At 41.9% G+C, this 72,089-nt stretch overlaps 1 pseudogene; it reads right to left on the bottom strand.

Moving 5' to 3' along the window:
• Positions 1-33,181: 33,181 nt before the first annotated feature.
• On the bottom strand, positions 33,182-33,538 carry LOC118526105 (large ribosomal subunit protein eL31 pseudogene; annotated as a pseudogene).
• Positions 33,539-72,089: the final 38,551 nt, after the last annotated feature.

The raw sequence follows: 72,089 nt of genomic DNA on the forward strand, positions 1-72,089 counted from the left end.
CTTAATTCATCCTCATGGCAACTCCAAGGCAGGTAGCACTATAATCCTCATTTTACTGAAAGTAGGCAAAGAGCAACTTGCTGAGGGCAGCACAGCTAAAGGGAAAACATGCTTTTAAACTACGTAGCAATGCAATTGTCTTAGTCAACTAGGGCCACTACAACGAAATACCATAGAATGGGTAGCTTAAAGCACAGACACTTAGTTCTCACAGTTCTGGAGGCTGGGAAGTCCAAGATCAAGGTGTGGGCAGATTTGGTTCCTGGTGAGAACTCCTTTCTCGGCTTGCAGATGGCCACTTTCTTGCATGTCTTCACCGGGTCTTTTCGTCTTCCTATAAGGATATTAATTCCGTCATGTGGGCCCCATCCTCATGACCCCATCTAAACATAATCATCTCCCCAAAGGTAGTGCCAAATACCATCACCCTGGGGGTTAGGGCTTCCACGTATGAATTTTGAGGTTGGGGAAGCTCAAACATGCAGTCCATAGCAACAGTGGATCAAGAGAACAAATTGTATGCATTTAAATATGCTCTCAGGGGCGCCTGGGTGGCTCAGTCGGTTAAGCGTCTGCCTTCGGCTCAGGTCATGATCCTGGGGTCCTGGGATCGAGCCCTGCATTGGGCTCCCTGCTTGGCACGGAGTCTGCTTCTCCCTCTCCCTCTGCTGCTCCCCCTGCTTGTGCGCTCTCTCTCTCTCTCAAATAAATAAATAAAATCTTAAAAAAATAAATACTGCTCCCATGTATTTGTGAAAACTGGAAGAGTTTTTAATTTGTTGGTTGAGCTGTTCCTGCTGAGTCTTAATGTACCAAACAGAAGTACCAAAGAGAAATTATATTAAGTTCTTTACACTGTGATCATTTATGCCGAATCTGTGAGAGTTAGATTGAGGTCAATTAAAAATGCAATTTTCTAAGGGAAAATAAAGAAGACAAATAATTCCAAGTCTCTAACTTAGAAGGTTCATGTTCAAATCAAATTGGAGCTTTGCAAATGGTAATAGTTAAGCTATGGTTGGGGCATTTCAATTCTGTCCCTAAAGGCAGGTTTTAATAAGTCACAGAAATCGTAGTCCCAAAAGCTTTCTAACAGCAGAATAGGAAATTGTTATGTATCATTTATTATATTAGGAAATGAAATATGCCTTTCCAATTGTCATCACCCTAAAACACACTTCAGCAATTTATTAAGCAGAAACCAGAAGAAAATTTTTTCTTTTTTTTTTTTTTTTAAGATTTCATTTATTTATTTGACAGAACAAGTGAGAGAGAGCACGTGCACAAGCAGGGAGAGTGGGAGAGGGAGAAGCGGACTCCCCACTGAGCAGGGAGCCCCATGTGGGGCTCGATCCCAGGATCCTGGGATCGTGACCTGAGCTGAAGGCAGACGCTTAACCGACAGCCACTCAGGCACCCCTCTTTAATTTTCTTAACAGTCAAATATTAATGTAACGGCTTGCTCTAGACCAAAAGTCGGTAAACTATGGTCCATGGGCCAAATTCAGCCTTTCACACATTTCACTTTACAGCCCAGAAGAACATTTTATGGCACATGAAAATCAAATTTCAGTGTCCATAAATAAAGTTTTATTGGACCACAGACACACCCATTTATTTATGTATTGTCTGTGGCTGCTTTTGTGCTCTAATGCCAGGGCTGAGTAGTTGTGACAGAGACTGTAGGACCCTCAAAGCCTAAAATAGTTACTGTTTGACCCTTTACAGAAACTGTTTGTTGATCCCTGCTCTAGACTTTTGCGCCTCCCTTTGCCCGCACTTTGTGAGCTTTTAAAACAATACTAGGACACACAAAACATGGGCAATCATGTGATGATGAAAATAAAGTTCACTTTAGCTTTTTAGGGAAGAGAGGACTCCAGTTTATCTTGATGAGCATTTTACTTAAAGACATAATGTTACAGCACAGACATAGTGCAAGATCTGTTATCTCTGCATATTTGAAGCGATCGATCAGAGATTTCCAGAGGCCTGAATTATTTGAAGTGCTGTCTCTATTCCCTGTACATGACTGATACGTCCTTTAGCCCAAAGGTGATTATCAACTCTCTTCAATATAGCTCTTTCCAGCATTTTAAAAACACAGTGTCAGGCAGTCCCATGGGCTCTTTCACTGTTATTTCATTTTATCCTCTCAATAACCCAAGTACATTTCACTTTTCAACTTTAGTGATGAGGAAATGGGCCCCCAAAGGTGGCATTACTTGCTTAACATTGCATAGCTGATCCAAGGTCACTGCAGGATCGAAACCTGAATTCACCTAACTTCAAAGCTTGGCTCAGAGTATTTTCTCTTACTGCTAAAGGGAGAGTGTCATTAATATGGGTCAGAAATCTTTCTCTAACTCATTGACTGTTTTCTATCCCTAATTCCTCCTTCACTTATCCAAATAGGGAACAAAATCTATGCATTCATTCACCTTTCCATCCACCCATCCATCCATTCAGCCATCCTCCCTCTCATTCACCATTAATTCAAACATCAAATATTTATTGAGCACCTGCTCCATACTCATCATTAGGCTAACTGTGCCAGGCGTTAGGCACACAGATTTACAGTTGTAAACAGAAGAGAAATGGTCCCTCTCCTCAGAGACATCACAGTCCTTTTTTTTTTTTTTAAACCTGCCAGAGCCACGTGGAGGATGAATTTTATTTGCCTGCAGATCTCTAGGGCCCAGGCATCCACATCACATATGGAGTTAGGTGTCTGTGTGGTTCACAGTCTGCCCATTCAGAAGTCACTTGAATTGGATTGCTTGAATATTTTGCTTTTACAAATAGTCTGAATAGTGGAATGAAGATCTTATAATTTGATTTTTTTAATTGAAGGATGAAAAATATACTGGACATCAGCTTTATTTTTAAGTAAGTGTAACACTGTATATTTTTCTCCGAGCTACCAAACACATGCCAAATGTTGCTAACAATTCTCTTTATCTTTCTCTCTCTCTCTCTCTCTATATATATATATCTTTATATATCTCTATAAATCTATTTATATATAAATAAAACATTTGGTTATATATTTTTCTTGATCCTATCTGAACAGATTTTTATCTGTTGCTTGTTTTGAGAGAACAGAAGCTAGCAGGGGGTAATTAATAGACTTGAACTCTAGGGTGAATAGACATGCATACTTTGGGGGAGCCTCAGATTCTTTTCAAAGGACTTTGCTGGTGAAACTTGCAAGTGCCGTGGGGCTGCTCAGGAGAAGTTTTGTTTTGGTAGTAGTTACTGGTTAGGCTCTGTAAATTTTCCTTTCGGACGTTTGGCTGGTTCTCAGAAATTGCCTTTAAGAATTGTATTTTGTGAGTTAAGAGCAGAAGCTATTATTAGCTGTGTGTTTGTGGTTGAAACATGAGGTCAGATTTGGCAGGGAACTCTTAAGGGTGTGTGAAGGGGAACCTCAGCCCAGCCTTCCTGCTGCCACTCGGTGCCTTGGGGAACAGCTTATTCCTGGGCACAGAAAGAATGATTTGTCTTCCAATTTGTGAGAGCATGTGCTTTAATAATGGAATGCTGCCTTTGGGAGCTAGGAGTGACTTGTGACAAAGTTCTTTTAGAATTCAATGTCCTAATGAAGATATATATGATATTCATATTCATAATTGCTTTATTAGGTCAGGGACCATGTTGGTCTTGTTCATTATTATACCCCAGCTCCAAGTGCACTGCTTAGCATACATAATAAGTATTTATAGAATGAATGAGTGATTTAGAAATGACAAGAAAGAGCAGGTTTAGAAAAGATTAAGGACATACGTTAAATGGAAGAGTAGGGGTTTGTAGTTGGAGCACGTTTCTAGGTCAAGCACTTCCAAATGATGGCAGATATCCAGGGGGAGGTGACCATCCTCATGAATGGCAACATTGGAATAAATGCAAAGTTCTCTGGACCCGAGAACATGGAGAACCATGAGGTTATGGGCCGCATTGATGTTGAGGTCACTACAGGCAATGGCAGACAAAGGGGGTGGAGGTGGAGGAAAGTAGGCAAGCCCCTTCCTTTCCTAGCTCTCTTTTGGGATGAACTAAGTAATTTTGTATAGATTATGAAGATATGAGACTTGCAAGACCCACTGTCCACCTTCTGCGTGCACACATGCGCACACACACACTGTAGTATTTGAAGCATCTGAGGTGATCACATGACAATAATAAACAGTCCCTGTGGGCACATGACCTAAATTAGCCATGTTTGGGAGCTATGGGGTGATTAGTACACGTAATTATTTTCTGCTGATAGCAAAACAGGAAATATTCATATACATTTGAAATATTCAAACAGGGAGAGAACAGTTCTACTTTTGCCAAGCTATCTTTGTATCCATTTTGTGGAAAAGGTTCCATGTTAGGGAAGAGGAGTTGATTTGTTCATTGCCTGCTTGTTTTGATGTAGCAGGTTTTGGTGGTATTTTCAAGGGAGCTTTGGAGGAAGTGGTTACCATTTTTCCAGTTGACAAGTGCTACCTGAAATTGTGTATGGTTAGAATTTCTGTGTGTGTGTGTGTGTTGTGTGTGTGTGTTGTGTGTGTGTGGATGGTTAGAATGCTCTGATAATCAACTTGCTGTAGAGTACCACACAAGGGAACATAGTCTTGCTGCTCTGTGTACAGATGTGAAATATAAAAAGAATATAGCTATTTTAAAAGGAAGCTTTTGCAAAAAGAGATTGGTAAGGCTTTCAATAAGAAATCCTTTAAGTTCTCAACAGGAGATAATAATGCAATTCTCTTTTTACAGATTCATTTGTATTTTTACTGAATCAGAAGATGATGTTGGGGGACAGTTGCTTTTTCAATGTAACAGTAATATAATTTTCTCTGTAGCTTTCAAATAATTGTCTGTGAAATCATTTTGTGATTTCTATTTCAGAAGCTTAGCCATGACAGCAAAATCATAAATACTTTCCCCATGTCAAACATTTTAGGTGACACTCAGATCCACCTAGTACATTTTGTTTTCCTCTAAAATCTCAAATATTACACAAGCCAGTCCTTTTCAAAGTTGTGGCTTAATAAACAATTGGATAGCAAAGTGATTTATTGCACAGAAAATGGCTCATCTTCATTTCGCTTTTCTCAAATTTATAGTGACATTCGGTACACTTTTATACTACATCGTTAATGGAAGTTTACCTATGGGTCTAAAAGTAGAAACAAAAGACAGTGAGTTGACTGGAAAAATAACCTTTAGAATTTGAATTTTGTGGAAACAGTGGCTTTGTTCTGAATGCTCTGTGCAACCCAAAGGCTCAGAGGCTGCAAATGCCAGTCTGCACTGCACAGGGGAAGTGGTTTCTACAGTAACAGTAACAATCATCACTTAATAAGGGATTATTACCTATGAGACCAGGTACTTTGTGAATTTGGTCAGTATCCTCATTGGTCCTCCCCTGAATCTTATGTAAATTCTGTTCATCTCACAGATAGGAAACTGAGGCCCAGAGATCAGATAAGATACTCAAAGTCACAAAGCCAGTAAGGGCAGAGGCAACACTGGAAGCTGGGTTTGTGTTCTCATCACTTTGACCTCATGACATGGTCGCTACCACCGTGTTCTTATTCATTCAAAGTGGGAGAAACGATCATAAAGGCAGTTTATTGTGACCAGTGTACTTAATGGCTAACCTCAGCATTTTTACATGTTTTAAAAAAATCTCATTATTTTATGGGTTGCGACATGTTTTCTTTGCTCATCATAATTCTAATTATTCATGTTATCTGATACATAGTATTCTATGTTATGTGTATAATATCAATTCATTCCTCCCTTTTCCTATTGATGAACAGGGTATTCTTCAAAATTTTCTTGGCTGTTCTCAGACTCTCATTTCATATAAATTTTATGATAAGCTTAGTAAGTTCGAGCAATCATGTTGCAGTTTTGTTTGGAATTGCTTTGAATTTATATATTAATTTAGGAAAATTGACATGTGCATGATAATGAGTCTTTCTATCATGAAATGGTATATATCTCCATTCACTGAAGTAACGTTTTATGTTATTAGTGATATTTTACAATTTTCTCAACTTAAGTTGTACTAATTATATTACGTGTATTTCCAGGGATCTTATAGTTGTCACTGATATTTTGTGTATTTTCTTCCTAAGTGGTTATTACTGGTATATGGCAAGGCTCTTAATTTTTGTGTGTGGATCTTGATTCGGCAACCTTGCTGGATTCTCTCATGTGTTCTAATAGTTTTCTGTAAATTCTTCAGATTTCCTGTGAGAGATCATCATATCTTCACTAGTATGGGCTATTTAATCTCTTCCTTTCTAATTCTTACATCTCTTAACTCTTTTATTTTTGCTTTGTTTTGTTTACATTGATTATGGCCTTCAAAAAAAGGTTGGAGTGAAAGTGGTGATCTAATATTTTGTCTTATGCTTATCAAGTTAAAAGGGTCTTTTAAAATTCTTATTTGCTAGAGTTTTTAAAATAATGAGTAAGTGATGAATTTTAGGGAATTTTTTTTCCTGACTGCAAGGAGATGCAGATACGGTTTTTCATCCTTAATATGTATTAATGTGGTATATTAAATTTTTAGTTTTTTTAAAGATTTTATTTATTTACTTGGCAGAGAGAGACACAGCGAGAGAGGGAACACAAGCAAAGGGAGTGGGAGAGGGAGAAGCAGGCTTTCTGCTGAGCAGAGAGCCCGATGCGGGGCTCGATCCCAGGGCCCTGGGATCATGATCTGAGCCGAGGGCAGATGCTTAACGACTGAGCCACCCAGGTGCCCCTAAATTTTTAAGATTTTTAAAAAAACGAACCATCCTTGCTTTATTGATATGCACAGTAGATTAAAAAGAATGTTCTATATTTTCTTTCAGACTTTGGCATCTATATTCATTGGCAGGTAGGTCTCCAATTTTAGCTTTTTATACAGTCCTTATCAAATTGGTATGAGGAGCATTCTAACTTCATTCAGAGAATTGGTGGGTTTTTTTGGTTGTTGTTGTTGTTGTTGTTGTTGTTTACATTTTTTGAAGTTGTTTGAACAAACTGTAAAACCATCTAGGCCTGGTTGTCATTTTTAAGGGCGTATTTCTAGTTACCAATTAGATTTCTTTTTTTTTTAAAGATTTTATTTCTTTATATGACAGAGAGAGAGAGAGAGTGAGAGAGCGAGCACAAGCAGGGGGAACGGCCGGCAGGCAGAGGGAGAGGGAGAAGCAGGCTCCCCGCTGAGCAGAGAGCCGGATGCGGGGCTCGATCCCAGGACCCTGGGATCATGAGCTGAGACGAAGGCAGATGCCCAACTGACTGAGCCACCCAGGCGCCCCCAATTAGATTTCTTTAATGGTTATTTATTTGTTCTGGTTTTCTGTTTCTTCATTACCAATTTTCATAATTTACATGTTTCTGTGAAATTATTTGTTTTACCCAAGTTTTAAAATTTCTTGTGTTGATATTATTTTTATGACTTAAAATCTTTGCTGTATTTGTATTTTTTACATTATTAATATTGTATACATGTATATTTTCTCTAGGTATATCTTAAACTTAAGGTTTTCCATTTTTTTTTAAAGATTTTGTTTATTTATTTGATGGAGAGAGATACAGCGAAAGAGGGAACACAAGCAGGGGGAGTGGGAGAGGGAGAAGCAGGCTTCCCGCTGAGCAGGGAGCCCGATGTGGGGCTCGATCCCAGGACCCTGGGATCATGACCTGAGCCGAAGGCAGACGCTTAACAACTGAGCCACCCAGGCACCCCGGTTTTCCATTTTATTAGTTTGCTTTTTAGTAAAAAAGTAGCTTTTGGTTTTACATATCTTTTATTATATCTTGTTTTCTATATCATTAATTTCTGCTTTTCTCTTATATTCTGTTTTTTTTTCCATGTAATATTCTTTTATCTGTTCATGAAAGTGTATTGAGGATATATCATAGACCAGGCACTGCTGAGATATTTGGCATACAATTAGAAGACAACTTCAGGAATTATTAGAAATTGTGTAGTTTATGGTTCAATGTCTCCTTTGCAATGTTATCAACAAATGTTAAAGGTAACATAGAACATATTTCTCTGGCTTATAAATAGTAAGATTTTACCTGGGCTGTTGATAAATGCTATGTTTTTGTTCCATTCTGTTTGTTGAATATCTAGGTTGAAAAACTTGGCATAGATCCATGGAGAAAATGCAAAATATTTTCTGGGAACAGCTAAAACTTTAATACATATGTATTTCAAGGCTAAGATTTTATACTCGTGACTGCTACATAATTTTTGCTAATTAATTGAGCAAAAAGATACCTTAAAACCTTTGGTCAAGGATGCAGAATATTGATTTCCCTCCATTCCTTGTTTTATAGATAAAGTAGTTAAAGCAATCTCAGTTTTGTCCGGGATACAACGGTTCTCCCCATTCTGTTTTTTTTGGCGGTTTTATTCTCTTTACCTTTCCCCTTATGTTTGATATCTATTTCTTCGAAGAGTTTTTTTTTTGTTTCTTTGGTACATTGTTTCTGTCTATAATTGATTTATTCTGGTCATTCTGAGTTTCTATATGCTTGTTCTTGCCAGTCTTTCTTTTGTCTCTGTACTTGAAAATAGAATTTTCTCTTTTAGTGAAATTAAAAGCAATATATTGGGGTACCTGGGTAGCACAGTTGGTTAGGCGTCTAACTTCAGCCCAGGTCCTGATCCTGGGGTCCTGGGATCAAGCCCCACATCGTCATCTTCATAGGGCTCCCTGCTCATGGGGGAGTCAGCTTGCCCCTCTCCCTCTGCCCCTACCCCCACTGATGCACTCTCTCTCTCTCTCTCTCAAATAAATAAATAAAATCTTTAAAAAGGCAATATATTCAAGTAGGGATTATAAGGTAAACTATTAATATTACTGAAGTCAAGGGCATTTGCCATTTTTGCGAGTGGTACGGCTTTACTGTGGCGGCAACGTCACTTTGTTTTCCATCTACAAGAAACACAAATGCTTCATTTCTTTTGTCCCACACCTTTCCTCCAAGTTCACATTTCTTCTTGCTGAAATAAATCCTTGAATAGTTCTTCTAGTGAGTGCCTGTGAGTGCTAAACATTCTTAATGTTTTATGCTATCATTATTTTGCCCTCAATATCGCATGATAGTATCCAGGAATAAAATTCTGTATTGACAGTAACGTTTCATCATCATTGTAAAGGTCTTGCTCCAGGTTCTTTTATCAGCTTTTGTTGCTGATCACAAATCGGCTGTGAGTCTGATAGTCACTTTTTTTAGGTTAAGCTACCAGTTGTCTCTGCTGACTTTTAATACTGATATTTTTCAGTTTTACTAAAATATGTCTAAGTGTGGGATTTATTCGTATTCATGCTGCTGATTACTAATAGTGCACTTTCAACTGAGGATTTTCATTTTTCCTTGATAATGGAAAAAGAACTATTGTATATTTATGTGCAAATACTTCTCTTTAGTTGTTTCAGACTTCTGGTTTTTGAAATCTCTATTAGGAGGTTCTAAATCTCTAATAAGTCTCTGAAGTTGGAGATTCTCAAGCCATCCCCCTGATTCTTAAATGCTCTTTAACAATTTTAAATTTCTTTTTCTCTTTTTGCTGGCTTCTGGGCAAATTTCTTGGTACCAAAATCTAATTTACTAATTCACTCTTCAGCTTTTTCAGGTCTAAAGATTATCCTAGCCTTTGAAATTTTAATTTAATTAATTAATTATTATTTTTTAAATTTTATTTATTTATTTGTCAGAGAGAGAGCAAGCGAGCACAAGCCCAGTGAGTGGCAAGCAGAGGGTGAATCAGGCTCCCTGCTGAGCAAGGAGCCTGATGCGGGACTCGATCCCAGGACCCTGGGATCATGACCGGAACCGAAGGCAAACGCTTAACTGACTGAACCACCCAGGCATTCCTGAATTTTTAATTTTAAAACTGATAAATTTTTTCTGATTTTTAGTTTATTTCTTTTTCTCATTTTTCCTGTCCATTCCTCCCTTCTGCCCAATTTTGTGTCATAATTTCTTCTATTTTTATAGATGTGATCTTATCTTTTATATTCCTGAACATTTTAAACATACTTCTTTTTAAGTTCTTGTCAAGCTATTTTGTAAAATTATTTTCACTGGAGTGAACTCACTTATGAATATTTATATTATTGGCTGTCTTTTTCAGTGTTATATTTCTTAACAGGTCTTGAGATTTGGGTTCATAGGCTAATTTTGAGTGAAATTTTTTGTTTGTGTTTTTCAAGTTCTCTCTTGCTCATTTGTTTTTGCGTTTTCATTCTCTTTACTGTCTTTCTCTCTCTCTTTAATGGGCAACTCTTTGTGTCTTGACTCTTTCAGTTGACGTCTACCTGGGTCCTCAGGACAGAACCACGTCCTGTATGGTGGTTTGGAGCTCCTGTCCTACAGTGAAATGAGAAATAATGCAGAGCCAGTCTCCAAGCCAGTAGCAGCCTGATTCAGATTTTGGTCTAGATAGGCTGTATTGATGCCTCCTGCTAGGTCTTCGGCTTCATGTAACCCAGGATTTCTTGATAGGGAAACTCTTGACAGTTTGGACTAGATGGTTCTTTGTCGTGAGGGGCTATATTGTGCATTGTAGGATGTTTAGTGGCACCCTTGGCCTCTACTGATTATGTACTAGTAGCATGTCTTTTTCTTCAGTTATGACAACCCAGAATGTCTCCAGACATTGCCAAATATTCCCTGGGGAACAAAGTCATGTCCTCCTCCTTCATAACCAATGGTATAATCTGTAAATCCGGGAATCAGTTGTTAATAGCTTATTTTAACTTCCTTTTAATAAGCAGCTGGTTCTAAATCCTGTCCAGCTTTAAGCCTAAAGCCTGGGTTCAGTCCTTCATATTAAGTAGAGAACTTTTAATCCCCCGCTGGAAAGAAATTCCCACTTCTTGCTGCCTGTTTAAGGCCTTGGCACCCAGCCGACTGTGACTTCACACTCACCATTACTGGTGAGGATATATATCTTAGTTTGTATTTTGCTGTTATCTTTTTAAGAGAGATTTATTTATTTATCTTAGAGAGAGAGCGAGCACAGGCGCGCATGCGAGCCAGGGGAGGGGGCAGAGGGAAAGGGAAAGAATCTCCCTGTTGAGCGTGGAGCCCAACTCGGAGCTTGATCTCACGACCCTGAGATCATGACCTCAGCTGAAATCAAGAGTTGGACGCTTAACCGACTGAGCCACCCAGGCGCCCCTTTTCTGTTATCTTTTGGTGTTTTCTTTTTATATTTCATTGATCATAACTATATATTTAGAGCAGAGGGGACACAATGCAGCATGAACTTAAAACTCTTTCTTACCTAGAAGTCATAGAAGAAAGGTTTGCAAAAAATGTTTGAGTTTTTTTTTTTTTAACTGAGTTTGAGGTTTGTTGTTTTCTTTTCCCCCTTGGCACAGGCATGTCCTGGAGATATTGTGCGTTCAGTTCCAGATGAGCACAGTCAAGTGAATGTTGTAATAAAGTGAGTCAAATGATTGTTTGGTTTCCCAGTGCATATATGAGTTATGTTTACACTATACTGTAGTCTATTAAGTGTACAGTAGCATTATGTCTAAAAAAGCAATGTGCATACCTTAATTAAAAATACTTTATTGCTAAAAAATGCTAACCATCATCTGAGCTTTCGGCCAGCATAATCTTTTTGCTGGTGGAGGGTCTTGTGTCAATGTTGAGGGCTGCTGACTGATCAGGGTGGTGGTTGTTGAAGGATGGGGTGGCTGTGGCAATTTCTTAAAATAAGAAAACAATGAAGTTTGAAGCATATACTGACTCTTCCTTTTACAAATGATTTCTCTGTACCATGCAGTGCTGTTTGATAGCATTTTACCCACAGTAGAACTTCTTTAAAAGTTGGAGTCAATCCTCTCAAACCCTGCCACTGCTTTATCAACTAAGTTTGTCATTTTCTAAATCTTGTCATTTCAACGGCCTTCACAGCATCTTCACCAGGAGTAGATTCTGTCTCAAAAGACCACTTTCTTTGCTCATCCGTAAGAAGCACCTCCTCATCTGTTCAAGTACTGTCATAAGATTGCCGCAATTCAGTCCCATCTTCAGGCTCCACTTCTAATTCTAGTTGTCTTGCTGTTTCCACCACATCTGCAGGTATTGCCTCCACTGAGGTCTTGAACCCTTTAAAGTTATCCACGAGACTTGAAGTCAGCTTCCTCCAAACTCCCGTTAATGTTGATATTTTGACCTCTTCCCACGAATCATGAATGTTCTTAATGGCATCTAGAATGGTGAATTCTTTCCAGAAGGTTGTCAATTGAGTTTGCCCAGATCCATCAGAAAAATCACTATTTATGGCAGCTATAGCCTAGGAAGTGTATTTCTTCTTCTTTTTTTTTTTTTTTATTTCCATTTTGTATTCAGAAAAACTATATTCCTATCTCATACTACTTGGTAGTAACAGTTCCTTTTTTATGATTATAACATTTTCTTTTTTTTTAATTTAAATTCAATTAGCCAATATATAGTACATCATTAGTTTCAGATGTAGTATTCAATAATTCATCAGTTGCGTGTAACACCCAGTGCTCATCACATCACGTGCCCTCCTTAATGCCCATCACCCAGTTACCCCATCCCCCACCCAACGCCCCTTCAGCAACCCACAGTTTGTTTCCCAGAGTTAAGGGTCTCTCGTGGTTTGTCTCCCTCTCGGATTTCTTCCTGTTCAGTTTTCCCTCCCCTCCCTTGTGATCCTCTACACTCTCTCTTATATTCCGCATATGAGTGAAACCATATGATAATTATATTTCTCTGATTGACTTATTTCACTTAGCATAATACCCTCTAGTTCCATCCACACCGACGTAAATGGTAGGTATTCATCCTTTCTGATGGCTGAGTAATATTCCATTGTATATATAAACCACATCTTCTTTATCCATTCATCTGTCAAAGGACATCTCGGCTCTTCCACAGTTTGGCTATTGTGGACATTGCTGCTATGAACATTGGGGTGCATGTGCCCCTTCGATCACTACATATGTATCTTTGGGGTATATACCCAGTAGTGCTGTTGCTGGGTCATAGGGTAGCTCTATTTTTAACGTCTTGAGGGACTGCCATACTGTTTTCCAGGGTGGCTGTACCCGCTTGCATTTCCATCAACAGTGTAAGAGTGTTCTATTTTCTCCACATCCTCACCAACATTTGTTGTTTTTTGTCTTGTTAATTTCAGCCATTTTAACTGGTGTATGGTGGTATCTCATTATGGTTTTGATTTGTATTTCCCTAATGCCAAGTGATGTGGAGCATTTTTTTATGTGTCTGTTGGCCATTTGTATGTCTTCTTTGGAGAAATGCCTGTTCATGTCTTCTGCCCATTTCTTGACTGGATTATTTGTTTTTTGGGTGTTGAGTTTGGTAAGTTCTTTATAGATCTTGGATCCCAGGCCTTTATCTGATATGTCACTTGCAAATATCCTCTCCCATCCCGTAGGTTGCCTTTTAGTTTTATTGACTGTTTCCTTTGCTGTGCAGAAGCTTTTTATCTTAAATAGTAAGACTTGAAAGTCAAAATGACACCTTGATCCATGGGCTGCAGGATGGATGTTGTGTTAGCAGGCATGAAAACAACATTAATCTCATTGTACATCTCCATCAGAGCTCTTGGGTGACCAGGGGCATTATCAGTGAACAGTAATATTTTGAAAGGAATCTTTTTTTCTGAGCAGTAAGTCTCAACAGTGGGATTAAAATATTCAATAAACCATGGTATGAACAGATGTGCTCTCATCCAGGCTTTGTTGTTCCATTTATAGAGCACAGGTAGAGTAGATTTAGCTTAATATTTAGGGTCCCTAGGATTTTCCAAATGGCAAATGAGTATTGCTTTCAATTTAGGGGCTAATGTAGCCCCAGCTGCATTAGCCCCTAACAAGAGAGTCAGCCTGTCCTTTGAAACTTTGAAGCCAGGCATTGACTTTGCCTCTCTAGCTATGAAAATCCTAGGTGGCATCTTCTGATAGAAGGCTGTTTTGTCTACACTGAAAATCTGTTGTGTAGAGTAGCCACCTTCAGTAGTCACCTGAGCCGGATCCTCTGGATCACTTGCTGCAGCTTCTCCATCAGCACGTGCTGCTTCACTTTGTACTCTGATGTTATGGAGTCGGCTTCTTTCCTTAAACCTTATGAACCAACCTCTGCTAGTTTCAGACTTTCCTTCTGCTGCTTCCTCACCTCTCTCAGCCTTCATAGAACTGAAGAGAGTAAGGGCCTTGCTCTGCATTAGGCTTTGGCTTAAGGGAAGAAAACTTTCTCCGTATCAGCAATAAGGCCGTTTTACTTTCTTATCATTCATGTGTTTATTGGAGTAGCAGGTTTTTTTTTTTTTTTTTTAAGATTTTATTTAGTTATTTGGCAGAGAGCGGGAGAGCGAGCGAGAATGAGAGCGAGAGCGCGAGTACACAAGCAGGGGTAGTGGCAGAGGCAGAGGGAGAAAGAGGTTCCCCTACTGAGCAGGGAGCCCGACGGGAGGCTCGATCCCAGGACCCCGGGATCATGACCCGAGCCGAAGGCAGATGCTTAACCAACTGAGCCACCCAGGCGCCCCTGGAGTAGCACTTTTAATTTCCTTTAAGAACTTCTCCTTTGCATTCACAATTTGCCTGTTTGGTGCCAGAGGCCTAGCTTTTGGCGTATGTTGTCCTTTGACATGCCTCCCTCACTAAGCTTAGACATTTCTAACTTTTGATTTAAAGTGAGACGTGTGACTCTTCTTTTCACTTGAACACTTAGAGGCCATTGTAGGATTTTCAATTGGGTTGATTTCAGTATTATTGTGTCTCAGGGAATAGAGAGGCCCAAGGAGAGGGAGAGAGATGGGGGGAATGGCCAGTCGGTGGAGCAGTCAGAACATACACACTTAACAATTAAGTTTGCCATCTTACATGGAAGTGGTCTGTGGCACCCCAGAACAGTTACAATAGTAACCTCAAAGATCACTGGTCACAGATCACCGTAACAAATATAATAATAATGAAAAAGTTTGTAATACCATGAGGATTACCAAAATGTGACACAGAGACACAAAGTGAACAAATGCTGTTGGAAAAATTGTACCAATAGACTTGCTCGATGCAGAGTTGCCACAAACCTTTAATTTGTAAAAAAACCCACTATCTGTGAAGTGCAGTAAACGAAGTATGCCTATAGTTCAATTCCTTTAGATACTTTTTTAAAAAAGATTTATTTACTTATTTGAGAGAGAGAGAACAAACGAGTGAGCACGAGTGGGAGGGACGGAGCGAGAGGGAGAGAGAATCTCCAGCAGACTCTGCGCTGAGCAGGGAGCCCGACTCAGGGCTCGATCTCATAACCTCAAGATCACAACCTGAGCTGAAACCAAGAGCTGGACGTTCAACCCACTGCGCCACCCAGGCGCCCCTAGATACTTTCTTATTACGTTCTTGCCCCAGCTTGATTATGATTTCGTTTCATCCTTTTTTTTTTTTTTGGAATTTACAACAAGGCCTCCATAAACCTGCTTTATTTTTAGCCAAATTCTACATTTGTAGTATTGACCAAGCTAACTCTAAACTCTAAAGCCTCTGATATTTCTGGATGACTTGTACAGATGTCTCTCTCTGACTTTATGTATTATCTCTGTGACTGAGTACAGACGTTGCATGTTGCAAATGAAGACGAGGAGATTGTCCTGCAAAGTAAGAAGTAAAGTGCTTCCTGTAGTTTTAATGCAGAAGGACAGTGAAGACTATGAGGGAGAAGAGGGCAGCAGGAGGTTTAGACCTCGCTGGAAAATCTTCAGGAATGAAGGGAAATGTAGCCAACTTGGAACCTACCCCAGCCCTTTCCCTCCATGTTAAAGTTAGTTAAGTCAATTCCAGTGCCTATTTATAGTTAAGCCTTGCTTTTGATTAATGATGTTGGACAGTGATAGGAGAGGGGGAGGGGGCTCCTAGGAGGAAGGGAGGAGGCAAAGCTGCAGAAGCTGATATGCTGATCTGTTGTTTGGATCCTACTCTTCCTCACACACATATTTCTGGCCAAATGTAATGAAAATTATTTTTATTAGAGGGCAGTAATCTGTGTCAACATTTTCACTACAAGCCAAGTGAAGACATCAAATCCCTAAGCACTGAATAAACTATAGGACAAATCACGCTGCTCTTTTTCATTGAGTCATCAGACATGCATTGTCACGGACACAACCTAAGATTTTAAAAGTCTTTATAAATTATGCTTTTATATGGTAACAAAAATGAAATTAATAAAACAATCCTGTATGAATGCTTAAGCGTAGATTGTTTTTGAGCTGTAAAGAGCCATAGAGACACACAGCTGGTCTGATATATTGTGAAGGAGAAAACCACGATTTGAGAACCCAAGGGACTTGCTTAAAAAGCTGCATAGTATCTTGGTTCCGGAACAGGGACTAGATCCTTTGTCTTCCACCTAAGCTCTTGCTACTTCTGCCCAAAAGAGAATCAATTTTAATTTTGGTAGCTAGCCATAAATACTTTTCTGGTTGACTTATGTTCTCTGCTTTTAAAGTTGGAAATAGATTAAAGTTTATAGTTCTCATAAATTAGCTTCAGTTACTAAGGAGATTAGTGTATTATTAATCCCTCCTATTTAAAAAAATTTTTTTTACCAAAGCCCACCTTCCTTGAAATGTGATATTATCCAAAGGATTAACTCTCCAGCTATGCACTCAAACACAGAGGCTTGTGAATAGGGATGGTCTGCATTTTAAAAATCTTCATTTGCCTGGTAATCACATGGGTTTAGATATTATTGTAAAGTAGAGAGACTTAACAGTGACCTTGCTCGGCCTTCACTTAGGTGTTTAGCTAAAATGTCCTCTTCTTTGTATATGTAATTGTTGTTCACTTACAGCAATTTGCGTTTGTTTTGGAATTTCAATAGCACAGGTTAGGTAGTGACCATCCATCTATGAGACACAGTATTGTGTATGAATATGTATGTCATATAGGACAATCAATTTTTTATTCTTTAGCTTCCTATTCTTTTTCTCTTTAGTGATTTCTACTTGTGGCACCATGTATGTTGTGCAAATCAATTATCCATGCATGGACCCAGTACGGTTTACAGTAATTCACTGGGTAAAGTAGTTTTGGTGAATGCATTGTATTATAAATGTGGAGATGGTATAGACTCCCAGAATATGTCAGCTCTCAGTGAGTGTGCTTAATCAAAGTCATATAGATTTCTCCTTCCTAAAATGAAGTCATATATTTTGGTAGAAATTTCAATTTTGAAGGACAGCCGATGTGCAGCATAAGCCCTCTCTGTGTTTATAATGCTGGATTAGTTTCCTATGCTGCTGTAACAAATTACCACGGACTTAGTGGCTTAAGACAGCACAAATTTATTATCTTACAGTTCTGGAGGCCAGATGTCTGAAATGGGTATCAATGGGTGAAAACCAAGGTGTTGGCAGTGCTATGTTCCTTCTGGAAGCTCTAGAGAAGAATTCATTCTGTTGCTGATTCCACCTTCTAGAAACTGCGTGCACCCTTGGCTTGTGGCCCCTTTCTTCATTTTCAAAGCCAGCAGCATAGCAAGCACCTTTCAGTTTCTCTTGGACACTGTTTTTGTCATCACATCTCCTCTGACCCTCCTGCCTCCCTCTTTTCCTTATAAGGATCCTTGTGATTATTTTGAGCCCACCCAGATAGTCCAGGATCATCTCCTTAACTCAAGGTCCTTAACTTAATCACATCTGCAAAGTCCCTTTTGCTATGTAAGGTGACGTATTCATTGGTTCCCAGTAAGAGGCTGGGGACATCTTTGTGGGGGCTATTATTTTACCTGTCACAAATTGGAAGGCTGTTTTGAAATAGCCTGTTGTCCTGCTGCTTTGCATAGTGGATATGACATACACTGTTTCAACTAGATATTTTCTGCAGCAACAATCTCTATAGCACCAGTATCTGAAGAAATATAATGCAAGCCACAGGTGTAAGTCACATACAGAATTTTAAATTTTCTCATAGCCACATTAAAAAAAGTAAAAAGAAACCAATGAAATTGATTTTACTTATATATTTTATTTAATGCAGTAGATCCAAAATATTATCATGTCAACATGCAATCAATATAAAAACATTGAGGGAATTTATATGCTTTATTTCACACTGTCTTCCAAACCCAGAGTTCTCTTGGTATGGACTAGACACATTTTGTGCACTCAGTACTTGCATGTGACTCATGGCTTTTACGTTGGAAAGCACAGCCCTGTGGCCAAAGTTTTTATAATTCCCTACCTATTTAAGAGCTAGGTTGTCTACTCAAAGACAATGTGATATGATGGTGAACACATTGGACCAGATCACGGTTTCTCAACTTCAGCACTGTTGACATTCTGGGCCGTAATTCTGGGTTATGGAGGGCTGTCCTGTATATAATGGTATGTTTAGCCACATACCTGGTCTTTTGTACTAGATGCCAGGAGCACCTCTCCCCCGGTTGCAACAACCAAAAAATGCCTCCCATTATTGTCAAAAATTCTCCTAGGGGGCGAAATTGCCCCTGACTGAGAACCACTGGACTGGGTACAGAAGGCTTGGGTTTGAATTCAGTTCTCCATACATTACTTTGCAACCTTGAGGCCTTGAGAGAGCCACTGCAACTTGTTAAAATACTTTCATCCTTTTTTTAAAAAAAGATTTTATTTGTTTATTAGAGAGAGGGCAGAGGAGGCGCAGAGGGCCAAGCCGACTCCGTGCTGAGTGCAGAGCCCTATGAGGGGCTCGATCCCACGACCCTGAGGTCACGACCTGAGCTGAAACCAAGAGTTGGACGCTTAACTGACTGAGCCACCCAGGTGCCCCTACTTTCATCCTTTTTAGAATGGGTAAAATATTATCTAGGTTGACTGAATGTCAAAAGAGACAATACAGATAAAATAAATGACAGGTAGTCTGCAAGAGGAAGTCAGCGGTATTTATATTTTATTTATGTTTAGAACTTGAATTTAAGTACAGCTATTTCAGTAGAGATGTAGTTTCTCCTAATTTTTTACTTATTCAAAAGGTGTTCTATTTATGACAATTGGATTATATCTTGACAGGCTGTTTTAGGTATTTTGTTTTCTTGGCTGGTGGTGCTTGTGGGAATGCAAAAATAAATAGAACTGGGTCTTTTCAGTGGATGGACCAACTGTGAAATAACTGGGAGTTGCTTTGTGGCCTTCTCAGCTCTCGTCGGGTGCGGCTTGCCCAAAGACTCACAAAGATGCTCTATAAACTACTTGGATTGATCTTAACAGTTAATGAACACCAGTTCCTGTCAGGAACGGTGCTAGGTCCCTGGAGTAGGAAAAAGAATGAGGCAAGGTTCTCTCCCTCAGTGTGCTTTGAAGAGTCACAGGAGAAAACCGTCAGCACTAATGAAGAGTATTCAGATGGAAGTAGTACTTGGAAAAGAGTCAGGGGAACAGAAAGAGAAGGTTCAGTTTGCAAAACGGAGTTGGTGGGGGGAAGGTCTGAGAAGGATGCAGAATGAAAAAGTGCTTGGACAGGCTCAACATTCGCAGAAATGGAGCATGGCATGGAGGAGAGGCACAGAAAAGGGGTTAAGTGGGAGCATAGCCTTCATGGGAGAAGTGGGTCCCCTTCTGAAAAGGGCAATTCTTGGGAGAAGGAGTCAACTGGGAGTCCTTAGCAGCCAGTGTGCACAGAGCTGGGAGTGGGTCTGTCAGGGTGAGGGAGCCAGGAAGCCACGCCACAAAATCCACCTTACAGGTTCCAATGTCTCTCATCCTTTTCTCTTAAGGAGGCTTTTTTAGACATTTTTCCCATAATTGCCAACCCCCCATGAAATTTTAATAGCAAAGATGTAGTGTATGTATGTCTGTACTTTATACATAAAAAAGAGTAAGTTTTCTTCTCCTCTCCCAAGAATCAGTTTTCACCCTGTTGGTGGCAATATTGCCCCATTGAGAATGTATGCACTAAGCCCATCACTCATGATTGTGTTCTTGTCCTTGGTTCCCTTGACTCATAAAGGCCTTAAGAATAATTTTGTGTTTCAGGGATTGCCCTGAAAACAATCCTTTTCCCAAGCCTCGAGGGAAGAGACTGGAATTGGAGATTCTGAGAAGTGCAGGGTCTGTGATCCTGCTTGGGTGCCATGTGTCTGGCCAGCGGGTCCTTAAGGTAGGGGTTAGAACGGAGTTGGCTTTGTGGGCCATGGAGAAGGGTAAGATTGCTGAATTCGACAGATAGGGAAGTGGGTGCTGCCAGCAAAGTTGCCTGCCCTCAAATGGACCATGTGAGCCCGTGGTGCAAGGAGCCCTGGATGAGGCGCCATGATGGCCTGGAGACCAGAACCCTTCCTGTTTCTTGCCAAGTGCTCTTGGCTTCCTCTGGGTTTATTAGAAACAGGCTCAGCTAAAAATAAAGTAGGACCTTGTTTTTGCTTCTGCTATTTTTTTTTTTAATGCATGTTAGTCTTCTCAGAAACCTAGAGGCGGCCAATGGAGGTGGATGACAGGCAGGGTTTAGCCCAGAGCTGTCAAACACCACTCTTCCTAAAAGTGTGATTCTCTTTCCTCGTTTCCAAAGAATAGCAACTTGGACACAGACTATAGTGCCAGAAGTATGATGGGATCGACACTCAGAAGCCTTAGAGTTTCATTGTAGATTGTGAAGTACGGACTAAGAAATGTGGGGAGCTCTCAAATTTGTCCTTTATCACCTACTATAAGAAGCTCCGTCAAGGCTTTCAATAACTTTATGTGCTAGTTAGGATTTTGGTTGTTAGTAACCTAAGCTGATGGAACTAGGTAAAGGGCATTTTGTAAAAGTATGTAGAGATATCTGTGGATCACAAGAGCAGGGATAGAGGCAGATCTCAAGAAAAGGCTGGAACCTAAAATTAGAATTATACATGTATTATCCTGGAGTCTCAGATTGCTGTGCATCTGCTTTATTCATCTCCTCCTGTTCACAATCCTTTTCCGATTCTTGGTTCCCACAGTGGCCAAAAGGTAGTCTACTCTCAGAGGTTGTATCACCTGGGCCCTGCTCCGCACGGAACCTGATAACAGCCCTTCAGCCTTCTAGGCCCAGTACCTGGATGCAAGAATACAATTGGCCTTGCTTAGGTTGGTTGAATGCTCCGGGTTGGTCAGTTGTAATGCAACAGACATAGCTGCTGGGGGCCAACCCCTGGGCTGGGAGTGGGGTGCGTAGGTGAACAGATGATGGGTCCCAGAGGAAATAATGATGAATCGTTGGCTTCTGAAGGTATCTGCCACACACAGTGATCACTGGTTTTCCCACCTGGGATAAATCATTCAATTTTAGGAAATTATGGGCATTTTGAGTAACGGAAATGTTACTGTTTAAACAATGTTCTTTCCTTATTTTATGTCTCTAGCTGGTAGACTTGGTTGGTATATAACCAAGGGATAAGAACTTGATGTGAGTTTAATTTTCAGATGCAGACTTTATTCTTAATTCTTAAGCCAGAATTCATATAAATATCTACTATGGATCCAGAGGGGGTGAGCGGGAATGCAGAATGATTAGGAACAGGGTAGAGTGATGGTCACCAGGGCTTGTGGGGGGGGGGGGGAGGGATGGGGAGATGCTGGTCAAAGAGTGCAAATTTTCAGTTATAAAATGAATAAGTTCTGAGGATCTCATATACAGCATGATGATTATAGTTAATAATACTGTCTTATTATATACTTGAAAGTTTCTAAGGGAGTAGATCTTAAATGTACTCACCACAAAAAGGAAATGGTAATTATGTGACGTGATGGAGGTGCCAGCTAATGCTGGGATGGGGATCACTTTGCAGTATGTAAGTGTATCAGATCAACACATTGTACACCTGAAACTCACACAATGTTAGATGTCAATTATATCTCAATTACCTGGGAAAAAAAGGATTCAGAAGGATTAGCTGGCTGACACCACTTACTGAAATAACAACACTGAAACGCCGTCTCTGTGGATACTGAGTTACGGTAGAACTCTCCTCTGTGAGAACTGTTCTTTCTTCCCATCTCAAGTGCTGGGACCCAATAAATATTTGTAGTATGTGTAGTGACAGCTCACTGGATCAGAGGTGGACACTTGACCCAAGATGGCCAATCTGTTTTTCTCGTCTGAAATTTAGAATTGAAATTGGGAGACATCGGTCAGTTTGGGTGCCTACAATGTGCCAGAAGCTAGAGGTTATGTGTACAGTGTTGAACAAGAGAGAGGTCATTGCTCCTATAAAAGCTTGCGTTTTGGCAAGCAGTTATGTTCAGCCGTGTGCAGATGAATACTTGCATGGAATTATAATGACTTTTACTTCCTCCCAAGGCCAGGACGTGCGGCCCTTCTAGTTCTGTGAGATTGAGACACCGCAATATCTTTCCAATGATCGTATTCAGACAGTTAAGCCAGTTAGAAGTGAATTTTTTTTTTTTTTTTTACTTACAACCAAAAGAGTGTGTGCGTATCTCTATATGTGAAATGGTTTTGATTATTTGTATACTGATTGATTAGCCTCCCTCTTTTAAAAAAGGGGGTAAGTTCCTTGAGGGTATGTATGGGCCTCATCTGTTTTTAGTATTTTTCTGTTCCCGGACTGAACACCGTGTTTGGCACATATAGGCACTCAGTCGTCATTGCGTGTTATCTGGTGTCCTGAGCACTCAGTGGTATGGGGTGAGTCTTAGGTGGAAAGTGGGGGGCAAGGAGTGAAAGATGTCAAGAGGGGGTGACATGGGGCGCCTGGGTGGCTCAGTCGGTTAAGCATCTTCCTTCGGCTCAGGTCATGATCCCAGGGTCCTGGGATCCAGCCCTGAGTCGGGCTCCCTGCTCATCGGGGGAGTCTGATTCTCCCTCTACTCCTTCCCCCTGCTCATGATCTCTCTCTCTCACTCTCTCTCTCAAATAAATAAAAAAAATATATAAAAATCTTAAAAAAAGAAAGGGGATGTAACGTTGTCGGTTTGAATTGAGAAAAGTCATTGGGCACTTCTTTTTGGAAGGTTCTGTTGGAAGATTTTTCCTTAGTTTCTGGGTGAATGTTAGGCCAGCACATGTAAATTATTAGATTCTTTCTTTTTTAAAAAAATTTTTATTTATTTATTTGAGAGAGAGAGAGTGAGCAAAGAGAGAGAGCACAAGTGGGGGGAAGGGAGGCAGAGGGAGAAGCAGGCTCCCGCTGAGCAGGGAACCCAATGCGGGACTCAATCCCAGGACCCTGGGATCATGACCTGAGCCGAAGGCAGACGCTTAACGACTGAGCCACCCAGGTGCCCCTAGATTCTTTTAAAAAAAAATATTTTGCTTATTCATTTGAGAGAGAGAGAGCATGGGTGGCAGGTGGGGCGGGGAGAGGCAGAAGGAGAGGGAGACGCAGGGGGAGAGGGAGACGTAGAGGAAGAGGGAGACTCCCTGCTGAGGAGAGGGCTCGGTCCCAGGACCCCAAGATCATGACCTGAGCCAACGCTAAACCATCTGAGCTATCCAGGTGCCCCATAAATGATTAGATTCTTATTAGGTCCTAAATGATTCCTTTGGAAAGATAAGCTTTAGCAACTACACCTTTCACCTGAAGGAGAATAATCCTATTTATTCCTCATTGTGTGCTCTGTGAGGAGCAAGGATGCTGAATAACTCTTTTTCTCATTATTATGTTCAGAAATATATCTATACTCTGTTTCAGTAAGTACATTATGCCCTGGCTTCTTGCTGTTTCTTTTGAAGGTGCATTTTTGTCCACTCCTAAAGGTTTTCTATTCCCTTATAAAGTGTTTTCTCCAACGGATTCATGTTAATTGTTCCCTTTGTTTGTTAGAAAAGTTGTTTTAAAGGCCCTAGCTCTAGGAATCTTCCTTAGGCTATGATGGATTATATGAAAACCACCTGATGGAAAAGAATACATATTTAGAATTAAACTATAAAAACAAATATTCACAGCAGCATTATTCATAATAGCGAAATAATGGAAACAACCCAAATATCCATTGACTGATAAATGGATAAATAAAATGTGGTAGTCCACAAAATGGAATATTATATGGCAGTAAAAATTAGTGAAGTAATGATAGATGCTATGACATGGATGAAACTTGAAAACATGATGCTAAGTGAAAAGAAGCCGTTCACAAAAGACTACATATCGTATGGTTGCATTTCTACAAAATGTCCAGAATAGACAAATCTGTAGAGATAGAAAGTAGATTAGTGATTGCTGGGGGCTAGGGACAGGTGGATGGAGGGAATGGGGAGTGACTGCTCATGGGTCTGGGCTTTCTTTCCAAGTAGATGAAATGTTTTACAATTGAGTTTGGTGGTGGTGGCACAACTCTCTGAATCCACTAAAACCACTGAGTTATACACTTTAAATGGGTGAATTATGTCATATGTGAGTTACACCTCAACAAAGCTGTTAAAAAATTAAAGGCGGACTTGTGAGCGTGTGTGTATGTATGTATGTGTTTCTGTGTGCATATATTTACGTATATTTGTGATGTTTCAGATTCCAGCAAATGCAGCAAGAGTCAGGGTGGGCCCTTGTTGCATATGACTGCTAGAGGAATTCAGAGTGTGTAGAAGAACCCCGGGCTCTGTCACTGGCAGAGTGAACTTGGATGGGCCATTTCGCCTTTCTTACGCTCCGTCCCGCAGCTGAGAAATGGGGATATGAAATCACTTTTTCATGCTCCTAGTAAGAATTAAATGAAATCATACATTAAGGCCACCGATCCGTTAGGCACAGCAGGCATGTGTCTGGGGCCTGCAGTACTTCCGGGGACTACAAAATGTTCGAATTTCTTTTGAATTCAGATGAAAAAATGAACTTTTAGGTCCAAGAAAATGTCTTCATGTATCATATTACCATGTTCATATTTATACCAACATGGTCATATAAAATATATTTTATATATTTTTTATGGAGGAAGGGGCCCATGAAGGCAAAAGTGCCTTATGCCCATGCAAGGCACCATGCACACTTAAACATGGCAACTCGGCGACGTAGAGGTCGAGTCTGTCTTTTCCCTCGGCAGACTCCACGGAAACCTCCTTTAAAATGGCACGAGCGATGTGTCAACGTGCCGGTGGCCAGTGCCGAGCAGCATAGCTGCACCCCTGGAGGCGACCACCTGGAGGCGAGGAGGGGCTCTGGTTTGGCCAGCCCAGGGTACCGGCCAGCTCCTGAGTTTAGTGGCACCCATCATCCTCTAGGAGGGCATCTGTGCCCCCATCGCCCCCGTTTGCCGAGTCCTTGTTCTGGACCAGGCACGTGGCGCTCCTGTCTCAGATCCTCACGGTGTCCTGGAAAGGTAACTAGTGTTGTCCTGAGAAGAGCGGATGCTGTCCGCCCTACCCCCCCCCCCCCCCAGGAGCCTCTCCACAGACCTGACGTTTACCTGCAGCTACAGTCTTTGGCCTGCCGATGGGTTCCCACTGCCAGGGCCTGCCACTGTTCTTTGTGTCTCTCTTTCTCTTTCTCCTCGGCCTTCATAACCTCGGCCTGAGGGCTCCTCTGGCATTCCCAGGGCTAGCTTTGTTGCCTGTAGAGGCAACCTGGACATGCCGAGGGGGACTGACATTCCCCAGGGCAGCCCTAAATGGATGGTGGGTGGAAGGAAGTAGGAAAATGCGACAGCCTCCCTGTTTGTAGTGAGTGATTCTGAGCTGTGTTCCTCGTGGCTTCGCAGAGCACCTCTGACAGGATGGAGCCCTACCTAGCCGTAGCAGGAACCCACCCACTGATGCACCGTTCACTGGCTTTCCTGCCTTCTCTCCCTCCCTCTCTCCCTCCCTCTCTCCACTCCCTCGCTTGAGCTTCCTGAGATCACCTCCAGTCTAAACTACCTGCATCCCCATCCTTCTTCGGGGTCTTCTTTTGCTGGGACTCACATTAAGATAACAAGTTTGTAAATGCAAAAACTAGGGTTTGGGAAAAGTCGTAGACCTTGCCCCGGGCCCATTGGCCATAAATAGTGGAACCAGCTTTGCAACCCAGGTTTATCTGGTCGCGGTGCATTCTGTCTTCCAGCCATTGACACGACCCCTTTCACAGGCCAGGCATTCCTTCCTTAATTCGGATGGAATCGGCCGTTCCTGATGCCACATGGATGTCCAGCTGTGCCCTAGTGGGCAAAGACCACACAGCTGAAGGGATGGGAAATCACGGTGGGTCACAGCCAGACTTGTCCAGCTCTGAGGCCTGGGTTCCTTCTCCTAAGACCCTGTGCTTCTCCACGGTGGTGATGATGGTTGTGGTGATGATGGTGGTGGTGGTGGTTTTGGTGGTCAGACCTTTCTAGCCCAGCAGCGTGCAATGTACCATGGCCACGTTCTCATATTTAATATGTTCCACAGTTCAGTTTTACAGAAAAGAATAAAATCTCTTTATATTTTGAACACTGAACTGCACCAGAACCATCTTTCCCCCCCTCTATTTATAATATCGTGGTTACTTAAATTTATTTGTATTTGTAGGAAGAGCATCATTTCAGTCCCTGTGCTCACATGATCCTGCCATTTTTGCACAATAATCCATTACTTTCTCTAATGTTGTAGCTGTGAAGTATCACTAAAACTGAAATTTATTTGTGAACTGGTAGAAAATGGGAGATTAATGAAAACCAGGCTTATCTATTTTTTTCTAGTAGGGAGGACAAAACATCTTTAAATAATAGCCTGTTTTATCCACAAGATATAATTTCATACAGATTGGTGATTTAATTCTTAAATTAGTGTTTTTGAAGCAAATACCCTACGAAGAACCAAAATGTGATTCTTTCCCCTTATTTTTTATCGTAGCCTATAGTTAGTCAGTTGTGCTGCTATGCTTTTGCACTGGTTCACTTAAAACTTTGTTGAAAGAAGCCAGAGGATTGCAAGTTATTTGTTGGCTTAGCTCTTTGGCTACAATTGAACATAAATTTAAAGTAGAATTAAAATAGACTATAAGGTCACTGTGACAAGCTATACTTTTATACACGACCTGATGTAACAGTAACCAAGCAGCCAGCAATAAGAACTAGATTACATTCCTGCAGAGCTATTTTTAAAATATGTATTTACAAAGGAAGATGGAGTTTTTAAAGCCCTGAACATAACCCCAATTGTCAGTTACTTTGCCTGTGATTCTAATTCTGTTAGCTTCATGAATTTTTCCTCTGGGCAACTCAGACATCACCTGACCTGTCTCTGAATGCTAAATAATGGTGGGAATGCTTTCTTTGCTTTTAATTAAACGAAGAGTGTGGAACCAACTCTTGTGCTGTAACCACCACCAGCAATACGCCTTGTATAGCCACTTATTTCCACATCTGGCTTTTTCAGGGAACTCTGGACGGAAAGTGCCGCCTGGGAATGAGCTGTGGAAGTTGTGCATAGTCATGGTCTGCCATCCCTTTAGAATTTTGTTGATATTATCACTCGAGATGGCGGGAACTATGATAAGAGGAATAAGGTTCTTTATAACGCAGCATTGCATGCAGGAAGAGCTGAGCATTGTACATTGTCAAAATGCAAAGGGGCAAAAAAGCCTACCTACTTCTGTCAGGAACCCATTTATACAGATTGTAATCTCAGCTGTCCACAAGTGATAGCTAAGCATTTAAGGATCATAATGAAGATGCTTCTGGTGTTTTATATATGTAGGACAGAAGACTTATAGGAATGATGAATATAGCTCATGGATTGGCAACTGTAAGAACCAAATGCCACTTAATCAAGTTAATACTTACCGAGGGAGAAGTATTTGAGCATCATGTTATGGGAAGTAAGATGAGCAAAGGAAATAAGAAACAGATTGGAGAGAGTTCAGCATTGATTGAGGTGATTTTGCAATGTGGTGTTTTTAATCACCATGTTTTGAGCAACGTTTATGTTTTGCTAAGTGTCTCCCTAACATATTTAGGCTATTAAATTACTAATGATGGACAGGTTTTGTCTGAAAGTGAAAGCAGCACCTAAATGAAAGAATGGTTAAATTTACTATTGGGTCCAGATGGAGTCTTAAGGATTTTAAAAAGTAACGCTGAGCCTCCAGAGATCTCGAAAGCAATCTGAGAAATGGTGTCTTTCACACTCATAAGATGCTTCCACTGCTTTCTCGAATGTTTCCTGGATTAGGCCTAAGGGAGATCCTGGCCATTGATTTCATTTCCACTTTAGCTGATGGTGTGACCCCGTCAGGATCCACCCATTCCTTCTCTGAGTTTCATTCATTGATTCTGTGCTCGGCAAGGACTGCCAGGCACCTTAAATCCACATACACGACCTTCGGCCTCAAAGAGATCATAAGGCATGTGCGGGCTATGAATAAGTAGAAGCTGCAGCCCCTTCTTGGGGTTCTCAAAAGTCAGTAACACAGCAAGGAGCAGCATAAAGTACAAGACAACCCTTCGAGAACCATCATAAGGACATCCCCTAAGTGTTGCACCTCCATCCCTGCAAATCTTTATTCCTTCTCTCATCTCTTTTGTATAATGTGGATAAAGCCAAGCCACTTCCTGTCGAGTCCAACTGGGTGTTGCAGTCAAAGAATTAAGCCACACTTTAAAGAATTTGTCGCACTTGAAAGAATTAAAGTGAAATTAAATTGCGTGGCATCCAGAAAATCTTAAGTGGTCGAAATCCCTAAATCCTACCCTACAGCATGGTAGCCATCTTTGCATAATTTCTGTCTCTCCTCTCTTCCCTTCCCTCTCTTTTCCTTTCCCTACTTAGCCTCCTCAGGATCCCATCTCTTTCACAGCACTGCCCCAGCCCCCTCCCTTTCTGTATCTCTTCTTTTCTCCCTTGGGTGGGGTTGCTCCTGGCTGTCATAGAGATCATGCTATCTTCCCTGGGCTCCTTTCAGTTTACCTTTCTACCCATTGCCCAGATCAGTACAAACAAAGTCCAGGCCCTGTACTCTCCAAGCATGCTGCTGGTTTCCATGCAGAAGAGAGGAGGAGGGGACAGCTCCCTAGCTCTGGGTCAGCCTTGGCCATTTTGACCTGAAGCTTGGGTGTGGAGTCTCTCGTGGAAATGGAAGGGCCTTAACCACACAACTCAAACGCAAGCCGAGGGACCAGATGGAGAACTTTCCTCCCATTCTCCTCCTTCCTTCTCCTGTCCCTCTTGTATAATCACCAACTCTTCTCTCCTACCCCAGTTACTTAGCAGAAGTTCCCCAGCGGATCAGTGGGTACCAACTGTGGTGGATTCTACGGTGCTCTGTCAAGGCCCCTTTTCAGGGACCTAGACCCACCCAACCCCAGCTGCTGGGGATGGCACCTTCTGAAGGCTCACAGCTGTGCCCCTCACTGGAATCGTCCTCAGCCCCATGGTGCTGACTTTCTCAAGGCCCCTGAGAAGAGTGATCCATAGCCATTGACTGGCCGATTTGAGATTACAGAGGCCTGGCCTCCTTGCCTCTGAAGGACCACCCAAGCTCCAGAGCTCCTTGTCTGCTCAACCGAGGCCTCTGTTTGTTGCAACTGCATTGCAGGACTCCTCCCTGTGCCTGGTCCTTCTTCCCCCCTCACTTCCTCATAGGTTTATCTCCCTAGAGGATTCTCTAATCAGCCTTCTGCATGCAACTCCCAGCTCAGAGTGTTTTCCCAGAGAAACTAATCCTAAGACTACCACAAATGTTACTATTTGGTGAGGATGGAGAACTTGGGGAGAGGCTCCAAATAAGCTAGCTTTGACCTCAGTTACACAATAAATAACAGCTGTATTTTGCATGGAATGTGTAGATTTCATGTGAACACTGGAAATTTCTAGATGTCTGTAGAACCCAGTTTCCTAACTCACACATGAAACCTTGCACTGCTTTGTGATTTAAGCAGCAGTTTCCCGCTGTTGGTAAACTCAGTGAATAAGTCATTCATTTCTACCTTTTCCAAAAAACCTGTTCCTCATCAAAATGTGCTTTGAGTGCTGGCATGCTCTTTTTCTTTTGGGTCATAGCGGTGGGCTCTCTGCACAGTGTGATAGCTTATGTTCTCAGTGAGGAACATTCCCTCATGTAGTGTGATCTCTCAGTGTCCTCTGGTGACTAGGGTATATTTTCATACCCCTTTGGTGTTGGGCGTGGCCATATGACTTGCTTTAGCCGTTAGAAGGTTAGCAGATGTGATGCACGAAGAGGTCTTACATATGCTTGCATGGTTAGGCTTGGTCTCCAGCCTCCTAATGGTGCAGTGATTAGAGCATGCCCCACGTAGCTGTTACTCCTTCAGCCTAGGCTTCAAGAAACAGATCTGGACCCAACTTGAAGCCTGGAGCCAAACCCAGTTGACTGCAGCCTGAAGCAGAGCCACGTAAGATGCATGAGCAAGAAAATAATGCTTATTTTTGTGAGCTGTTTTGTTATGTAATTTTATCACAGCTCTAGCTGACTACTACAGATCATTAGTTTTTGACCCGTGATTTCACATTCTTCAGATTAATTCACCTTAATCAGGGTTACCATCTTTCTCTTGTTTTGTCCTTTCCCTCTTTTGAGCTTTATATTCTCCTCTCCTTGGTTCATCCTCTGAGTGCCTCTGGGCCCAGAAAGCCCTCCTTCTCCCTGTTGTGCTTTCATGTACATTGGTGGTGGTGCATGTGGCAGAAAAAAGGAATAAAGGAGAAAGTCCTTTTGGTTGGCATAGTCTGAGAAAGCTTCGTGCCGGAAGTGACACCTGAGCAAGTCAGGTTAGATAAGGAATAGTTTAGGTTCTGTGATTCACTCAGTAAATACTGAATAAGCCCCTACTGTGTGCTAGGCACTGAGGAATACAGTGGTAAGCAAAGCAGTCTAGATCCCTGTTACGGAGTTTATAGTCTAGTCTTGGAGGCAACCATTCATCAGAGAATGACGCAAAGAGATACTGGCATGAGCGAAAGGTGGGGAGACTGGAGGTAAATGCCTAGGGACTCACAATCTGAATCCTAACCAGGATGGGTCACCAGGGACTAAGCTTTATTGGTGGGGAAGTAGCCTGGCTAAGCTATGTGCTTGGGTAGGGGTCGTAGAAAGGAGTCATGCATTTGAAGGGCCAAGATGCTATCTTAGGCTTTGAAATGGAGTGTTAGGGCTAGTCTCAAAGGGTGGATAGTGCAGAGGTTTCTGGAGCTTGAGGTTCATGTCCATGGCAGCTGTTGATGTGAGCAGCTTCAGAGTCCCTGCTCACATCTGTATAGGCCTGGCAATCCCACCTAGGGGCTGGACAGCACCCTGGATTTGCAGGTCCTTCTTTGATACCAGGCTCCTCCACTGGCTGTTTGTGTGGAGGGGGTGTGTGGGGGTGTGTCAGGTGTCAAGAGTGGGAGCGGAAAACCCCTGGAGGTCTCATTCCTGCTGTCACCTTATGAAGTTTGGGAAATGATCACAGTAATCCCCATTGGTTAGAGTTCTTTTAACATGAAAGAACTCTGGTTGGCAGCCAGAGTGGCTGATGCAAGGTAAGAAGTTGGAAAAGCATTCTAGGAAAAGACATTTTCTTCCTGATTTTAATCTCAAATTGGGAAATGAGGAGATACTACAAAAAAGGAAAAAGAACATTGTAATCTCAGGCAAGACTCCTTCACCTGTGGGTCTTTGGTCAAAAGAAGACAGTATTCACATCAAATGTTCATTGGTATAGATCCTCTTAATCTGAATTGAGTTTGCTATTTCCCAGGATAAAAAAAGTTCTCTAACAGTGGATTAAATTGCTTGAGAACTGATTTAGGAATTTCACAACTTCTTCTCAGAGTTTAAAGGCGACTTGAGAGCTACTACCAGTGGGATGGGCTAGAGGACCTCAGTGCTACTTTCCAGGACAGGAGCCCATCTTGTAAGATCGTTATGGGGATTGGATGAAGCTGGCCACTGCCCGACACATAGCCGCAACTCAGCAATTTAGGTTAGCAATGTACATTAAAAATTGTGAATATTTTTCGTTTCTGTTTTGATTTATTATCTTTTTTATCTTATTAAATCAGAGGAATGTAATATAGGATATGTGTAATGGGTAAAATGTTTATGTCCCCTCCAAATTCATATGTTGAAATCCTGATCCTCAAGGTGGTTGTATTAGGAAGTGGCCTTTGGGAGGTGATGAGGTCATGAGGGCAGATGACCGGGATTAGTGCCTTTATAAAGGAGACCCCAGAGCGCTCCCTGGTCACAGTGAAAAAAATGGCCATCTGTGAACCAGGAAGCGGGCCTTCAGCAGACACCAAATCTGCTGGCACCTTGATCTTGGACTTCTCAGTCTCCAGAACTGTGAGAAATACATGTTTGTTGCTTATAAGCCCTCAGTTTATGGTATTTTTGTTATAGCAGCCTGAACAGACTAAAGCAGTATGTATATAGACTAGAAAAGTACACCTTTAAGAAGATTTTGTTCGGGCACCTGGGTGGCTCAATTGTTAAGCATCTGCCTTCGGCTCAGGTCATGATCCCAGGGTCCTGGGATTGAGCCCCACATCGGGCTCCCTGTTGGGCGGGAAGCCTGCTTCTCACTCTCCTACTCCCCCTGCTTGTGTTCCCTCTCTCGCTGTGTATCTCTGTCAAATAAATAAATAAAATCTTAAAAAAAAAAAAAAGATTTTGTTCTTGGGGCGCCTGGGTGGCTCAGTCGGTTAAGCGTCTGCCTTCAGCTCAGGTCATGATCCCTGGGGTCCTGGCAACGAGCTCCATGTTGGGCTCCCTGCTCAGCAGGGAGTCTGCTTCTCCCTCTCCCTCTGCCCCTAGCCCCCCGACTTGTGCTCTCTCTTGCCCATGCTCTCTCTCTCTCAAATAAATAAATAAAATCTTTAAAAAAGAAGATTTTGTTCTTTATGCATAAACCTAAGTCCTTTTCTGTCCACAATTCTGTTTTCTTCTTTAAGTATAAATTACATTATTTTTCTTGGTAAACTATGTTCAGGTATGTAATCCCTCTTTCCCCACTATGTGAAGAAAACCAAAAAAAGTCCCATTAATAAATCAAACAACATCTAGTATTAGAGTCACAGAAACCACTGGCCCTTTGATGTTTCAAGTCTGATGTATTTAAACCACCCCCCCCCACGCACGTGCATGCTCACAGACACCCACACACATGTATACAAGGTGTATAAATATTGCACACACACATGTATGTGTAAGCCACAGCAGCAATTGGCTGAGGGAAAGACACATTCCAGTATTATTATTATTATTATTATTATTATTATTATTATTATTATTTTGCAGTTTTATACCTTTATTTGACAATCAGCAGTTCATCCTCAGCCACGTTAACTGTCTGTAGATTTTTGAAAGTGGTGACAGGTACAAAGGTAACCAATGTATAGAACTTGTTTGGTGAATCTTCATCCTCATTACGTTTTCCGGGCAACTGCACACAGATATGGTAGGGAACATTCCTTACTCCTTTGACCCAGACAGCTTTGTTGAGCTTGGTGTCAGTGCGCACGCCTGGAGTTCCCATCTCCTTCGTGGCAAATTTCCAGCTCTTTTGGAGTGCCTGAGAAACCCACTGTGTGATGTGCTTGTGAATGTGGATGGTGTACTCTCTGCTCACTCCCTTCTTCTCGCCACCCTTCTTCGCAGGAGCCATTCGGCCGGGCCTCGGTTGGAAAGGGAGCCAGAGCATTATTTTGTGCCTCGTTTTGTGTGAGAAACAAAAAGACTTTCTTATCAAAGCGTGGCCAATTAAAAAATAGGACTGGGTTGTTCACATCTGTAGCTCTTCTTCCTCTGAATAGCATTGGCTATTTTCCAGTGTAAAAATTAATACTCTTGGTGGATTAAATTACCTGAGAATTAATTAGAAATCTCACAATTTCTGCTCAGGGTCTAAATGCTGCTTGAGAGCCGCTACCAGTGGGATGGGCTAGACAACCTTGCCTAGACAGTTCTGAGGCAGGAACTCCACTCTGCATGTCAGAACTAAGATCATATTCTTGGTCATTTCTTGAGCACGCAGCCCCAGTCAAGTCTATAATGAATGTGCATCATGATAATATCTGTGACTTGAGAATAATCATAAAGTCAGATGGGCCAGTTCAGTGGTTCTCAATCTTGGGGAGTTTTTCATACCTATTACTCTTTGTTCTGACACACGTCCTGATCTTCTGGGCAAAGTATGAGTCCATAAATATTCCTGCGAATTGAGCTAACCCTACCCAGTGGGAATGTTCTTAGCTTGAACTTAAAAGATTCGGATCTGAATCTCGATGCTTGCACATAACTGCTCTGATTCTCAGTCTCTTACAATGTCAAATGGGTACAATGATAACTTACCACATAGAGGTTTAGTAAAGCCCAAAGGAGATGATGAGTGTAGAGATGGAGCATGGAGCTGGCAGATAAGCAGACCTGAAGATTGTGGACCATAGGCTGTGCCACATCAGCACCCCTTTCCTAGATTTGGGCAATACCCCCATTATGTGAGTCGTGATGGAAAGTGGATTCCCACCTTCCTCCACAGGAGGCTAAAGGGGAAGATAGTCCCTCTCCCACCCCCAGGTGGGCAGAGTGAGGGCACATGACCTAGACTTAGCCAATCAGATTCTTTGGCCTGAATTTGTTCTCTTGAGTGAGTAATGCAGACACAGAGGCCCAGAGAGGGTGGCAGGGTAGAGCGATGCTGGGTCCCATGACTGACACTGTGCAGGCGCTGGGGCAGTGGCAGGTGCCAGGGTAGACATTTTGTTACCTAGCCTCCCTTCATTCCTGTGCCGCCTTCAAGCTTGACTTCCCAGAAAACACTGATATTCTGCCAACATATTGTAATATATTCCTTTTCTTCTTAAGTCAGAGTCACATTTCTGTTGCTTGCAACCAACAGTCCTGGCAGATACCCAGACATACATTTTGTCTGATAAACTTTAAAGCACTTTACTAATGTGAGGTATTGCTTTTCTTATTGAGATATGTCATAATTAAGGAACAAGTTAGAAATATTTATGAAGGATCCAAGATTAGACTTTAAAAAAAAAAAGAGTGTCAGTTACATTTTATTTTTATTTTATTTTATTTTATTTTTTTTAACATTTTTTTTTTTTTAAGATTTTATTTATTTGCGAGAGAGAGAATGAGAGACAGAGAGCATGAGAGGGAGGAGGGTCAGAGGGAGAAGCAGACTCCCTGCCGAGCAGGGAGCCCGATGTGGGACTCGTTCCCGGGACTTCAGGATCATGACCTGAGCCGAAGGCAGTCGCTTAACCAACTGAGCCACCCAGGCGCCCCTATTTTTATTTTATTTTTAAGATTTTATTTTTTCTTAGGTAATCTCCACACCCTACATGGGGTTTGACCTCACAACCCCCAGATCAAGAGTCACATGCTCCAGTGACTGAGCCAGCCAGGTGCCCCATTATATTTTAATGTTATAACAAAATATCTAGTGGGAAGGATTATTTGTGATGTCCACATTTATGATATAAATATCTCTAGGGCTTTTTTTTTTTTGATCTTTAATCAAGTCTTTGAACTCACTACATTTATATTTTTGCTTAGCACTGCCCCCCAACCTCAACACATATAGCACCACTATAGCCTATAAAACCACATGGTTATTGTAAGTTCTTTTCAGTCTTTATCTTCTTTGTATTTTTTCTACTCCACTGGACATTTGTTCTTGGTTTCTTTCAAATGCTTTCCTTCTGCTGGCTGTCCTTCAGATGTTGGAATTGCTCAGGGTTCTTCTGTTCTCAATGTTCACATTCTTCCTGGACATCTTATCAGCCACCATGGTTTCTGCCAACATCAAGGTGGCAGAAACTGCACTGTGCTGAAAGTTCCAGCAGGGAAGAGACTTCTTCCTTCATATTCGTCATGACATACCTGTAGGGACTAACACAGTGCCTGGCACATAGTAGATATATTTTTCAAAATCTTTGTGGAGTTAATTTTGCTTCCTATATTCTGATGATAGGCTCAGATTGCTTCTGAGTTGCCGACCAGTAATGTCCACAGCATCTTTCTACTTGGATTTCCTGTGGGTTTCAAACTCAGTGTGTTAAAAAAAAAAAAAATCATGATGTTCACTCTAGGGCGTAAATGGTCTGTTTTTCTGTGTTCCTGGCATAATGAACGGTGCAGCCATTTGGTCTCTTGAGGCAGCCATCTACAGATCATTTTCTTCTCACATTCCTTACCATCACATTATTCGTGTACTCTTGATTCCGTCTCTCTCCACCTCTACTTCCTCTCCCTGGCATCAAGCCTGCACCAGTTCTCCTGTGGATGGGCCCAAGAGCTCCTTTAGACTGACTCTGCTCCTACCTAACATCCTGTCCCTCTCCCACAGCACCCCCGACCCCAAACCTTACTGGCTCCTACTTGCCCTTCAGGACTTAGCTCAGTCAGTCATTGAGAACTGCTTGCTGGCACCCTTCTGTGGAGTTTGTGCCTCTCTGTAGTAGATGAGTGCCCCTTAGCGTTCATCATTCCTCTCTGCACCCTGACCCATTGGCTTCTGGCTACCAGCACATGCTCTCTACCTCTCTGGACACTGCAGACTGCCTGGCCCCTGCATGGTGCAGGCTGAGAGTGCCAAGCAGTCCACCTCTTCCAGGATCCACTCTGAGCCTGTGACCAACGGTCCCTGGTACATAAATGTACCAGCTTTCTTAGCTTTGTTGGGATAACTCTGAGGCATGTTCTACAACCATCTCTGAGAGGCCCCAGCAGGATCAAACCCCAGATTCCCACAGTGGTAATCTGCACTACTGGATACCTTCCTTTTCCTATCTCACTTCACACTCTACTAGTTTCCTGGGAACACCTCCAAAATAAACTACATGCACTCAGATGTTTGCCTACTACCTGTAACTGGGCTCAATCCTGCCATAAGACTTTGGGAGACAGTGTAGAACACCCCTCAGAGTTATCCCAACTGGGGGCCTAGGAGATTGGGGTATTTGCCTACCAAAACCTCATTTGTCTTCAGTAAGGACTGCTTCCAGGGGCATTAACTTTCTGGTATTTCCAGCTTGCCCTGTGTAAGGAAGACTTGCTCCTTCAGCCAGAAAAAAGCCCTCAGGCATAGATTTACTGGTGTTCCTGGTAGGCGGCCTTCAACAGGCAAAGGTGAAGGTCAGGGGTGGGGCATCAACCATATCTGCTCTACAAGTTTAAATTTTGTACAAGATTTTGTTTTATTGCTGCAACACTGAGGTTTTTCCTGTTTGTTTCTGGGCCAAGAGTCTTGAAATAGAATGCGAGACTGTTTTCATCCATGTTAAACATGGAGAGCATCTGGTTCTCTGACAGTCCTATTGAGCTGGTATGTTATCATCCAGATATGCTCTGGGATTTTTGTGTAGTCAGAATTACAACTATCCTTCTGGTTACCATTTTCCCTTGACTCCCCTTAGATTCTCAGGAATTCATGCACGGGCAGCACACTGGCCTGTGTTTGGTCAAATTGCTTTTGAGAGTGGTGCATGGTATCTTGGCTATCACCACAGAGCCATGCGCCTACAAGAAACTTTATTACAGAGAAAAAAAATGCTGCCCTAGAACTCAGGGCATTTTATCATTGAAAGTCCAGACCTATTACAAATTGGCACCTCTGTTCCATTTACTTTCTGCATTCTTTATTTTGCACAAGTGGAAACATTTGTTTTGAAACTGTATTTGATTCTTGGGCTGTGTTTCTTAAGTGAAAATAGCTATTTGGATTATAAACATGGCACTGTAAACTGGTGTTTTGTCAGCTTAGGACTCAATGTATAAAGCAGCTGAACTCCTTGTCTCTCCAACCCCACCCAGCCCTCTTCCCGAGCTCCCATGCGGGTGAAGGGCACCGGGTCCACTGATTGCTGAAGCCGGACTCTCGAATGTCAGTTTCAGCCACTCCCTCTCCCACGACCCCATTCCACATCCAGTCAGTTATCACATGACATGTCTTCCACTTCTTAAACATCTCTCCAATCTCCCTGTCTCCATCCGCACTGCCCTACATTCCATCACACCACGGCCAGTGACAGCCTCAGGAGTGGGCTTTTTGCCTCCAGCTTGACCCATCAACAGTGTACTCTCTCCTTTTGTTATTTGAGTGGTTGTCAGAAAATGAAAATCTGACATCCACTTCCCTAATGAAATACTTTGATGTGTTTCCATTGCTCTTTGAATCCAGTACAAGCTCTGTGACCTTGTTTGTAAGACCCTCTGGGATCTGAAACTACCTCTTCACTTCTTCATCACTGGTCTATCACTATCTGTCCTCTTCTCAAATTTTATCTCAAACAAAATAAACTCTTTCAGCTCCTTGAATACGCCTTGTGGTCTCTCACTTATAAGTCTTTATGCACGCTCTTCCCTCTGCCTGGAACATTATCGCTTTGGCTTGATTGCTTGCTTTTCTCAAGAGCCAAGTTCAAGGCCTGACCTGATGTCACTTTTTGATTAAAAATGTTGACTTTGGCTTTGCCTTTTATATTAACAGTGATAAACTCTATAATTCCTTACAGCTTACAGAATGATATTTGCTTCCCTCATGGGGATTCAAAGTAATTTTTAATGTAATATATTTGACAGGGATAAAAGGGCAGATTCAATACCTTACTATTACTATCAAGAATAAAGGTGGTAGAGGGGCGCCTGGCTGGCTCAGTTGGTGGAGCATGTGACTCTTGATCCTGGGGTTTGAGTTTGAGTCCCATGTTGGGAGTAGAGCTTACTTTAAAAAAAAAAAGCGGTAGAACAGATGTTAATCATCTATAGTAATTGGTCACAAACCTTAATCCTACTCAAGTATTTCTTGGTGGTCATAGATAAGCTGTAGACTCAGTTAATAACAATTTTCCTAGTTCTACCATATTTTTAAACACTATTAACATTTTGGCTCTGTGCTTTTCCTTTTCTCTTCATGTCTGGGTTGCCAGGAACTGACCATTTTGTCTAGTTCTAACAGTACTTGGACCTTATGATGAATTCATAGAAAAATCACTTGTGAAAATGCCTTCTTAAAAACACAGTGACACAAATGCATACAGTTGAAATTAATCAGAAGTTTTTAAAATAAAAATTATGCTTAAATCCCTGTGTTAAGCCTGTAGAAAACACAGATAAGCTCATAATTTACATCAAAGTTTACAGGATGGCCAGCCATCCCTGTTTGCCTGGGCCTTGGGGGATGGAGTCGGGTTTCTGAGATACATACAGGACTTTCAGTGGCAAAGGTGGAAAGTCCCCAGCAAACTGGGATGGGTTGATCACCCTAGTTACTTATCAAAGTATAGGTTCATAGCATGAGTCATTTTATGGAAAGTACTATATAGTTAGTTTTAACAAAAAAAATGATTTATTAAATGCTTAAACCAGGTGGGCAGAGAAGGGACATGAAGACACTCACAAGCCAGGAACATAGCGTGATCAAAGTCAACATGGTGCGGAACCATAAAGACTACCTCAAGAACTAGAGTGCCCAGGTTTGAAGATCAGTGTAGATCAGGAGATCAGAAAATTAAGAGGCCAAATTCGAACATCTTCCAGGTTCCAAGCGTGGGGTGGGGAGGGGCGCAGACCTTATCTGCTAATTGCCTGGGTGCTAATTTTGGACAACTTGTATGATTTTACACATCTGTGACTGGCATTATGATATAATAGAAGTGATGTTTTTGGAGGAGTAGTCTAAGCCTTGTTTTGATCCTTCATTTTTAAGAGAATGGAGACATTGGTAGGAAATTGTGGTCATCCAGAAGACAGCATCATTGCAGGCTTTGTTTTTTTTTATTTTGTAAACAAAAGCAAGTATTTGGAAACTAGTGCTTTTTCAACAATTGACGGTATGACAGGCTATACTGAAAACTACCAGTCTGCCTTATTTTATGTGAAATCACTTTGTGAAAATATAGATTTACATATATAAAAAATTAGGGTATTCCTTGTATAAAAATATTTTTTCTTTTTCTTTTCTTTATTTTTAAAAAAGATTTATTTATTTGAGAGAGTGAGCGAGAAAGAGAGCACAAGCAGGGGGTGCGGCAGAGGGAGAGGGAGAAGCAGGCTCCCCACTGAGCATGGAGCCGGACGTGGGGCTCTATCCCACGACCCTGAGATCATGACCTGAGCCGAAACCAAGAGTCGGACACTCAACCACCAAATGAGCCCCCCAGGTGCCCCAGCTGTCACTTCTTTGCTTAACTGAGACTTTCAGGATTAATAGCAGTTACAGTGATGAAAAACGGGGGGAGTTACAGTCCGGGTAAGGGAAATACATGCAAAGATGCTGTGGCCAGGACAGCACGGAAAATTCAAGAAACTGAAGAAGCTCTAGGTGACTAGAATACAGAGAGTGGGGTGGGGCTGAAGAGAGGTGGGTCGATCTCAAAGGGCAAGTGAAACCTGTTAGGACTTGGGACTTCTTCCTCATTGTTTACAGGGGCTCCTAAGTGCTTTGAGTGGGAGAGTGGCAACCGCTCGCTAAGGCCAGGCTGCTTCACTGGCATGTGACCTGTGCAGTCACACGAAGCCTGGTGTTTAGAGGGACCCCCGCTGGGTTTAAGGCTTTGTTGTCACCATCTTGGAATTCTTAATAACGTTTGAACAAGGAGCCCTGCATTTCCATTTCTGGGCCCTGCCATTTACCTAGCTGGCCTTGGCCAAGGCCCCACGTAGATAGGGCAGAGTGAATGAATAGCTGCTGAGAACTGAGAGGACCATTTTTTCTGCTTACTGCTTTTTTTCTTTAAAGAGACTTTAATTTTTAGAGCAGTTTTAGGTTTACAACACAATTGAGGGGGAGGTACAGAGATTTCGCATATGCCCGCTGCCTCCATGCACGAGTGCATAGCCTCCTCCACTGTCGACCCCTGCCCCATCAGAGTGGGACATTTGTTACCACCGATGAGCCTACACTGACACATCATCATCATCACCCAGAGTCCACAGTTGACATTAGGGTTCACTCTTGGTGTTGTATGTTCTATGGCTTTGGACAAATGCATAATGCTGTGTATCCACCATTGTAGTGTCATGCAGAGTAGTTTCTCTTATTCATCCCTGCCACCCCCACCCTCCTTAACCCCCACATCCACTGACCTTTCTCCTGTCTCCATAGTTTTGCCTTTTCCAGATTGTGTAGTTGGAATCATATAGTATGTAGCCTTTCCAGTTAGCTTCTTCTCACTGATTTTTTTCCCCTGTCCGGCTTTGGATAATTCTGCAGGCCACTCTATAAGCGCCAAAGTTCACATTTCTACTCCTGCTGTAATAATCATGGGAACAGGAGGTGTTGCAGGAACAATCCACTTTAGAGGGTTAGAGGACACACAAACACTCCACTGGTCACAATGTTCCCGAGCAATAATGTGAAGAAAACATGGATGGATGTGGGAATGTCTATTCTGATGTTTTCTGAAGACATTTTTGTGTTTCCAGGTTAGTTCAAGGTATCTGCAGCATTGCCAGATCTAATCAGAGGACTAGTCATTCATTGCTAATCCTAAGGAAATAAACTTTGAGAAAACAACTAGCCAGTGAGATTTATCGATTACACCTTCTTAGATCCCAGACAGTAAAGTTTTTTTGCATGCCAAACTTTTGTACTTAGAGACATCCCTTCCAGAGTCTGACAAGAATTAAAGGCGCAGGGGCGCCTGGGTGGCTCAGTCGGTGAAGCGTCTGCCTTTGGCTCAGGTCATGGTCCCAGGGTCCTGGGATCAAGTCCCACATCGGGCTCCCTGCTCAGCGGGGAGCCTGCTTCTCCCTCTCCCTCCCTCTCATTCTCTCTCTCTCTCAAATAAATAAATAAAATTAAAAAAAATTAAAGATGCAAATATGTTCTAACAGAATGCTGGTTGGCAGTGAGGACCATCTTCTACCCAGCCAGAAATTTGCCAGAGGGCCTTCAAGCCATGCTTCTCCTATAGTGAAGCCCCCTCCACTGACAGTTTCCCTTGAGCTAATGACTCCTTGCTTCCTGTGCCATTTTGGATCTTAATTCTCACTACTTCAAAGAAAGCAGCAACCCTATCTTTTTTGGCTTTCCTCTACATGTTGTAGAATGTCTCAGAAATGCCGTCAAACCTTTATTATTATGTACATGTGGTTTATATCACTAATATACTCTATTTTGTAGATATTATATACCATGAATAGCTTTGCGTTTTTTCCTAAAGTATTTTGCTTTTTTCTGCCTATGTAATCAAAACATTCTTGTTGCAGATCCTGCCAGGGCTCCATCCATCTTCTCTGGCATTCTTGTTTCATTTATTGTGCACACCAGCTCTTGGGTGCATTCACTCGCAACAGCCAGGACCCGTGTCTGCTGTTTTGGAGGACCAGCCCTAGGCTGTGGGTCCCACCGCTTAGCGCCCGTACCGTAAATTCCCACACGTACCTGGGAACTTACTCCTCCTGGAGGGTGGATGCGGTATGGGGGGGACAGTCAATGACTGATTGGTGTCGTGGTGCCATGTGTGTGTGATAAATATTCCAGCTTCCTTATCAGATGACAGATGTGGATCCCCCACTGTCTCCCCAGCTCCCTCCACCCCTGTGGATTGAGCCATAGTTAACCTTCCTGGGATCTTTGCCTGATACTACATCTTTCCTTGGCATCTTTACTTTCCTGGTCTCATTTTCCCACTTTGCTTCAGGTTCATCCTGGGAATTCTTATGAATCACTTTTTTTTTTCTTTTAAGATTTTATGTATTTATTTGAGAGAGAGAGAGAGAGAGTGAGCAGAAGTGGGTGGTGGGACAGAGATAGAAGCAGACTCCCCACCGGGCGGGGATCCTGACACAGGGCTCGATCCCAGGACCCTGGGATCATGACCTGAGCCGAAGGCAGACGCTTAACCGACTGAGTCACCCAGGCACCCCTGAATCACTTTCCTACAATTCTTCACCTCAGTCTACTTCTGGGGAGCCTAGTATAGGAATTTGCTCATGTAGAGAATTTGCAAATCACTGTTAAGTGTAAAAACAACAACAAAAAAGAACAAAAAAGAAATCACACACCATTCTCCACCCCTAAGGCACCCACCATCAGTCCTTTTCTATGAATTAAAAACAATTTATTGAGGCATATTTTGCTTATCATATAGTTCACCCTTTCAAGTATATATTCCAATGAGTTCTTCATAAATTTGCTAAGTTGTCCATCCAGCACTACAAATTGGTCTTAGAACTATTTTGTTACCCCAAACAGACCCATTTAAATGGCATTAATCCTCATTTTCCTTCATCCTAGCTCCTGGCAACCACTAATCTACTTTCCATCCCTATAGATTTACCCATTATAGGCATTTCGTATAAATGGTATCATAAAATATGTGGTCTCTTGCATCTGCCTTAGTTTAGGCTAATGTTTTTGAGGTTCAGCTGTGTTGCATCTTGTATCAATGCTTTATTTCTTTTTATTGCTGAATAATACTCTGCTGTTCGGATACACCACCTTTTGTTGATTCATCACTTGGGGGACATTTGGGTTGTATCCACCTTTTGGACTGTTGTGAATAAGGCTGTTATGAACACTCACGTACAAGTCTTTGTTTGGCCAGTTCTCTTGGGTCGATACCTAAGAGTGGAATTGCTGGGTCATGCGCTAACTCTATGCTTAAGTTTTTGAGGAACTGCCTGAATGTTTTGCAAAGCTCCTGGACCATTTTACAGTCCATCAATGTATGAGGGTTCCAGTTTCTCTACATCCTTGCAAAGAATTATAATATAGTAACGGTCCTCTGGGAGACTCTATGTTTGTAGAGTTGTGATCTAAATTTTTCTCAAATCTGAATGGATTTTTTTAACTTCTTTGTTATCATTGTAGTACATTTTAAAAATATCTGATCCCCATTCAGTTCCATAGAAACCTTAGGGCACAGAAAGCCTATATAATTTGTGTCTTTGCTTACTGCGTCTTCACCTTGCCCTCTCATTCTTTCTTCTCTTACCCCTCTTTTTCTTCAAAAATAAGGATGGTTCTTGAAAGCATGCCTAATGAGTCTTGTCTTTCTTTTACCTTCTCAACAGCAGCTGACTAATTACTTTTTTAGATTTTTTAAAAAAGATTTTATTTATTTGGCAGAGAGTGACACAGCGAGAGAGGAGGGAACACAAGCCGGGGGAGTGGGAGAGGGAGAAGCAGGCTTCCCGCTGAGCAGGGAGCCCGATGCGGGGCTCGATCCCAGGACCCTGGGATCATGACCTGAGCTGAAGGCAGACCCTTAACGACTGAACCACCCAGGCACCCCACTTTTTAAGATTTTGATGGGGGCATTTTGAATGTGTCTCATCATTGAGCTTCGAGTCTCATAAGCTAGCGGTAAATGGACAGGTCACACAGATCAACAGGGACTGGGGATGTGAGGGCAGAAGGGTTTGCAGTGAGGTAAATTTTCTCCGGCAAGTCTCTTAATGAGACATCACCACATGAGTGGGTTGGTCTGGATTTTGTCACTCTCATGTATCAACCTTCCCCTTCCAAACCAGCCTATCTGCTTCCTCATTAGATAATTTTCTTCGGACTCAGCATTTCTACAGATAGTAACTAAGCACCTTTTTTCCCTTCACTCGGAAAAGCTCCCTGTTTTTATAGAAAACAAGAAGAGCTTGCTGAAATACTTCTCAAAGGCAGTCTTTCCAAATAAGTATATTTTCTCAGTTTTTTAAAATAGTTTAATCTACTCACAAACTCCTAGAAACATAGTGTGTCTTTTTCTATGCAGTCTTCTGCATGACATCCATGCATAAGAAGCTGTACAAATGGTTATAAAGTTCTTCATTATTTAAAAGCATGGGAGAACAAACCAAATGACTGTATCTCATTTTCCTACGTGCAGATATTGACAACAGGATCACAGAATACAAGACAGAATACAAGATTATTATTTTTTTTTAAAAGATTTTATTTATTTATTTGACAGAGAGAGAGACAGCGAGAGAGGGAACACAAGCAGGGGGAGTGGGAGAGGGAGAAGCAGGCTTCCCGTGGAGCAGGGAGCCCGATGCGGGGCTCGATCCCAGGACCCTGGGATCATGACCTGAGCCGAAGGCAGACGCTTAACCGACTGAGCCACCCAGGCGCCCCAAGATTATTTTTTAATAACAGCTTTATTGATATACAATTGATATACCAAAAATTCACCCTTTTAAGGTGTCCAGATCAGGGTAGGGGGTTTTTAGTTTATTTACAAGTTGTGCAACTATCATCACTATCTAATTTTGGAACATTTTCATCACCCCCACAAGAAACCCTGTGTCTTTCAGCAGCCACTCCTTCCTCCCGTCCTCCCCAGCCTGAGGAAACCACGAATCTACTTTACATCTCTCTGGATTTGCTTATTCTGGACATTTCAGATCGATGGAATCATACAGTATGTCATCTTTTCGTGACTGACTGCTTTCACTTAGCATGATGCTTCCGGGATTCATCCATGTTGTAGTGTGTGTTGGGACTTCTTTTCCTTTGGTTGCTGAATAACCTTCCTCTGCCTGGATAGACCGCACTCTGTTTATCCAATCATCATTTGACAGACAGTTGGGTTGTTTCACTTTTTCAGCCCATGCCAAATGCAGCGGTTCACTTTTTTGACCAGTGCTGCTGTGAATGTTCATGTACAAGTCTTTGTATGGACATAAGTTTTTCACTTCTCTTGGGTGTACACCGAGGAGTAGAATTGCTGGGTCATATGGTAACTCCATGTTTAAATTTTTGAGGAACTGGCAAACCATTTTACCAAGTGGGTACACTCTCTTAAACTCACAATAATCACGGGAAGTGATGATTATATTTGTAGATCAGGAAATGGTGGCTCAGAGAGCTTTAAAAATCTACCTAATAAACCAAGCCTATAATTATCAAAATGTTGGATCATCTCAGAAGTGAGGGCTTTTCAGATTCCTTTAAGAATGTCGAGTAACCGAGATGGAAGGCCGGAGCTTGGGACCTGGGTAATAGGTGTGTCTACCTCAAACTCTGAACATCACAAGGGTAATTCCATAAGTGGCAAAACGCATCTGTAAAAATCACACTTCTGTTTTTAACAATGAAAAATGGCAATTATTTCTACAGTGAATACATATCACTTTGGAAATCAGGGAGAAAGGTTAAATAAATAGAAAACATCATGCTACTGAAAGTCATGGTCCTATAAGGATTAATTCTGTTAAAGTCACCTCTTTTCCATTTGCTCTTTTGGTGGGGATGACGAATCCTGTGACCCATAGATTTTTATGGTGTTCTCTATCTTGCAGCATATAAGGAATTTTCAGGAAATCCGTTTCTGCTGAAAGACTCGCTCCTGTAGCCCCTCAACAACGCACGTGCCCTGCCATAGTTATTCCTAGTCTCTTCCCAGGACTGACCCCATGGGATAGTCACAGCACAATCTTTTCTTGAAGAGAGCAAACACCCCAGATTTGTTTCCTGTTTTAAATGATTGGGAACTGATGCCTCAGAACCATGCGATTACTTATGCTTGTAACTGCATTCGGATGGCCCATCCTTCTCTGCCAAGCTCAGTATTTAGTGCTGGCTGTGGCTCTCGGAACCTTTTAATCAATCTTGACCTAGGGTCTTCTTTCAGGTTGCCCTCTGTGCCTGCAGTTACCTCACAGATTCTTATCTAGTCCTCATCTCTTTGACATGCATGCGTTCTTCATGTGGATTCCCAAGCGTATTGCTTTAAAATGTATGCAGTTTCATACCTTTCCATTACATCCGCAGTTATTACAGTCGTGATGTTTTAGAGCTATGCACACAAAGGATCAGCACCACAAAGCAGTTTTGACAGCAGAATGGCCTGAATAGATGAGACCTGGGTGGGCTCTTATGCAATAAGTGAAGTTATTGATATTCCTTGAAATAGTAAGGCAATTCACAATGCTCCAACACCCAGCAGCCTGTGTGCAGACCTTCCTCCTCAAGGCACCATGCGGGATATGACAGAATGCTGCTCAGGAAGGTATCAGTGGGGCCTTCTACTCTCTAAGGGGCTGATAAACACTCAAGAGGCGGAGCAGAAATGTCCAAGGGCAGGGGTCTGCTTTTGGCTGGCCACACTAGCCACACCGGCAAAATATCAATTACTTGGCAAATTAGATCTGGGCAGCCAAAGTGAATAATCCAGCATCCCCCCCTTATGAGGTTTTAATAGCTGATGTACTCCTATTTGATGATAATTATTCATCAGAGTAATACCTGCAATTAGCAGATTTTCAGTTTTGCAAAATTCTCATATAGACCTGGCACATTTCTTGTCAATTTTATTCCTTACCACTTTACAGATTTATTTTTGTTTCTTCCATAGTTGCTTTGTTTTTCTGGATGAAATCTATTTTTCCATTATGTTTTCAATTTGGTTCTTGTTGGCATATAGGAACTCTATTAACTTGTATGTTGGTCTTATATCTGGTGACCTTATTGCTTTTGTATTAGTTCTAATAAATTTTAAATTAACATGGTTGGATTTGTAGAGAGGAAGTCATTTATCTTCCAATAAAAATAGTTTGGGATTGTATTTTTTATCTAAGGTTTCTTTGTATCTTCTTGTCATATGTATTGATGGAATCTTCTGGTACGATGTTGAATGTGGGCATGTTTGCCTTGCTCCTGAGTATAATGGGGCCACTTCTCAGTTTCCACTGTTTTTGGCTTTTTTTTTTTTTAAGATTTTATTTATTTATTTGACAGAGAGAGACACAGCGAGAGAGGGAACACAAGCAGGGGGAGTGGGAGAAGGAGAAGCAGGCTTCCCGCAGAGCAGGGAGCCCAATGTGGGGCTCGATCCCAGGACCCTGGGATCATGACCTGAGCCGAAGGCAGACGCTTAACGACTGAGCCACCCAGGTGCCCCTCAGTTTCCACTGTTAAACAAGGATGATTTCTATCACTTTCTGGTAGATACCCTTGACCAAGGTGAAGCAGTTCTTTCTATCTTGCTTTATTAATAGTTGAATTTTTCTTTAATGTGCAAGCCTTTGAAATTTTGCAAAACATATTTTAGCATCTGTTGACATGATAGTGTTATTTTCCTCCTCCTTTAATGTAAACACATAGAGAATTCCATCAATAGCTGTCCTAATGTTGAACCTCCTTGAATCCCAGGGATAAAGCCTACTTCATCATGATTGATTATTATGGAGTTTTAAATTTACTTTAAAGCTTTGTGATCATTCTCCATTAAAAAATACTTACTGAGTATGCCAAAATATCTAATGAACCATGAAGTTGTTTGAAATTATAGTAGGGAATACAAATAGACTAGTTGGCTATACTGTTTGCTTTTTTTCTGCGTAATTCCATTCCATGCAGACATGAGCAATAGGATTTGATCTTAGAGAGAAATGACTTCTTGGCTGGGTAGACCATATTTTTCCTGGTAATTCATCTGGTGTCTAACACTGAGTAGCCTTCTGGCTTATTTTGTATGTTTAAACAACCTGTTCAAATTCACCTAAGTTGCCATAACTGTCACTTGCTGACAAAACTCTTTTCCGAGCTTGTGGAAGTTATTACAACCAGGAAATTTAGTTGATTTCAATGTGTTGCATTCGTCTTTGCCCAGTGATCTCAAGTTGCAGAGACTCTCACTTTTTCTTCCATCAATTGTCAGGAGCAGTTAGTAGGCTGCAGTACTTCAGGGTAGGAATCGTCTGGTGTCACACCCCAGCTCTGCCATTAACCAGCTGCCAAAACCGTAATTCTCAGTTTCATCATTTTTAGAATGAGAGTATTAAGATGCCTTATGGGTTTTTGTGACTATTAAATGAGTAAATAGAAAGCACTTGAAATAGTACCCGGGGCACAGTAAGTATTATATATGTGTTAGCTGTGATTTTAGATAATCAAATTGGACTCGTTGATTTGGCAGTTCTGTTACAGATACCATTGTCTTATGATCGCACATGAAATATTTTTTCTTATATATGACTCATGGAAACACATCCCATGCGGAATTTGACTAGTCCTTTACTCATTCAGGGCATTTCTGAAAATAGGCAGTTTTATTTGACGAGGTGTTTTTCCAATAAAAAAAAAAAAAGGCTGGCTGATTTATCCAAAATATTTTACATTTTGGAAAACTCAGAAGGATGAGGTTGAAGCTGGTTATCAGGATAAGCCAATCCGTCTACTGATACAAAGAGAAAAGTCATTCGGCATTGGTCACCAATAGTCAACAAGCAGTGGGGCTTGCAGAATATGGGTTGAGAGGCAAGGGGTAACTCCCACCTCTCACTGCTCCCCGTGGGGCTCTTCTGCCACCTGCGTGTTGGCTCAGAGAGCTAGCAATGAGCTGAAGCAGCTTATAGGGGGACTCAAGATGGAGACAGAGATGGTGTGCGGCCTCTGCTCCCAGACTCCCTGGGTTCAAATCTGAGCTTCACCACTGCTCACCAGCCAGTTGACCTTGGATATGTTTCCAATGCCTCAGTTTTCTCATCTGTAAAATGATGATGATGATAGTAATTAAATCCTAGAGATGCAGGGAGAATTTTTAAGGGAAAACCCCTGTTCAGGACCAACATAGGACCTGACACACAGGAAGTGCCCCATCTGTGATGTGTCATTTAGCACAAAGCATTTATTATCCATGATCTTTGTTCCAGTCTGCAGGTCATCATATCTCCAGCTGGGCAGCATGTCATATGTGAAAGTCTGATGACAGAAGAGTTCACTGCCTTTTATTTAAAAAAAAAAAAAAACTTCAGCAGTTTTTAGTATATCCACAGTATTCACAGATGTGTGCAACCATCACTCCAGTCAGTTTGAGAGCATTTTGGTCACTTCAAAAAGAAACGTCACACTTTTTAGCTCTCACCTCTCTCCACGCACACCCCATCCTTCTTGTTAGCCCTAAGCAACCATTAATTTACTTTCTGTCTCTATGCTTTTGCCTGTTCTGGACCTTTCATATAAATGGAATTATACAATATTTAGTCTTTGGTGAATGGCTTCTTTCATGTAGTTTAATGTTTTCAGGCTCCATTTGTGCTGTAGCATGCATCAGCACATCATTCCTTTTTATGGCTGACTAATATTCCACTGTCTGGATAAAACACTTTTTTAAAAAAATATGAAATATTTTTAAGGTGTTTCAAATGTTATTTTATTTTATTTAGTTTATTTTTTAAAAGATTTTATTTATTTGTCAGAGAGAGAGAGCAAAAGCAGGGGGAGCAGCAGGCAGAGGGAGAAGCAGGCTCCCTGCGGAGCAGGGAGCCCGATGCGGGGCTCGATCCCAGGACCCTGAGATCATGACCTGAGCCGAAGGCAGACGCTTGACCGACTGAGCCACCCAGGCGTCCCTAGAACACATTTTGGTTATCCATTCATCAACTGATGGACATATGGGGCTGTTTTTACCTGTTTTCTAAAAAAAGGTTTGTTTTTTTTTTAATTTTTAAATATTTATTATTTTTTTATTATGTTCAGTTAGCCACTGTATAGTACATCATTAGTTTTTGATGTAGTGCTCAGTGGTTCGTTAGTTACATATAACACCTAGTGCTCATCACAGCACATGCCCTCCTTAATACCCGTCACCCTGCTACCCCATCCCCCGACCTCCTCCCCTCTGAAACCCTCAGTTTATTTCCCGGGATCCATAGTCTCTCATGGTCTGTCTCCCTCTCTGATTTATTTATTTATTATTTGAGTGGGGGCAGAGGGAGAGGGAGGGAGGGAGGGAGAGAGAATCCCAAGCAAACCCACTGCTGAGCATAGAGCCTGACGCAGGGCTGTATCCCATTACCTCGAGATCACCACCAGAGCCAAAACCAAGAGTTGGATGCCCCAGGCTATTTTTACCTTTTGACTAATAGGAATAATGCTGCAATGAACATTCATGTACAAGTTTTTGCATGGGCATCTGTGTTTGGTTCTCTTGGGTAGGTACCTAGAAGCAGAATTGTTGGCTCATATGCCATATGAGGAACTGTCAGACCGTTTTCCAAAGTGGCTGCGCCATTTTCCATTCCCACCAGCAGCGTGTGAGGGTTCCAGTTTCACCACCTCCTTGCCAACACTTGTCATTGTCTGGCTTTTTTATTATAGCCATCCTATTAGGTATGAAGTGGTGTCTCATTGTGGTTTTGACTTTAATTTCCTTAATGAGTAATGACTCCGAGCATCTTTTCATGTGCTTATTGGCCATTTGTATATCTTCTTTGGGAAAATGTCTCTTCAGATCACATGTTTAAATTGGGTTGTCTTTTTGGGGCACCTTGGTGGCTCAGTCAGTTGGGCGGCTGACTCTTGATTTCGGCTCAGGTCATGATCTCAGGGTCGTGAGATTAAGCCTTGATTGGGCTCCGTGCTTGGTGCCGGGTCTGCTTGGGATTCTCTCTCCCTTTCCCTCTGCTCCTCCCCCAACTTGCACTCCTGCGCGCTCACTCTCTCTCTCTCTCACTCTCTAAAATAAATAAATAAAATCTCTCTCTAAAAAAAAAAATTGGGTTGTCTTTTTAACTGCTGAAGTTGCAACACTGGTCATTATTATTGAGCTACTCTCTGGTGGGTCAGTGCTGCTCACCCCTCTGTGCACATAGGTCCCCTGGGGCCCTGGTTAAAATGCAGATTCTGCTTCAGTAGGTTCAGTGTGGGGCCTGAGAGTCTGCATTTCCCAGTAGCTCCCAGGTAGTGCTGCTGTCCATGGACCCCACTTAAGTATAAAACAAAGTTATATTATTTCCAGGGGCTTAATTTCCCCTGCAGTGTGAAAGATCCGTAGGAAACACAAGTTCTGAAAAGAGGGTGGAAATGAAAAACGCAATTTAATGAGGTTAATTGTGAACACCCAGGAGTTTGTTCAAATTAGTTGCTTTTTTTGGTCGCCATCACTCTTATAGTTTCCTCACCTACCCTCCAGGACATATTATTTCATTTCTGAAGGGAAGTCTCTGGCCTTTAATGAATGCTGGCCGTAGCTAAGCCTAGTGGCAGTGGCTGCTGGGATAATTTGGAGGTGCTTTATGTTCTGCTGTTGAGACATTAAAATGGAAAATATGAGGCCAGAAATGATTTCTCTGGGGATGCACATACATGGTTAGAGCTCATAATGGACCTGTCAACATCTTCTCTTCTGCCCCTCCTTGGGTGAGATTTTGTCTCCTGACGCAGTTTTGAATGAGACTTTCATAAGGGCTGAGTCTCGTACCTTTTACAGTAAAATATTTGCGCAGATGAAGTCATCTCCTTCGGAATTTGAGATTTCTCTCTGAAAATACAGCTAAACCCACAAGCTGTGAAGAATTATAATAATTCATTTAGAGATACCTTTTGGGCAGCTGGAAGCCCTGGGAATTTTCTGGTTTGTAGGTTGGGGGAAGTTAGGCAGGCTGAAGATCTCTGTCCCCAGATAAGTGGCCCTGAGGGAATTTGCCATATGCTAACATGAGGGGGATGATGGGAGATGGGTTCATTTCTCGAGTTCCTGAATCAACATCGTATTTCTGGGACTTGAAATAATTAACAGTTATTGTACACATATTGATGAAATTGGAAAATGTTTACTCTAAAGTCATGTGACTGTAATTTTTAAATTTAGCTTAAGTAATAAAGTTAATTTATAAAGTTATAATAGAGTAATACTTTAGTATTGCCATACAGATAACACTGTGAGGCTAAGGAATTGTAATCTTTTCTTTATTTCTTAGTTCAGAAGGCAAGTAGAGATGCTTCATAATCTGTCCTTGAAATTGTTGACTTTCTCCAAGTGGGCCCATGCTTGTCCAGATATTTCTCTAAGGAAAGTCCCCTTGAATAAAGGCAGCATCTTTGATCATGGAAGCAAAAAATATCCTCCACATGCACAGAGTTGAAGTGATGACCCTCCACTTGTTATTGAGATGGTGGAATCTCCACCTTGTGTTTCACTGGCTGGCATTAGGAGACTAGAGGTCTGAGGTGCCCGTGCTTGCCCGCTGGGACCCCGGGGGCCACTCTGCCCTGAGCACTGCAGTGCTGCCCTGACATCTTTTTCATACTGAACCTCCACTCCTTTACTATTCTTTACAAAGTATAAAAATGCCCTGTTCTCCCCTTGCTCCCCGTCCCTCTTCTCCTTCCCTTCTTTCCTTTTTATCCTTGGAAACTTAGTGAGCTCACTCATACACGCTAGAGAACATGCCAGACATTAGAACATAGTGTCCCCTCGAGGTGATGCCCATGATACGGGCAGCCTTCAGACAGTTGTAGGCCATGCAGGCGTGGGTGGAAGAAGGACGAGCTCCGTTTTGGCTCTGTGGTTTTCAGTGCTGGGGAGCCATTCAAGTTGAGGTGCCTCATAGGTAGCTGTAGAGCTGAGAAGAGAGGTTGAGAGGTAGAAATAACAAAATGAATTGGATCTAACAAAATGGATTGTAACAAGGATCAATAAAAATTCTTAAAGGTAAATGCAGAAAAACCGCCTGTATGAATCCTGGATAGAGGGGATACAACTTAAAATTATGTTTATGTGTTTTAATTAAGAATCAGCTGGCAATGTAAGCTCACTTACTGAGGCAGTTTCCAAAAAATAAAAGTTTTCTTGGATTGCATTAATAGAAGTATTACATCCAGAATTAGGGAGGTGGTAGTCTTGCTGTACTTTAGGTGGGCCGAGACTACAACTGGAATAATACATTTAGTTCTTAGCTCATGAGCTGTACAAAAACGGAAGGCTGGCTGGATTTGGCCTGCAAGCTGTAGTTTGCCAACCCAGGCTCTGTAGACTTCTGTTCTACCAAACAGCCACTTACTACATCTAACACTACTCCTAGGTGTGTAATCTTGGCTAAGTTTGTTAGGACAGTATTTATACTCACATCATAAAGGTGACTAGGAAGATTAAATGTGGAAGCACATGTCAAGCCCTTGGTACAGTGCCCAACACGTAATAGCCTGAGATACTAAGCAAATGGAAGCGGCCATCAGTGCTTTTCTTTGGTCACGTGATCTTGGGCCATTCCCTTCTGGGCCTCTGCTCTTCTGAAAAGGGAATATGGTCAGATAAGATGATTCCAGAAGCCCCTTCTTCCTGATGGTGAGTGCTTGAGAAGAACACCTGCAGTTTTCTTCCCAGTGCTTTCTCTCTGGCCACGAGTGCCCAGTGCCATCACAGGGAAAGCTGGTCGTGTCAGAGTTAGTGACCGTGGGAGCAGCCCTCACATGGTGATAGATGGACAAGTGATGGGCGGTCACCCCCCTTCTGATAGTACTGAAGCATATCAGCCGTGCCTCGCAGAGTCTCCCTGCAGGACCGAATCCCAGTTGCCCTTGGTGATGGCTGCCTTGTTAACTCACATTTACTGACTTCTTTCCCTTCTCTGTCTCACTTCTTCACTCCCCTACCAGTGTTTTCTGGTGTCACCTCCTGTGGTAGGCAGAATATTGGCTCCTAAGAGATGTCCATGTCCTATACACAGCCCCGTGGCTATGCTGCTTTACGTGGCAAAAGGGACTTGACACATGTGGATTCAATTAAGAATCTCAAGCTGGAGCGATGAGCCTGGATTATTCAGGTGGGCCCGGTATAATCGCTAGGGTCCTTACAGGTGACAAAGGGAGGCGGGGCAGTCCGACTCAGGAAAGAAGATGTGATGACAGAAAAGAGTCAGAGAGAGACTGGAAGATGCTACAGTGCTGCCTTTGAAGGTGGAGGAAGGGGCCGCAAACCAGGAAATGCAGGTGGCTTCTAGAAGCTGCAAAAGGCAAGGAAATGGGTTCCCCTAAAGTCTCTTAAAAGGAATGCAGCCCTGCCAACACCTTGATTCTAGCTCAGTGTGACCCATTTTGCACTTTTGACCTCTGGAACTCTAAGACAATAAATTTGTGTTGTTTTGAGCTGCTAAATTTGTGGTAATTTGTCACAGCAGCAACATGAAACTAATACTCTTCCTAAATAAACTATTTTCCGTGAGTCTTTGCTTCAGCGTCTGCTTCTGGGGGAACCCAAATTAAGACACTTCTCGATCTGACATTGTATGTTTATTTCTATCTCACTTAAAATATCCATGCTTTTTAATTGTTCCATAAGCACTTAGCTATTGTGTACTTCTTTACGCTTGCTGTTGCTCTAAAGCTAGTCACAAAAGGAAATAAAGTCAGCTCTTCCCTGCAGGAGCTCACCATCTAACTGTGGGAATAAGCCACAGGCAATTCTAGCGCGTGCCTTGTGCTATTCAGTGCTTTTTCTCTCAGAGTCACATAACCACAAGTATTTATTAAGCTTCCACTGTGAACAGTGGTCAGATCAATAGCGTATATAAATATATGCCATAGTCACTGCCAACAAAAAGGCAGATTCTCAAATGTAATTTTTAATAAAATGACAGTAACGCCCTTACAGAGGCCAGTCTCATTTTGTCAGTAGAAAAAAGGGAGAACAAGGAGTTCTAAGTGAAAACAATGCAGGGATCCCATTTTAGGGAAATCAAAGCACTGATTTCACCTCCTGGTTCCCATAAAAAGCATGCAAAGTTTATTTTGTTCCCAAGGAAATGCACTGTTGTTTAGCTCCTGAACCATCAACATATTTTTAAAAATTATAATTTACTGCAGCATTTGGCTGCGAAATAAACTGAAAGAAGGTTGAAGTCAGATTCGCAAGATATGAGTTCGAATTCTGGATCTGTCGCTTCATAAAGGCACGTGATCTCAGGCAAAAATGTAACCACTCTGAACCGCATCCGTTAACTGGCCACAGCGATGTGAGCCTCTGAAGTCAGTTGGCCAGGGCACCTGGGTGGCTCAGTCGGTTAAGTGTCTGCCTTTGGCTCGGGTCATGATCCTGGAGTCCTGAGATGGAGTCCCGCGGCGGGCTCCCTGCTCAGTGGGGAGTCTGCTTCTCCCTCTCCTTCTGCCCCTCCCCCTGCTCGTGCGCGCGCTCTCTCTCTCTCTCTCCCCCTCTCTCGCTCACTCTCAAATAAATAAATAAATAAAATCTTTTAAAAAAATAAAGTCAGTTGGCCAGTGGAGGCCAGCACACACTGATGTTCCAAGCCTTTCTTTATTTTACGTAGTTGGGCATCTAGAAGAGTAAGCTTCTCCAACCTTTTAGGCTCCAAGTCTGGAATCCCTGTTCCTTTCATTTCTGCTGACAGAATTGAAATTCTCTCCCAGGCTCCCCCTTTTTCGTTGCAGTCCCTTGCTCCAAATGCAGTCAGGAGTAGCCAACATGTGCTGACAGTTCAACTCTAAAGGTGCTGGGTCTGCCTTCCAGGTCATCACAGGTAAAGATTTTAGCAAGTGTCCTGCTGCTGCCATAGCATGTCACCTGTCTTTCCAACCGCTACTGTTTCCTCTCTGCCTGTGAGCTCATCGCTAAGCCGGTTCGATATGTTTTAGGTCTTGGTGATGGCAGCACCTCACATTAAGGTTCAAGTATCTCTACTTGGGCAGGCTAAGTGCTGCCACACAAAGCTAATTGCTGGAACAATCTGAATGTTTCCGTGGCTTAACACATTAAAAGTTAATTTTTTGGTTAGCATTGGAATGACATCAGGTGTTTGAAGGGCAGACTTCCGTGTAGACATTCAAGGAATCAGGTTTCTTCCATCTTGTGCCACCTCCACGTTCAGTCTGTGTGCTCCATGGAATGGCATGAGGATGGGGCACATCCCATGATCCTGACCTGGAAGTGACACGCAGCACTCTGTTGACCAGGACTTGATCATATGGCCCCATCCTAGCTGCAGCGGGGGTTCAGAGGAACGTGGACTCCTGGCTTGGCATAAATTCTTTGTCATCAGCTTGCTATTTCTTCCTCGCTGTGTGCTTGTCTCAAAATGTTGCTATGTGGGTTAAAATTGCAAAATAGATGTAAGTTCCTTTTAGAGTAAAATTGTGCTATCAATGAAAAGGATTTTTTTTCCTCAAAGAAAGCTTGTTACCTGTTATGATTGGGTTCTCCTGAAGACAGTTAGGCACCTAATAAGTTACTGGGGTTTTAGTGGACTTGAGCCCTCAACACTGGGTTTTAGTATTGCTCTTCTGGGAGAATGCCTACCTAGTTCCAAACTACTGGCCTAAAAATAAGCTCTTGGAACTGATTTCATAAGTTAGTAGCTTCCTCTGCAAGCTTTGTAGATTGCATGTTCATTTTGACTTGATTTCTACTTTATCGTAGCTTAATTCAAATTTGTATTTAGTTTGTGGTTTTATGCTCATTTTACATCTCGCCTGTGTTAAAGATAAAGCACAGTTGCCTCTCAGCCTTGACTTGTGGAGTTGTTAGTGACACTTACTGCTTCCTCTGTGTCAGGTACATTCCAGGTTCCAGGCACAGGAAGTACATTCTCATTTTAATCCTCCCACTAATGCTGTAACGTATGCTTGGTTACCTCTATTTGATTATTGAGAAAATCAACTTAGAGAGGGTAACTATATTAGTTTTCTCTTGCTTTGTGATAAATTACTAAAAACTTAGTGACTGTGTTCTGTACTAGAGGCTCTTGGGGGAGAATCACTGGTGGGCTCCTTCCAGTGGCTGGCAGAACTCAGTTCCTGTGGCTGTAGGACTGAGGTCTCTGTTGCCTTGCTGGCTGTTGGCTTGGGCTCTTTCTCAGCTTTGAGAGGTCATCAGCATTCCTTGGCTCATGGTCTCTCCATCTTTAAAGCCAGAAATGGCATGTCAGATCCTTCTCATGCTTCTCATCTGTCTGACTTCTGCCTTTTTTTTTGAAGTTTTTTTTTTTTTTTAATTCCAGTATAGTTAACACACAGTGTTATATTCGTTTCAGGTGTACAGTATAGTGATTCAACAATTCTATTCATTACTCAGTGCTCATCATGATAAGTATGCTCTTTAATCCCTATTGCCTATTTCACCCTGATTTCTGCCTTTTAAAGGGTACATCCAGATAATCTCCATATCTGAAGGTTAAATGACTTGGGACTTTAATTACATCAAAATCCCTTTGTAACAGTACCTAGATTAGTGTTTGATTGATTAACCAGGGGATGGGAATCTTGGGGGGCCATATTTAGAATTGTGCCTGCCATAGTAACTAAGTTGCCTGAATTCACACAGCTAGAGAATTGGGAAGCAAGCATTTGAAACCCAATCTGTCTAGCATTAGAGTCTACCCCCTTTTCTGTCTACCAGGCTGCCCTTCTTGCAGAAAGGAGTGGTGGGCAATACCTAAAGAGAATGTCCTAGAAGGAAAGCCCAGCCCCAATTCCTCACCTCGAGGCATATAATTTAATTCTTACATTAAAAATGATAGATTTAATATTTTAAAATTGTGCATCAAAGTAATACTGGCTCTTTCCAAAATGCCACCACCAGAGAGATGGTATGATTGTGGGCTATACAGACAGATCTGGATACATTCCAAGAGCTGCCACTTATTCACTCTGAAATGCCAAGCCTCAGTTTCTGCCCTGTGAAATGGGATAATAATAGTATCTTACAGTTGCATCAAGAGACTGAAGCAATGACACTTATAAATGTTTTTCCTAGTTCCTGGGACACAGTAAGCACTCACTTGTTAACCGTCACCTTGCCATCATTATCCTCATCGCCATGTTGTGGTTATCACTAGCCATCAGCCCAGATGGCAACGATGTATTAAATGTATCAGGTATTTACATTCCATATAATAACATGTAAAACCAATCATGTTCATTTATCAGAGGGGAAGAAAAAATTACTCTGCCTATGATCTCATTGTTGACTTGGCCTCTGAAACCTCAGCTGCGGATTAATAAGTGTGAGACTTGGTAATTTTTTGGTCTCTTGGAGACTCAGAAATAAAAGGGGAGGATTTTTCTCTGTCACTCATGTAATTTAGAGTCTGTCCGCTTGGTTCTGATTCTGCCAGTAACTTAAATGGATATAAATTTCGTGTCACAATTCATGAGACCTAGTGTCACTTTCAGAGCCCTCCTCCCATGGCATCTTTCTCCGTGTCCCTCTTGATCCGAGACCCGTTATTGAAAGGTCTCTAACATATGTTTCATTTTACTTTTTACTCCAGACTTGAGCTTGCTATAAACAAGAAATTTATTTTTAGGATTTTTGCTCTGCATTTTATTCAGATCTTTTTCTGCATTTTCACCACATTCCTCGGCTTCTGTTAAGCCAACTTTTTGAATGTGAGAAAAAGAAATGTCACGGAATGAAGACTCTGCGGCACCCAACAGAAGTGCCGGGTTGAGTCCTCTGTGGGAGGAAGCTCGAGACCCCCGGATGGTTTAAGCAGAAATTGGAATGAAGAATTAAGAAGGACAGAGGCAGGAGGAGGACCCTCCAAGACTGTTTATAAGCAGCATATGCTAAAGAAAATGTGGGGCTACCCAGTCCTCAGTTGGGATGGGGGAGTGTGGTTGGGAGAGGCCACCATGGTGCAGACATTTATCCACCCAACACAACGTGTGTGGAACTCAGCAACAGAAATGGTCAGTGGTACCGTAGTGTGACCATGGATTTAATCCCCTTACATCAATTCTATGTATTATTAAAATGTAAGGCGAGGAGAGGAATTTCTAATTAACAAAACCTGGTGAAATCCTTCTAGCTTGGCTCCCTTCCCCCACCCCGAAAGTAGCCGCCTGCAACATCCTTTATGAGGTGATGTGCCTCGTTCGCTTTTCCTGTTAACCTTTAGTACTCTCATCGTCTAAGTCAGGGTTTCTCAACTGTGACCCTGTGGACATTTGGGGCTGGGTAAGGCTTTGTTTTCCCTCAGCATTCACGCTGCACCTGGAAGGCCGCACCCGAGGGCTTTTTTCTTTCCCCCCTGATGATGGCAAGTGCTGGGAGTGAGTGCCTAGGAAAGCAGCCCAGGTCAAGTGATGGATGGGGACTTGCTGGATGGTTGCTCCAGCTTCCTAGTTCCTTAACTGCGACAACTCCGAGGCGTGTTCCACACTGTCTCCCTCCGTTCCCTGGTGGGACGGAGCTCCAGGTCCCGCAGAAGTGACTTGTTTGATAACACACCTCTATCGATGTCTTCCCCATTCTCTGACTCACCTGCCAAATAAACCATGTACATTCATGTCCTTGCCTCAGGCTCCACTTTTGGGGAACCCAAACCGAGACTCCGTGTTCCAAACAGTGCAGTTCCGTCTGTTTAGAGAAATCTTGAGCTCATTCTCGAAAGATATGTCCATGAAATGCCATTGATCAGTGTTGTCACCAAGTGCTCTCAGGCCTACATTCTGGGTGGGCCAGGCTGCGCTGGGGATGGGTGTGCTCTGATGTGTATGTCTGCGCTGATGTGGACATTGTTATTTCTCGTGGGTTTGTTCTGACTAAAGCTTTTGGAAATTGTGTTTTCCCACAAGTTCCACAAATGTTTCCACATTTTAGAAATTGTTTGAGCATGCTCTAAGCTGCGACTTTGAAAGTCAAACAATTTTGGCTGGTGATATTATTTTTAAAGAAACAAAACAGTTTTGTTTTGTTTTTAATTTTGGCTTTTGTTATGCTTTGCAATCCTTTTCTGCTCTAAGGGCCTTTACTTCCTTTGTTTGGTGCATGGCTTTGCAGAATGCTCCGGGAAGTATTTGGTAGACATTTTTGTATGGATATGATTGCAGTGAATTTTTTTACATTCTAAAGCTTGTATACATATAATGTTTCATTTAATTCTCACAAAAACCTGGTATAATAGGATTATCATCGTGCTTTAATGAAAGGGAAAGCCAAGTTCCAGAAAGTTTAAGTGAGTTTCTGTTTAGCACTTTTATCTAGCCATGAATTAATGGGAAACTTTGATGAATGTGATCAGTGATTCTTCAAAGACAGCAAAGAAGGAGAATATACTCTCCAAGGGATGCAAAGCTGAAGGAGGTGGGGGAACTCGGGGAGGAAAGGACACAGCCCTCTCTGAGCAACAGCTAGTACTCTGAGAAAATTAACATGAGCGAGTCAGAGACTAGAGCAGCGTTTTCCCAGGTGCTTTTCTCACCTTCCAGGAAATCTTCACTAGTGCCGTCAGTCTCTAGCGGCTTGCTCAGCACTTTTAAAGCTGTGGGCCATCTTTCCTGCATCACCGGCTGGGAGACCACAGCACCACTGTGTTGGTTCACACGATTTAGTGCAAGTCTTTATCTTGCTTGCGCCAAATTTGTACCTGGCATAAAGAGGACGCACATGGCTATTTCAGATGTCAACACTGGATTTTGAGGTGAGGTCCAAAGCAAGTTGGTTCTGTTGCTGCCAGGGACCGCGATCTTACCTCTAATACCCAGCTCAGCGTCAGAGTCCCCACTGACAGTTGCCATCCCTGATACCGAGCTCAATCTAATTTCTTGGACCTTTGCCTGTTGCCCACTGTTGGTAGCAGAGTTGTTCCTGTGGAACCCAATTAAATCCTTTTGGCCCTTCTACCAACAGTGAACCTGAGTTATGACTAAGGCACTCTGCACTAACCAGGATTTGTTTGGGAAAACAGAAAACCCTTAGATATTTCTTTTTTTTTTTTTTTTTAAGATTTTATTTATTTATTTGACAGAGAGAGATACAGCGAGAGAGGGAACACAAGCAGGGGGAGTGGGAGAGGGAGAAGCAGGCTTCCCGCTGAGCAGGGAGCCCGATGCGGGGCTCGATCCCAGGACCCTGGGATCATGACCTGAGCCGAAGGCAGACGCTTAACGACTGAGCCACCCAGGCGCCCCAACCCTTAGATATTTCAAGAAGGAAGTGATTTAATACAAGAGTTAGAGGCTTACTAAAGAATTGAAAAGGACTGAAACCGTCATTATAGAATTAGGAAGATAGCAACATTAAGAAAGAACCACTGACGATCTCAGCTACCTGCTGTACCCAGAAGCACCCGGCAACACCTCCCATTGGCCATCTGCCAAAGCCTACACACCTGCCTGCCACCATCACATTGGGCTTTGGCTTCTCTTTTGCCTTATGAGCGTGTCTTACTTGCGGGACCTCACTCTGAACTGTGATAGCAAGAAGTCTGGGGAATGTGGCTCCCAGACTTCTAGCTCTGAGATACAGGGAACAGCATAAAAGTTAGAACATGGTGCTGCGTAACTTACTGATAGTTCAGGCCATTTCCTGTCTCTAGAAATTTTCTGAAGCTGCGTTGTGAGCCCGGGGCACTCAAAGAAGAGGATGTTATCCCTCTAAAATCAAAGGTGCTAGGAAAAACATTTCCAATTTGGGACAGGCCAATAGAAGTAAGGGATAAATAGCAACTGGGAACATGATGGCCCTCAAAGTTGAGATTCTGTAATGGTGACCTTGCAGACGATGCCACCCTGGAGCCTTGTGTGCTGCCCAGCCATGGTCAAGGCCACTGTGTTCTTCGACATCACCATGCATGGCGAGCCCTTGGGCTGCATCTCCTCCTGCCGAGCCTGAGTGGTCGGATGGCAGGCATGTGGTCTTCGGCAAGGTGAGCGAAGGCAGGAATATTGTGGACGCCATGGATCGCTCTGGGTCCGGGAATGGCAAGACCAGCAAGAAGATCACCATTGCCGACTGTGGACAAATCTCATAAATTTGACTTGTGTTTTATCTTAACTACCAGACCGTTCCTTCTGTAGCTCAGAAGGGCACCCCTTTACCCCCTTCTGCTCAAAATATCCTACAATCTTTGTGCTCTCGCTGCAGCTCCATGGGTTCCATATTTTCCTTATTCCTCTCCAAGTCTAGCTGGATTGCAGAGTTAAGTTTATGATGATGAAATAAAAACTAAACAACCGTAGCAAAACAGCAACAAAAGATCCTGTAATGGTTATAATAGCTGTGGATGTGACATAGGAGGAAACTGGGCCTTACACTTCGAGCAGAACTACCGGGAACACTGGGCAGCTCTATCCTTGCATCCTTACTATGCATAGTATGGTCGTACTCTGCGATTTCCTTACTTTCTGGTAAAATATGTTGCACACTTTGATCAGCTGGCTGAATGTCTGTTCTACTCCTGTATGCCAAGGTCAGAGTCTTGGATAAGTTGTTGAATAAGTCTGCTCCTCCAGAGACAAATCTTGGAAAAAGTCCCCAAGAAGCAATGGGGACTGGCCAGAGGGTCATCCCTGGATACCTGCTCCATCAAACTGGTCCTACAGGGCATGGGACCTGGCCAGGAGTGCTAAAACCACTGTGGGGGGGAGGGGGTTGCTTTTAGTAGCATATTAGACTTGTCATCTGACTGACAACATTTGCTTCCAGAAGCTGTGCTTTTGGCCTAGGTACAAGACTGGAAGGCCAAAGCATCCATGAAATTGACCTAATACTGTTTAAAAATGTTACTGCAGCATATGAGTCGTGAAGTCTGATTTGCTCCTCATAGAATGCTAGTAGTCAGTTTTCTTTTCATCACAATGTAAAATAGTCTTTGTATAGTCATGATTAGATATATACTCTGCTTAGTAGATGAATTAATAGTAACTATCAAGCTGTGATGTATTTTTTTTCCTCAAGAACACTTTATAAAACCACAACTCAGTAGAGCAAATTGTTCTTTTGGATAAGCCAAATAAAAGGTACTCTACCTAAGCACCTAGGGACTCTTGATTTAATCCAAGTAAAATATTAACTTCAAATGTTTTAATACTCAGTAACTAATACTTCTAGTTTATTTCTTCTAAGAAATTTGTATTGGAATTATAATCAATATTCTAAAGATTTTTAAAAATCCTGGTTGGAAAGTAGAGATATATCTACTAATAAAATTTTGTTTCTTTGATAATGATTAGCAAGCAAACAGAAAGGCGTAAGAACTTAATAATGAAAATACTAAATTTTAAGATTATTTCCCAAGGTAAATAGTTAATTAATTGGAAGCTGTACTCTTTTCTCTCTCTGTATTGGAATTGCCCTTTAGTTGCACTGGACACTGGCTTACTGTCTCTTCTTGCTGTCTCTCATTTTTTCTTGAAGTAAAGACACCTTTTAGACTTCATATGATTTTTCTGTGCCAGTGATAAGATAACATGTCAACAAAATGTTTTATAAGAGAGTAGGTTTGGGGGCTGCATCTGACTCTCTGTGACCTTTGACACGATATGTTAGACCTCTAGACTAATATAAAGGTGAGAAGTCAAGACTAAGAATGCTAAGAGACATTCTAAGCTAATCAACAATAGCTTATCAAAGGGTATAATGTTTCAGTTGTGGGAGAAACCAAGAATACCAGAATTTGTTCCAGAACTTAACTTCACCTTGATTTAGTGTGTAAACATAAATGTGAAATTATGCCAGTTCCGGGGCGCCTGGGTGGCTCAGTCGTTAAGCGTCTGCCTTCAGCTCAGGTCATGATCCCAGGGTCCTGGGATCGAGCCCCACATCGGGCTCCTTGCTCAGCAGGAAGCCTGCTTCTCCCTCTCCCACTCCCCCTCTTGTGTTCCCTCTCTCGCTGTGTCTCTCTCTGTCAAATAAATAAATAAAATCTTTAAAAAAAAAAATTATGCCAGTTCCTTCTAGACTTAATTTGTGATAGGAAATTAGGAACTGGTAGCTGTGATCAGGTTCCTAATTCTTACAAATGATGAATATATGCAAAGTGTATTTCCAGTCTTTGTATAAATGCATTAATGTTCTGGTTTATTTGGAGTATCTTTCTGATTAATCAGTGGATGTGTCCTTATATGTGTGTACATGCATGTAAGAAAGACAGAAATGCTTACTCTTAATTAATGTCCTACTTATCATTTACATCTTGTGGGGCTTCATAAAATTGAAAAATGAACTGGGAAGAACAACAGTTCTCAGTTTTCTCTATGACACATTTCCATAACGCCTGCTCTATTATCCATGTTATTTATACCCCTCAACATCTTTATAATTAAATTGGATTCTCTTACGGTTTTTAAAAATTTTTAATTTTAATTCCAGCATAGTTAACATACAGTGTTATATTAGTTTCAGATGTACAGTACAGTCATTCCACACTTCCATACACCACCCCGTGCTTATCACGACAAGTGAACTCCTTAAGGCCCATCATCTGTTTCCGTCATGCCCCCATCCCGCCCCCCCGTTAACCATTAGTTTGTTCTCTATAGTTAAGAGTTTTTTTCTTGGTTTCTCTCTCTCTCTCTCTCTTTTTTCCTTTGCTCATTTGTTTTGTTTCTTAAATTCCATATACGAGTGAAATCATACGGTATTTGTCTTTTACTGACTTATTTCACTTAGCATTATACTCTCTGGTTCCATTCTTGTCGTTGCAAATGACAAGATTTCATCCCTTTTTATGGCTGAATAATATTCCATCATATATGTGTACACACACACACACACACACACACACACACCCACACCCACACACCATCTCTTCTTTATCCATTTATCTGTTATGGACACTTGGGCTGCCTCCATAATTTCGCTATTGTAAATAATGCTGCTACAAACATAGGGGTGCATATATCTCTTCGAATTAGTGTTTTCATATTCTTTGGGTAAATACCAGTAGTGTGATTACTGGATTGTAGAGTTTTTTGTTTTTTTTTTTTTCAGATTTTACGTATTTATTTATTTGAGAGAGAGAGAGAGAGAGAAAGGGCACAAGGGGAGGGAGAGGGAAAGAATCCCAAGCACACTCCATGCTGAGTATGAAACCACACACCGGGCTCAATCTCACAACCCTGAGATCGTGACCTGAGCCAAAACCAAGAGTTGGATGCTTAACCGACTGAGCCACCCAGGTGCCCCAAATTGTAGCATAGTTCTATTTTGAACTTCTTGAGGAACCTTCATATTCTTTTCCACAGTGGCCGTACCAGTTTGCATTCCCACCAACAGTGCAAGATGGTTCCTTTCTCTCCACATCCTCACCAACACTTGTGGTTTCTTGTGTTTTTGATTTTAGCCGTTCTGACAGGTGGTAGCTTTTTTTTTTTTTAAGATTTTATTTATTTATTTGACAGAGAGAGAGAGCACAAGCAGGGGGAGCGGCAGGCAGAGGGAGAGGGAGAAGCAGGCTCCCTGAGGAGCAGGGAGCCTGATGTGGGGCTTGATTCCAGGACCCCGGGATCGTGACCTGAGCCAAAGGTAGTCGCTTAACCAACTGAGTCACCCAGGTGCCCTTCTCATTTTAGTTTTAATTTGCATTTCCCTGATGATGAGTGATGTTGTCTGTTGGCCATCTGTATGTTTTCTTTGAGGAAATGTTTGTCCATGTCTTCTGCCCATTTTTAAAATTATTTGGTTTTTTGGGTATTGAGTTGCCTAAGTTCTTTATATATTTTGGATACTAACCCTTTATTGGATGTCATCTGCTAATGTCTTCTCCCATCCCGTAGTTTGCCTTTTAGCTTTGTTGGTTGTTTCCTTCGTTGTGCAGAAGCTTTTTATTTTGATGTAGTCCCAATAGTTTATTTTTGCTTTATTTCTCTTGCCTCAGGGGACCTATCTAGAAAAATGTTGCTACGTCCGATGTCAGAGACATTACTGCCTATGTTCTCTTCTAGGATTTTTATGGTTTCAGGTCTCACATTTAGATCTTTAATTCATTTTGAGTTAATTTTTGTGTATGGTGTAAGAAAGTGGCCCAGTTTCTTTCTTTTGCATGTAGCTGACCAGTTTTCCCAACACCATTTGTTGAAGAGATGGCCTTTTTCCTATTGCATATTCTTTCCTCCTTTGTCAAAGATTAACTGACCATATAATCATGGGTTTATTTCTGGATTTTTTATTCTGTTCCATTGATCTATGTGTCTGTTTTTGTGCCAGTACCATACTGTTTTGATTACTACAGCTTTGTAATGTACCCTCAAGTCTGGAATTGTGATACCTCATGATTTTTTCAATAAGTGGGTATTTCAACTCTTGGCTCACTTAATTATAGTTGGTCATTCATTCAAGAAATTTTAACATTGAAAGTACTTCTTTCAAATAATATATTCATCTAATATCTTTTTTGTTTTCTTATGAGTTTTCTAATAAAAGTATTTTCTCTTCCTTATTTCTTTTCAGCTCGATGCCTTTAAAAAATGGTATTAATATGTGGTTTTAAGGATCCATGTATCCCAGGTGCTCAATGGTCATTGTGCTTTTCTAAATAACTTTTATTTGTGGTGGCTTTCTCCCCAAAGCAGAAATTAGTCCAAATACACATAGCCTTGAAATTACACAATTAGGCAGTTAAATTAGAAATATGACAACTGGCATGTGTTCAAAGTAATAAAGTTCCAAAAATAGAAAGTAAATCAAATTAACATAAAGGCATTAACTTTTTCTGGGTGGCGTGAGTTTGCAAAAGTCTTGAGTAATTAGATTTGCTTATTCTCAAACTAGCCAGCGAACCTTGAGTGACATTGCATTTCAAAGGTGGGGAGCCAGAGGGAAGGTCGCTGTTGGTATTAGAGTGGCAAAAAGGGAGAGATTTCACTTCGAAATCACCTCAGCTAGTACATGCTACTCTACTGTGAAATTTTTACCTAGTACTATAAAGAAATTATTTTAGGATTTATAAAATAATCCCTGGATTTGGAAATTTAGACAATTTTTTTTTATTTTTTTAAAGATTTTATTTATTTATTTATTTGAGAGAGAACACAAGCAGGGGGAGCAGGAGAGGGAGAAGCAGGCTCCCCGCTGAGCAGGGAGCCAGATGTGGGGCTTGATCCCAGGACCCTGGATCATGACCTGAGCTGAAGGCAGATGCTTAACCGAGTGAGCCACCCAGGTACCCCTAGATGGCTTTTAGGACTTTATCTTTGTATAGTTTTCTTTTTTTCCAAGAGATTTTATTTATTTATTTGAGAGAGAGCATGTGCGCACGGGCCCGAGAGAGAGAGAGAGAGAGAGAGAGAAAGAGAGAGAGAGAGGAGGGGCAGAGGGAGAGGGAGAAGCAGACTCCCCAGCTGAACAGGGAGCCTGACTCGGCACTCTGTCCCAGAACCCTGGGATCATGACCTGAGCTGAAGGCAGAAGCTTAACCGACTGAGCCACCCAGGTGCCCCTTATCTTTCTAAGTTTTGTATGTTGTTTATATTTTCCTAACATTTAAGTAATAATAAGGTTGTTTCATTTTGAAAAGAAACAATTCCAAAGAGTGATCCCATTGTGTGGGATCATTGGCTCTAAGCTTTGTGTTTTCTTGATATATTAGTTATATGATAATAGGCTTTTAAAAATTTGTACATAAGCATTTTATTAATGTATGAATGAATGAATGATCATGCCATTTCCATTATAAGCTGTGAGACTTGGTGTTTCACGCTGCAAGATTTGTTTCAAATCAAAAGATTTGGAGATCTGGGCGCCTGGGTGGCTCAGTTGGTTAAGCGACTGCCTTCGGCTCAGGTCATGATCCTGGAGTCCCGGGATCGAGTCCCGCATCGGGCTCCCTGCTCGGCAGGGAGTCTGCTTCTCCCTCTGACCCTCCCCCCTCTCATGTGCTCTCTCTCATTCTCTCTCTCTCAAATAAATAAATCTTTAAAAAATAAAAAATAAAAAAATAAAAAATAAAAAAAAGATTTGGAGATCTGTGGGCAGTTCCCCAAAGTACTACAGTAGTTCCACTGTTTTGAAAGACAGTTTTCATTTTACATAATTTCTGGCATGTTCTGACAAAGGATTACATGCACACTTTTTTGATTCCCCCAGTGTGGCTGTTATCCATTTTATTGTTGGCATTGCTGTGCAGGTCCAGGCCAGTTCCTGGATGACATATTACCCCTGTTGCCCTTGCTTCCTGACCTTCCGTCAGAGCTCCTGTTCCCTTCTATGGTCCTTACGGTGGGGCAGCATATTTCATGTTGCCTAGAGATAGGCATGCTGAGTCCCCGGTTCCGGCACCTTTCATGCTAGCTCTTTTCTAGTGCTTCCCTCTTCAGGTGGCTATTGCCACTGGCCTTCATCTGAGTTTGTGTCACCACAGTGGCCATGCATAGACATCCACATGTTGTGTTCTTGGTTTTCATGTGGGACAGCTGATGCTTCTTGACACCGAGGACGCTGAGGCCCCTACAGCTTCCTTTCTTTGACATGAAAAATGGATGTGGATGGGGAAAGTTGAAATGGCTAGACCATTTTTGTCCAGAGCTGGTAGGAAATTTGGGTTGGCCAAATACAACTTTATTTTCTTGGAGGCAATAGGCAGCCTTGATTTTATTTAATGTATTAATTTTGAAAAATACTGTTTCAAGGGTGTGTGACTGGCTCAGTTGGTAGAACACGCAACTCTCGATCGCAGGGTTGTAAGTTCAAGCCCCATGTTGGGTGTAGAGATTACTTAAAAATAAAATCTTAAAAAAATTTTTCATCTCTATATACTTATTAAACAGATCATAAGTGCACATGGTTAAAAAATTCAGATGGTCCAAAACAGATGTGCCTCTCATCTCAATCCAAAGTCTAACATTTTACTTACCCTGAGTCAAGCACTGGTACCAATTTCTTGCATGTATTTTTGTTCTTCCTATGATATCATATGCATTTATAAGCATGTATTTCTCTCTCTCTTCCTCTCCCTCCCAGCCCCCCCACATATAGACATATAGTAGTACACTATTTGTACACAATTTCTTACATTTAACCTAGCATGGAGATAGTTTCATACCTCTGGGTGTACATACGTTTTCTTGTTTTTAAGGGCTTCACAGTATCCCATAACATGGAACTTAATTATAGAATAGCAGTCCCTTATTTTATTTAACCTGTCCCCTACTGATGGACATTTATGTTTTTTTGGGTCCTTAACTTTGGATCAGGGGTTGACAGACATTTTCTGTAAAGGTCACATTGTAGATCCTTTAGGCTCTGTAGGCCTCTAGTCCCTGTCGCAAGTGCCCCACCGTGTCCTTATGTCACAGGAGTAACCACAGACTGTATGTAAATGGACGGGTGTGGCTGTGTTCCAGTAACATCTTATTTACCAAAACACGCCGCAAGCCACATTTGGCCCCTGCTCTGGATGATCGGACAATTTTGAGAAGTACTGACTGGCCCGTAGTAAGTGTTTAATAGGTATTTGTTGATTGATAGGTGGGTTGTGTGGAAATTTGTATGTGAAATAAGGAGAATGCTAAAGAATGAAAGACTTGAACAGGACGTATTGATATCGAAAAAGAGTTAAATGGAAAATGCATGACCTTCAGAGCCCTCTACTTTTTGGTGTTTAAAAAGATTTTTTAAGGTGGTGCTTGGACTTCTTTTTTAAGTGTGATAAGCAGGAATGTGAAAATTATATAATGGAGGAAGGATTGATCTGACTCTTCCTAGCAGTATTAATTACCCTGCGAAATTTTGCTTCCTGCCCTATGGACCCTCAGTCTCACCGGTAGACTCAGAATCACCAGCAGAACTGGGTACAGTGACATAGGTCATGGTCATTAAAACCATTTGGTTCTGAACAATGAATGTATCTTCTTGAAAATGAGTATCATCTCCTTAATACTCTCTTCTGAATGGCCTTCCTGGCTTTTTCGTCTTTGTAACTCTTGGGAGGAGTCCTAGATATCACATGACAGGACTTCTCTTTTTATGAGATACTAAATTCAATACTTTTGAATTATTTGAAGTTGTAGATCAGGGATCAGCAGACAAAGTCCCTCAGGCCAAATCCAACCTGCTGCTTATTTTTGGAAATAAAGTTTTATTAGAACACAACCACACCCATTTGTTTTTGCATTGCCTGGGGCTTCCTTCCCATTACAACAGCAGACCTGAGTAGTTGAGACAGCAACCATAAAATTCACATAGCCAAAGCATTTACTATCTGGCCCTTTATAGAAAAAAGTTTGCCAACCCCTCTTAGATTGTACTGTTCTTTTCCCAACTTTGAGAATTTGGTGTTCTCTGCTCTGAAGTTACGGGGGTCTAGTCCTATTTTTCAAGATAGAGACCTTGAAATAGGCCTGTTTCTTAGCTTTTAAGCAACAGACGTGGTTGTTTTGTCGATTTGTCTTGACAACACGGTGAACTCCTAGTTTGTTGAGTGGACAATTATTGAACACCTGTTCTGTTCAAGCCTGGGAATACAAAGGCAGATACGATTGATTTCCTGTCCTAAAATACTTGGGGCTAATGGTAGACACAGATAAATAAATCAATGGTTATAGTGAGTGACAGAGGTTTGAAGGGACTGCTATGGGAGGAGGAGCCCTCTTTACTATCCTGGAGGACAGCAAAGTCTTCTTTTTGCAGGAAGGTGAAGCTGGAGCTAACTTTTGAAGGCTGAGTAGGAGTTGGACAAAGAAGGAAGCAGAACGCATAGAGGGCAGATAGAGGGTACAAGTAACATGTACAAAGGTGCTGGGGCCTTAAACCACTTTAATTCACCTGAGATAATGGAAGAAGAGGTGACAGAGGAGGAAAAGAGCCTCATTGTAAAGGACCAAGGATATGGATAATACAAGAGTAAGGTGAAAGCATTGCCTCCCCTTTCATACCGTGATCCCCACCAGGGGATCATGACCTTGAGATTGCTGGAAAATGAAGGACTCTGAAATTTTGGAGGAGCTGTTGTTGTCTCTGACCTCTTCAAAGGAAGGGAGGATGAGGATTTGTCACTTCAGCTGAAAAGTGACTATGGCCAAAGCAAACAAGTTGCCAGAGGCAGAACGACGGGTCCCAGTAAATGCCCAAAATAGTTTATCTGGAGGTAGAGGGAGTTTTACATGACTTCACTCTAGAATTCTCCACGGGGAGGGGGCATCTTTTTGGGAGTAATAATTCTCCTTTTCAAACTCTAGCTAAAGCTCTTTATATTGGGAGAACAACTAGAGTTGATAAAGTCTTCATAACCCTCTGCAGACCAGTTCAAGTTAAAAGCAAGAGAGGAAAACAAAAGCAAATTAAGCCCATTATTTTGCCAAGAAGAAGTGTTATTTGATTTTTATTTGCATCCTGAATGTTCTTTGGAAAAGAACATGCCATTTGGCAATGTCCGAAGGCCTGTTGACAGTCCTCCGACATCATTTTCTGTTTCCATTGCCTCACTCGGCACGAGGGCTCTCATAAGCTTTCCAGTCAGCGATGAAGCCCAGATGTTGTGGATAAACCACAGCCTTTGGGGGGAAAATAAGCAAATACTAATAATAAATAATGCCTCAAGGTCATGCTGTGGCTCTCTCTAAAGTGGCCCGATGATCAGGCTTCATCATTCCCCAGGCAGATTGCTTGGATTTTCATCTTGGCAGCAAATAACGTGGAGCATATGGCCTTAGGAATAGTAGCTCCATCCCGGTAATTCCTGGTGATGGTTCCATTCCAGCTTTCTTTAACTTGGTGATTTGAGTGTACATTGTGGTGGGTCAACAAGCCATTTCTGTCTAGAATGATTTAAAGAGGCTGCTCCCAGTCTGGGTCCTTTTTCAT

Source organism: Halichoerus grypus, chromosome X (assembly GCF_964656455.1).
Source record: "Halichoerus grypus chromosome X, mHalGry1.hap1.1, whole genome shotgun sequence".
Taxonomy (NCBI): Eukaryota; Metazoa; Chordata; class Mammalia; order Carnivora; family Phocidae; genus Halichoerus; species Halichoerus grypus.